This window comes from Akebia trifoliata, chromosome 13 (genome assembly GCF_017979445.1).
Source record: "Akebia trifoliata isolate Shusen 1 chromosome 13, ASM1797944v1, whole genome shotgun sequence".
In the NCBI taxonomy this organism is placed as follows: Eukaryota; Viridiplantae; Streptophyta; class Magnoliopsida; order Ranunculales; family Lardizabalaceae; genus Akebia; species Akebia trifoliata.
Window position 1 is genome coordinate 4,362,064 of NC_141387.1, and position 72,089 is coordinate 4,434,152.

Sequence of the window (72,089 nt, forward strand, 5' to 3'; positions counted from 1 at the left end):
TTTTTTTTCTTTACAAATCAAATATTTTTGTGATTATAGGTGGGATAAGAGAAAAAAGACAAGTTTAATAGAAGTTCTCCATTTGAATATGGTAAAATTTTATATTTTACCCTCAAAATTTTATTATCTTCAACATTTAAATCTCAAGAACAAAATTGGGTTTTTAAGGAAGTTGAAGATTATGGTTTTGATAAGAAGACTAAAAACATAATTGGTATATTTTTCTAAAAATTTCCGATTTCTTCACGAAACAATCTCGAATTTATCTAAATTAATCAATTTGAGTCCCTCGCCGAATAAATACCAAATCTGAATTTTGTTACTACGATGCCTGTGGTCACATGAACCCACATGCAATGGAGTAATTCAGGAGGTCACATTTGAACTTCGAACTCACAACCAGACGGAGAAAATCCCAATCGCTAGTTTTACCACTAAAATCATGTTTGTGTTCACAAATTTTGGAATTTGTGATGCTTAAAACTATTACTCAAAAATTACCACACAGATGCATATGTATGTAGTTCAAAGGATGGGCTCAACATTCATGGATCAATGGGCCCAATGACTTAGGCACAGAAAACAACAGATCTTAATTTTTTTCCTTTCGTTTCCTTTCCTTCTAACCCCTAATCCTGTCTTTCATTAAAACTGAACTTCGTCGATTTGAAACAGAGCTTCGTCGAACTCCCATGATGGCCGAGATACTCCATTGAAGGTTGTAATAGAGAGGATTGTGTGAGAATCAAAGAAAGCTTGAAGCACACATCTGTTATGAATTGAGATCTGTATTTTCTGATGGGGGATTTGCTAATGGAGGAGTTGTAATCTTCGTTAGTTTCTCTTCGATTGTTTCTTCCTTAAAATCTTCACGAAAGCTATCTTTGATTGCTCTTTTTCAACCTACTTAGGGCTCTTCGTCAACAGGTAGGGTTCTACTTACTTCACTTTCTATTTCATTTCATTTTTTGGTTCACTGAAATATTTTTCTGCGTCAGGAACTTCTCCTTGAATGCTTTCTCTAGTTGTTTGGTTGGTTGAAGGAAAATTTTCAAAAGTAAAATAGAAACTAGGGTTTTATAAATGGAGAGATGATCCCAAGGGATTGTTTGATTTGTTGTTATTTTCTAGAAAAACAAATTCCATTTTCTGATTCTCTGTTTATAATGTTGAGTATTAAAAACAATATGATGAGTTGAATTTTTCAAATGCAACCGATCATGGATTGAACATTGAACCATAGTTTAAAAATAGAAAATAAAATGTTTGGTTTAATGAGATTTTTAACAGCTAAGTATAAAAAAAATAAAAAAATTGTTTAACAACTCTGACCTCTTTGTTTTTCTGGCGAATTAAATTAAATTGGGTGAGATTGTTTAATTTTTCAATATTAAGAGATGAGCTTTTTTGATGTTAGGGCAGATTATGTTATTAAACAATTAGATTTCTGAAGTTAAAATTTAGGAATACCGAACACCGTTGGTTCAACAAATTAGCTATTGTACTTGTGTTGATTTACCATAGCATTTACAATAGGTTTTATTATCACTATTAATCCTTTGATGCTCTAGGAATTGAGAGGTTGTACACTTCCTTTAGGTCAAGTTGGATCTAACACTGTTAATCAATTTTAGGGTCTGAAACTACTTGCCATAATCCCATCCCCATAGATGTTCTTACCTTGATTGGAACTATTTTTGCTTAGACCTAATTGGGACTTGGTCCGCTGTCTCATTGCCTATTTGAACTCAAACTCTAGTATAATCCAGCCTTCTACATTATTTATGGTAAGATGCCCATGAAAGATGGGCATTGTGGGAATCTGTTTTAGGTTGGCTCTTGTGTTGTTTTTGTGGTGACATTACTTTGGGCCTAACATATTATGCTTCTAATTTGCTTGTTTTGACCTTGGCTTGGTTGAATTCTAAATTTTGCTAAACATTTACTATGTACTGACCAATTCCCAATCAGGTCATGTTTGTGGTTTTATAGAAAAGTCTAGTTTGGCAAATGAATGCAATTTGAGAAAGCCCTCAATCCATTAATTGGGATAAGTATAGACGATGGTGGAGAATAAAAAAACATCAAATGAATGCAATTTCATTGAGTACACTTCTCCATTTCTTTATTAAGCACTTATTGGACCAAAATATTGAACAAACAAACCAACTGAGCCCAGACACTCCTACTCTTCTAACATAGAACCCAATAATCTAAGCTTTTGTTTTCATATTCTTAGATATACAAATCAGTACATCTCAATATAGAATTTGTTATATAGTAGCACCATAAAAACTTAAATAACAAATAAATTTAAAGTTCTCACAATGTATATAAAGTTAGTAAATTAAATCTCTATTTTGCTGATGAAAAATGCTAGGTCCTTGTGTGGAAAGGCCTATTTTGACGAGGAGGAGAAATTGCATTAATACGAAAAGGGTTACGGGGGCACAAGCAAATTTTTGCAGAAAGGTATTTACTTTTGGTCCTGCTGATTCACCCTCTTTCAGATATATCTGTAAACATGCAAGGAAGACTAGTATACAAATCTTTCTTTTTTATTATGATGATTTACTTTGGTTGAGGCAAATATTTGACGTCTCTTTTCTTTCCTTCAATTATCTTTGGCAATTCATTTTTGTTACCGCTACAAAGTTTTGTGTTGATATTGCAACTCATCGGTATTGCTGTTGTGTTTTGTAGTTCATTTCTTTGGTCTGTAGGAAAGGAGAACATAGAGAAGTGAACTAAGGTTTGGAAAGATTATGAATTATTCCCAAAACTAGATATTTGGGAAGGGAAGGGATTGGTGAAGGCTATAAAGTTTGGAAATTTTTAAGAATTTTTTTTTTTGTTGCAATTTGACATTTTTTTTAGGGAGCTGCTATTGCAACCCCAACTTTTACTTATTACACCCCAATTGAAACTAAAGAAAACAAGTGAATGGTTGAGAAGTAAAAGTTGGGGGGTGCCAATAGAAGTTCTTTCATTTTTTTTGGTAGATTTTTTTTTTGGGGGGGGGGGGGGTTTAGGATTTTATACGGGCCTAATCATAATTATAAACTACTGAAATTGTTTGAATAAGTGTTATAATGTTTTGTAATATCGTTTGAATTTATGATTTTAGAATTTTGGTTGTGTCAATTTTGTGGGTAACGTAGTGATTTTGATTGTGAAATTTTGGTTTGAACAAAAATACTTTCTCTCTATGTCTTATTCTGAAAATATTTTGTGTCAATGGCATGTTTGTAAATGATTTTGGGAAGCTCCTTGGGGATTGAGTACTGAAAATTTTACACTTTTTTAATGTTATTAATATATTGAACTTTGTGGTTTCCGTTTTAAATGTTTCTATTAACATTTTACAGAATTATTTTCCTTAGGTACAAGATCTTGAGAAACACATGGAGAAGGTTAGTCAGCTACTTATAATCATTCATGATTATATTTGTCATCTTAGTTTTCATACATGAAATTAGAAATAAGGTTCCAAACTCTCACTTATATGGTTCAAAGTTTAACTTGATGACAGAGGTCTTTTAGCTAACAAGTTAAACGTAATTTATATGTCCAGCCATAGGTACTACGGTACGATCAACAAATTAATTTTATTTTATTTTGTCATTTTCTTAGTGCACATTTAATTCTAGAACTCAAGATGTTAAATCATTTACACGGTGTCAGTGAGAAATCCATGTCTGTTACAATAGCCTTTCATCAGTTGCAGCCTTAAATAATGGTATGGGATCTTACATCAATACCTAGGATAATCTATTGAAGTACTTCAGTCTCTCTTATTGCCTAATTTTCTCCTCTTAGTTAGAACAACTAGTTGTCTTGTTGCTCCCTTCTATTCTCATTGTAATTTAGTTTTTTCTGGCAGATACTTTGCATTTTTTCCATGTTTAATTTCGTATTATTTGTTTTTGGATTTTTTGAGAATTTGGATATATGGTTAAGACATTCTCAGTTTTTGGTCATTGTCTAATCAGTTTTAGACCATGAAGAAATCTGTAGGACTCCTCCAACCCCACAAGATGAGACAAGGACAGGGATGAACTAAACTCCATGAGAAAATTTTGATAGGTGTCGCAAAGGTTTACACCGTGTTGACACTGCTTTGAAGAACATTGGTATAATTAGCATCCTTTTTAGCTGAACATATATTTATGCCTGGATGCATTCATTTTTAAGGTGTAATAGTATCTCCAGTATTGAAACATGGAGTTGTTGCAGTTGAGACATACTTCCCAACAGGAACTTGGTTTGATCTCTTCAATTATTCACAATCGGTGAGTGTGACATGTGGGAGGTATGTCAAACTCAATGTCCCATTTAGCCATATAAATGTAAATGTTCGGGAAGAGAATATTCTAGCCATGCAAGGAGAAGCCATGATGACACAAGTGGTCCGAATAACAGGATTCCATCTTTTGGTAGTAGTTGACAGTGGCGGTAAAGCCATGGGATCTTTTCTCTTGAAATAGACCCAAATGGATGTAGTCAGTATTATCTAATCTGGAACAGAACCCAAAGGTATTGGACTAGTGGGCTCTGGACTGTAAAGATTCTTACTTTGGTACCCGAAATGACGTCTAGTTATTTCTATGATTTTAACTATGTTTCAAATGAAAAAGAGAACTATTTCACTTACACAGTTGAAGATAGTTCTGTTCTTTCAAGGTTTCTTATTGATTTATCTGGACAAATTCAGCAATTTACTTGGTTGAACACTAGCCAAGAGTGGTTATTGCTTTGGACTTGGCCGAACGATCATTGTGAACCTTAGTCTCTTTGTGGACCTTTTGGTATTTGTAATAAAAAAAAGCTTGCCAAACTGTGAATGCTTGCAAGGTTTTGAACCAAAGTCTCTCAAAAACTGCAAATTGAGCGATTGGTCGAGTGGGTGTGTGAGAAAGATGCCTTTACAATGCAAGGACGGCAATAAAAAAGATAGGTTCCTTTTGATGCCTGAGATGCAATTACTGAAAAATCCACAGAATTTAACAGTGGGGAGTGTTCAAGAATGTGAATTGGCTTGCTTGAACAATTGTTCTTGTTCTGCTTATTCATACAATGGCGGGTGTTCGATATGGAGTGGAGGGTTTTGAGACTTGAAACAGCTTTCCGATGGAGATGTAAATGAAAGACGCATGTATCTTCGACTAGTGGCTTCAGAGCTACCAAGTTCTAAGCATAGAAAGAAGAAAACATCTACTATAGTCATTGTAGTAGTAGTCGTTATTGGGGTTTTAGTTCTCCTTGGCATCACTTTTGTGCTGATATGGAGAAGCCGAAGGAATCAATTGATGGGATCATTGAAGGGTGTTGAAGGCTCTCTTGTGCCCTTTAGGCACAAAGATTTACATTCTGCGACAAAGAACTTTGCCGAAAGGTTGGGGGGTGGAGGCTTCAGTTCTGTTTTTAAAGGAACATTATCTGATTCGACTGCCATAGCCGTCAAGATACTTGAAGGGCTCAGACAAGGAGAGAAACATTTCCGAGCAGAAGTTAGCACAATTGGAACAATTCAGCATGTAAATTTGGTTCGTCTTCGTGGGTTTTGCTCCGAAGGTACTAAAAGGTTGGTAGTCTATAAATACATGCCAAATGGTTCCTTTGACAATCATTAATTCCGAAGACATTCCAAGACTCTCGAATTGAAAACTAGATACCAAATTGCGCTTGGGATCGCAAGTGGATTGGTTTATCTCCATGAGAAATGCAGAGATTGCATCATACATTGTGATGTGAAACCAGAAAACATACTCTTGGATGCCGAGTTCTGTCCCAAGATTGCTGATTTTGGTCTAGCCAAGCTTTTCGTTCGGAACTTTAGTCGGGTTCTTACCACTATGAGAGGGACTAGAGGCTATCTTGCACCGGAATGGATCTCTGGCCTACCTATCGCACCAAAAGCCGATGTTTACAGCTATGGAATGATGCTTCTTGAGATTGTATTGGGAAAGAGAAACCTAGAGCAAACAAGGGATGATAAATTTGATTTTGTTCCTATTACTGTTGCGAGAAAACTTAACAATGGCGAAGAAGATTAGTCTATTAGATTATAGATTGGAAGGTGTTTGCAATGCAGAAGAGATTGTTAGAGCTTGTAAAGTTGCTTGTTGGTGCATTCAAGATGACGAAAAGGATAGGTCATCATGGAAAGGTCGTTCAAACGTTGGAGGGTGTGTTAGAGGTGAGCACTCCTCCTATCCCACTATGTCTCCAAACTCTTGTGGAGAATCTTGAGTGTAATGGAGTCTTCTTCTGATGAACTGTTGAAGGTATGGAGTAACATTTGAACTACTTCTCAGGCCAAAAGGCACTCCACCATGTCGACAAGTACCAATTCACAATCAAGGTTAGTATATTGTGAATTTCTACGTCATACTTATAAGTTACATATTTTCTTTGTTGTTGTTGTTGTTGTTACTTGGTGCTTAGGTTGTGGCTGTTCTTATAACTTTATATAAGTGATATGTTATTCTTGTTTTAAATCATTCCGTTCGAAGGAAAAAACAAGATGGTTTTCTCTCGTGTTCACTATTTTTTGTGATGATATTTAGTCCTTACATTGCCGAAGAAAAAGAAGGTTTTAATATTTTTTAAAGGGGAAGGAGCAGTCCTTAAGAAGACCTAATGCTTCAGCTTTTAGGAATAACAAGCTTATATAAGGAGAAGGTTTCTGATCATAAGTTGAAGGCTAATTTAAAAGAATCCGAAACACAGATAACGTTTACTAGTAACCAAAGTTTCTTAAAGTGGAAATAATCATCATTAATGTAAAGATAGAAGAACACTATTTCAATAGGACCATGAATATTTGATGACAAACGATAATATTTAATACTCGGGCAAGGGAGATGATGATATTTATTTAATTCCCTAACGAAACTTCAAAAAAATTATTGCATCTAAAATAGATTTTAAATTGAGGATATGCCAATAAAAAAAAATGGCGAAGAATAAGCCCATGGAGGCTAACTAGAACACTCTCAAGTATCTCAATAAAGCATTTTGTGTAGAAAAGCACTCATTTACCTTAATTGAAGGATTTTTGGATCCAACATTAATATCATATTACAAGTCACAGATCTTAAGTTATGAGGGTTAATTGTTTATTTTCTACCTACAACTCATTTGTCCGTGGGAAGGTCACTTGCATCACATGCAAGAAAGATATATGGTTGGACCCATATCATCACCACAAATGACTAAGTTGGCTATAAACAAGACATTTATGATAATTAGGTATCCTTCTTTCTTTATTGAGATTATGTGAGGGTGTACTTATGCCCATCCCTCTGTTCAACAAGGGATCTCTAAGAAGAAAGGACTCTATTATGAGATCTTCTTTAATCCTACTATAATTGCATTTATATGGTATATGTATGATCCAAGTGATTATTCTCTTTATGATGTTAACTTGTCAATTGAAGGGCTGTCTTTTTATTTATAATCAGTTCATATTTCATGAGAAATGGAGAGTTTGAAAGGTCATAGAAAATTTCAGAAATTTTTTATAAAATCATAGAATTTTTAAAATACTCTTATATAGCAATATACCATAAGAATAATCTAAAATATATTTTAGGATAATTCAAAATGTGTGTTAAATTAGTATTTTTTTTAAATAAAATAAAATAATTAATAGTGTATTTTTCTAGAGACTCCAAATCTATATTCAGGGACAAGTCTACTCTCCATTTTGGTGTTACCCTAAGCGCAATGAATGTAAAGCTTTTTGGAGTTCAAAACAACTGTCTTATGTGTGCAATCTCTCAAGTAGAGCGCCTAATTTGGGATAATTCCTAGAATTTAATTTAAAGTTGATTTGAACTAAATTGTGGGAATAAGCTTAAGTGCAGCACTAGGACTACTCGACAAGGGATTAGTTTTGTGATAAACTATTCTATTTTTATTTTTTTCACACTTAAGGTAATTTTTTTTTTTATAGTGGACCAACTTCATATAGGGACTCCAACGCGACCATCCAATTCTTGAAAATAAATTGAACTTCAATCTCCATCCAAATGACAATTATATGATCAAAAGAGGTCTGTGTGATAAAATCTCTTTACATCTATGACCATCAAACTCTTGAATTGAAATTAAGCTTACAATCGACATTCAAAAAGATGATCATACAAGGTCTGTGATGGTATCTATTCACCCTATGTAAATCCAGCGTATCTAAATGATCCAAGAAGTGTACACTAAATTAAATTTTGGGATTGATATATGGAGTACCATGACCCACAATATTGTATTTTGTAGATCCAAGATTTCTATAATTCTGTAAAAATTATTTATGATAAATAAAATACCCACACAGATTAAAGTTTTTCGACTTTGTCAAATTCCTCTTTGATTTTGGTAATCGGATCAAGCACGCACAATGAGCGGGTGGAAATTGTTTTCAAACCCCGAGAGTCATAAGTCTTGCAAGGCCGTGTGGGGGTTGCTTTTGAGCCTTTCTTTGACTTTGATGGGAGGAGAAATTACAGATCACATTTAAAAGTATTTAAAATTTTTAAATGGCTATTGGTGACATTAATCACTTCAAATGACTAAAGTGCTCTTGCATTCTATGGGAATTTCATTGCAGGGAAAACAAAGGTAAAAATAAAATATTATTTATCAAACTTTTTTTTTTTTTATTTTCTTATGTAAAATTTACATAACTAAGTTCAAATTTATAAATTACATGATATGATTTTTCGAAGTATGTAATGGCTAATTGATGCAATGGTGATTCAACCTTCCAATTAAGTATGAGAAAAGTTGGATTTGTAATTCAAAAATTTATAAAAAATAGTTAATAGAATAAGAAATAGTTATTTATATTTAAGATAATTAATTGTGAGGTCTAAATAAAAATTAAGGTTACTCCCTTGATTTTCAAAGAATGACACCCTTATAAAGCGAGTGACGTTTGAAGGAGACTAAATCTTAAGAATTGAAAATGAGGATACAAATGTTCACTAAAGCCAATGTTAAAGAGTATGTTTGAAAACTAGGGATATCTCTAATTTTTTACCAAAACCAAAGAGTACCTCAAAATTGCTCCAATGTATATGGGTAATTTGAAGTATTTTAAATATATTAAATTAATTCAATGAAATCAAGAGGCACACCTCTAACAAATATATACTAAAAATATTATATCTAGCTAAGTCGGCTGTCATGAGTTGTTATTCAAATATGTATCGAAGTTCAATAGGCTACCCTTGATCTCTAGAAAGCTTGATGTAGGCTATAGACTTGTTATGCCCAATTTTCGTCTTGTAAATTAAGGGTGTAACTCTTCCTAAATTTCCTTAGTTCAATACAATTTGCATGTTTAGCAATATATATATATATAGGTCCCGTTCGGGCGCCAACTATTTGGCCACCACATTTTGTCCTACGTGGGTTTGAAGTTTCAGAATGGACTGATTTTTGGTGAGAATGATCTTTATGATGAGGAGATCATCCTCACCAAAAATCAGTCAATTTCAAAACTTCTAACCTTATGTTTATGGGTGGAAGAATCCTGGATCATCCATTTTTTGTAAATCACTTTTGATGGTTTAGAGATTTGAAATTCACTGATTTTTGTGAGGATGATCTCCTCATCATAAATATCATCCTCACAAAAAAATCAGTCTATTCTAAAACTTTTAACCCATGTAGGACAAAACGTTGGCACCTAAACAACTCCCATATATATATATAATAGTTGATATTGTCACACCAATTTTTACTAATGCCTCACCATTTGTGTTCAATTTTTTGGTGATTTATATAAGAATTGGTGTGGCATTAGTAAAAGTTGGTGAGGCAATAATAGCTCTCTACAAAATATTATAAACTAATTGGAATAATTCTTGAGAGATTTACCCGACAGACCTATCTATTCCAATTTTATTACAAAAACTCTCTTACTTCATCAAGTTTGTTACTTGGACAAACCTTACTTTATCAATCATGCCATCATGACTAACTTAATAAGATTTCAAGTCTTACTAAGGTTCATTGGGCCCACATGGATTATCAAACTAGAAATCCAACAATACAGTCTTCTAGGTTGCATGAAAAAACTTAGATTCAACGAAAATATTCAAAAAAAATATAAATTTTTTGAGTTTGATCGTAGGTGTTGAAAATAGATGGTTACTGAAGTTTCAAATTTAAAACTTACCTTCAATGGTGAAAATTAACACTCTCTTTTTCAAAACATTTAAAAGTTTTTAGAATTTTGTCCTTTATAACATGTGACTTCAGATTAGGTTTTTGGATTCCACAAATTGATGTGGGTAGAATCCACTCCAATGTATGTTCTGTTAAGTAATAAAATAACCAAATAAATTTAAATTTTATGACATGGATCCCCTTTCCAAGGTTTGTTGGGTTACACACGTGATAAAGTGAGGTTTGGTGAGTAGCTAACTTCATAAAGTAAAGTTCCGTTGGAGTTGTCAAAACTCCTAGAGAGTTTTGTTAATGAAAATGCAACAGTTGGGTCTGTTGGATAAATCTCTCATAATTTTTTCGTAGAGGGATTTATCAGGCAAATCCAACTATTGCATTCTTATTATAAAATCTCCATTGGCATTCTGACAACGCCAAGGGAACTTTACTTTATGAAGTTTGTCATTCATGAAACTTCGCTTTATCAAGTTTGTTATCAAGCAAACCCTGAAGTGAGGATCCACGTCATAAAATTCAAATTTAGACATATAATTTGTTGCTTGACATAGTAAATATACGTTGGAGGGAATTCTAACCGCATCAATTTGTGGCATCCAAACACATGATCTGATGCCATTGGTTTATAGAGGACAAAATTTTAAGAATTAAAAATAAAAGTTAATTTTCACTGACGAATTGTATGTTTAAATTTTAGTTTGATAGCCATCAATTTTTAAAACCTACAATCAAGCTCAAAAAGATTGTTATTTTGAAATTTTGATTTGAATCTGAATTTTTCCATGACATCTATTAGTCTATGTTCGTTGGATTTCTAATTTGATAATCCATGGGACACCAACATGCCTTAGTAATATTCAAATCTTATTAAGTTAGTTAGAATAGCATTATTCATAAAATAAGGTTCGTTCAAGTAATGAATTTGATAAAGTAAGGGAGTTTTTGTAATAAAATTACAACAATAGGTCTGCCATCTCTCTATTTTGTTTTCCTAATTCTTATCCTATGTTTGCATTGCTCTCCTCTTCTCTCCACCTTTGGAGAGAGAAAATTCACTTTTTTTTTCTCTTCCCAACAAACAAGAGAAATGGAGAGAAACTCATTTATTTTCTAATTCTCCCCATTTCACTCAATCCAAACATAGCCTTAGAATCAGAAAAGGAGTAACACACACACACACACACACACACACACACAGTTAGTTCGACTTTGACAATTCAAGGAAAAACAGCCGTTGAGAAGTGGTAATTGTAGCTCAGGTTGTCTCTATCTCTCACGACCTGTGAAGCACCTGACATTCAAGACCCTTTCTTTTCTCCCAAACTTCTTTAAAGCTGAAATCTTTTTGGCAGATTTGGCTCTCTGTTAATTTTTGCAGAGATGTTGGATACATGGAGCAATCCATGGTTCTTTCCTTTGTTCTCTTCTTCTTCTTCTTCATCTTCTCTTCAAAAAGCCATCTTTTTGTTACAGCTGACACCATCATTACAGGTCAATCTCTCACTGGAGACCAAACAATAGTCTCTAAAGGTGAAAACTTTGTCCTTGGTTTCTTCACACCAGGTAAGTCTCTCAACTACTACAGAGGCATCTGGTACAATACGAATATGGTCACAGTTCAAACAGTTGTTTGGGTTGCAAACACAGAGAACCCTCTCAAAGACCCATCTTCTTCAGAGTTGAAACTCTTAGAAAATGGTAATCTAGTCCTTCTAGATGAGTCCAAAATCACTATTTGGTCTACAAATTCGACCTCAAACACCTCTAATTCCTCTGAAGTACTTCTTGGGGATGATGGAAATCTTGTTTTGAGAAATGGGCTGAATAAATCTGATATAATTTGGCAGAGTTTCGATTACCCAACCGATACATTTCTTCCAGGTGGTAAGCTTATTTTAATGAACTCACCAATAAATCAATGCAACTTACTTCATGGAAAAATTCAGAAAATCCTGCTACGGGGTTCTTTTCTATAGAATTGGACCATGGTGGAACTAGTCAGTTGTTTATGCAATGGAACAAGTCTCGGCGGTATTGGAATAGTGGACTGTGGAATGGGCATATTTTCAGCAATGTTCCTTTGATGAGAGAAAACAATATCTATAATTTCAGCTATATTACGAATGAGAACGAGAACCATTTCACATATAATCTTTATAATAATTCTATGATCTCTAGATCTGTGCTTGGTTTGTCGGGTCAAATCCAGCAATGGTCATGGTTGGAGGAGACGAAGGAGTGGAACTTGTATTCATCTCAACCGACACTTACATGTGATGTTTATGGTATCTGTGGGCCTTTCGGTAGCTGCGATGAAGCAAATTCAAACTACTGTCAATGTTTGGAAGGCTTTGAACCACGCTCCAAAGATTGGAATCTGAGTGATAGATCTCTTGGTTGTAAGAGGAGAACCCCTTTGTAGTGTGGAGTGCAAGACAGGTTTTTATCCAAGTCCAACATGAAATTGCCCGAAAATTGGGGGTCTTTGGGAGGTAGGAGTGCCGAAGCGTGTGAATTGGGTTGCTTGAACAGTTGTTCTTGCAGTGCTTATTCTTACAGATACGGTGTGTGTTTAACGTGGGAAGGTGATCTTTTGAATGTGCAACTATTCTCAAATGGTGATATTGGTGGCGAAGTTTTGTATCTCAAACTTGCGGCTTCTGAGCTTAGGAATTTAGGAGGGAAGAAAAAAAAGGGTTCAAAAACTGGGGTTATTGTTGGTGCTGTTGCAGGGACTTTAGCCCTCTTGGGTCTTGTTTTGACGCTTATCTGTCGATGGCGTATGAGGAGATCGATTGGAACATCAAAGAAGGTTCAGGATTCCTTGGTCTTAAGCAGGTGGAGGAAGAAAAGAAAAGGTAAATTCATCTATTAGCTAATGAAAGCGTCTATGATGTTATACGGGGTATTTTGATATAAAAGTATTTTTCATATAAAATCTAGGGAAAATTATGAAAAAATTAAATAAAAAAATATATATATTATATAAAAAATAATCTAATTTTTGAAAAATTAGAAAAAAGATATAATTCCGGTCATTGAAAGACCGATTTTTCTCTCTCTTCACTTTTTTATCATCTTTCTCTCTCCTCCACATTTAAAGAAAAAAAAAATCAAATTTTTTTAAGATACCGATTATTGAAAGACCGATTTTTCTCTCTCTTCACTTCTCTCCCTTCTTTCTCTCTCCTCTACATTTAAAAAAAATCATTTTTTTTTTAAAATACTAATCATTGAAAGATCGATTTTTCTCTCTCTTCACTTCTTTCTCCTCTACATTTAAAAAAAAATCGATTTTTTTTTTTAAATACCAGTCATTGAAAGACTAGTTTTTAGAGGTATCCGAAATTATTCGGTTAAGGTAATTTTTATTTTTTTTTATTTTTTTATTATTATTTATTTTAGTTCGATTCTCGATTTGGTATTTGTGTATGCACTTAAATTGATTCATCGATTTTTGGAGGTATACGCGGTATTAATGGCAATCTTTAATTTTTAAAAAAATTAATGGATCGATTCGACCATTTTGAGGAGTATGAAATCAATTTTCAATGTCATGTACACACATGACCAATTTTTGAATTGCCACGTGTATTAGATCGGTGAGTTAACTCACATGCCCAATTTATAAAAAATCAATTCAAACTTCCAATGTCCCTAAAATCAGTGAGTCTACTCGCAATTTGTTAATCAAAATGATTGAATCGGTCCATTAATTTTTCGAAAAATTAAAGGTTACCATTAATACCGTGTATACCCCCAAAAATCGATGAATCAATTTAAGTGCATACACAAATTCTAAATCGAGAATCAACTAAAATAAATAATAATAAAAATAAATAAAAATTACCTTACCCAAATAATTTCGGATACCCCTAAAAATCGGTCTTTCAATGATCAGTATTTAAAAAAAAATTCGATTTTTTTAAATATAGAGGGGAGAGAAAGAGGAGAGAGAAGTGAAGAGAGAGAAAAATCGATCTTTCAATGATCGGTATTTTAAAAAAATTCAATTTTTTTTAAATGTAGAAGAGAAAGAAAGAGGATAGAAAAGTGAAGAGAGAGAAAAACCTGTCTTTCAATGACTAGTATTTTAAAAAAAAATCGATTTTTTTTAAATGTAAAGGAGAGAGAAGTGAAGAGAGAAAAACCGGTATTTAAAAAAAATCGATTTTTTTTTTTAAAATGTAGAAGAGAGAGAAAGATGATAGAAAAGTGAAGAGAGAAAAATCGATCTTTCAATGATCGGATTAGTATCTTTTTTCTAATTTTTTTAAAATTAAATTATTTTTAATAAATTATTTTTTTCTTAATTTTTCTTAAAATCTAATTTACAAAGTACATTTATTGCACTTTAAGGTGTGGCTGTTTATTTATTTCCATTTAGTATGTGCCGTTATTTATTGGGAATAAACATTTAAGGCTATTTTTATAAAATAAAATAAAATAAAAAGATTTTTTTAAGGGCATTTTCGATGTAAAATCTAATTTTCAAAGTGTATTTATTGCACCTTAAGGTCTGCCCTTAGGGCACATGTTAACAAGGACACATAAATAAATCGCGTTAAATAGTGAGACCCCCTTAAAATTTTGAATTTATGGTTAGCATTGTTGGTAATTGTGCAATTCAAACTTTTACGTGCATATGAATGTTGAAATCCTCTTTGACACGGATCCATATAGCTCTTCTAATAATTGACCAAGACCTATAATATTTTACTTAATTTCGAAATACATGCAAATTGTGTGCCTACATGAGGTGCTTTTTTTCTTTTTTCTAAGGAAATTTCACAAATCTTTAAAGGCGTGTTTAACTGAACGGCAAGCTCTAAGAAAAATCATTTGCCATCAAAATTTATTTTTAACGTTATTTGATTGCAAAACAATTAAAAAGACAGGGAAAATGCCCTCATTTTTTTTTCTTTCATTCAAACTTGATATATTTGTTAGGAAAACATTTTCCTTACAATGAAACACACTCTAAATGGTTGGTGAGATGGCCCAGGCCATACCTAAGGAAGCAGAGGTCTTGAGTTCGAAATCCCCCCTTGGGGCCACCTTCATGTATTTCTCCCAGAAATTACCTGGTATGTGTGGAGGAGGGATAGCACATCTTAAGGATTAGTCGAGTATTTTAAGAGTTATGGATACCTTGCTTCCAAAAAACAAAATAAAAAACAAAACCTTACTACCCCAAGGATTTTTGGTTGGAAAAATGAATCTTATTCATACATTCCTCTATATCTAGAGCCGTGTCTTATGTTATTGAAAGTGACTTCATATTCATTTCAACTATCATTTTACTTTTGATTTATCATTTATTGGAGCCACCTCTATATTTTTTCAAATACGTTCATTCTAATTTTATTTTTCCTAATCTTTCTACTAATCACATCCATTATCATTGTCTTTACTATGCTCAATTTATTAATATGATAATATTTGACTGCTCAACATTACGCTCCATAAAGCATAGTCCATCTTAGTATCATTTTATAAAGCCTCTTTTTAATTAATTAGATTGTCATACGTCAGTCACACACACTTTAGCACCTCCTCTTCAACTATCCAAATCCAGTCATATGGACAATCAAATTGAAAGCGGTCTCTTTGGGTATTATAGTCAATCAACTTTCTACTGGACATTCCCCATCTTGAGTGTTTGTGATAAATTTACATGCCATGTACTTGATCTAGATTCTACTTATTCCATTCTGCAAATTGTTTTTCGTGCAATCATACCAATAGACACTATGTGAAAACTGAAAATTTTGAAAAGAAAATTCGATGGACCAAAGCCCACAAATTTTAGAAATCAAATTTTGACGGCCCATGGTTGTTGAATATTTTTATGTTCTCCAATTCGACGGTTTGAAGCCATTAAATTTCTCCCATCCTCCATCACTTTGACGGTTTCGATCTGACGAAAAAAAAAATTTACAATGAAAAATTCAACAGCCTTGTGCAGTCAAATATATACTTTTTCATGTTATGAGAGTGCAAGGTGGATTCTGAAGTGATAGAGTGAAATCGATACTAGGTGATTAACAACCAATTGGTGTCATTTGTATTTTTTGCTTTATCATTTGTTCAATTACTCTTTTCCATAGTTTCATCAACATAAATAGATAGTTGGAACAATTTTGTATGACTCCTTTATTAATTGTTATATACAAATATTTTGATGATTTTTCTCCTGTCATTTCATATCTTTTCAGTAAATCAATCTTATGAACAAAAAAATAACTTTGTTTGCATGAAATGAGAAATATTTTGACTTCCAAAACTCAGGAGCAAAAAGAAAAATAGAGGATCTATTTGATCTGAGTGGAACTACTAAATATTGCAAAGACACCACAGAGACAAAAATACTCATAGAGGGTTCGAAGCAAGAAACACCCCACATCTAACATTATTGGATTTTGAAGTAATTGCAAATGCTACAAATAATTTTTCGGATGCAAATAAGCTTGGAATGGGGGGATTCGGCCCCTGTTTATAAGGTGATGTAGTCTTATATTTAATAAAATTTGAGGTAGTAGACAATTCAAAATTACTTATATAAATTTATTGTCATTTCAGGGTATGCTACCAGGAGGACAAATAATAGCAGTGAAAAGACTTTCCAAAAGCTCTAGACAAGGCTTGAAGGAGTTCAAGAATGAGGTTATATTGATATCAAAACTTCAACATAGGAATCTAGTTAGGCTTTTAGGGTGTTGCATTGAAGGGGAAGAGAAGATGTTACTTTATGAATACATGCCCAACAAAAGCTTGGATTCCTTTCTTTTTGGTATGGTTGCCATTTATGAATAATTTACAAAATAATTTCAACTTTTGCTAATATAGTCTAATGGACCAAAAAAATGGACCAGATCCAACAAAACAATGGCAATTGAACTGGCCTAAACGCTTCCACATTGTTGAAAGGATCGCTCGAGGTCTTCTCTATTTACACCGAGATTCAAGATTAAAAATTATTCATCAAGATTTGAAAGCCGGAAACATTCTATTGGATGATGAGATGAATCCCAAAATTTCAGACTTTGGCATGGCAAGGATTTTAAGAGGAAATCAAACTCTAGCAAATACTAATAGGGTTGTTGGAACATAGTAAGTACTAGTTCTTGATAGCCTAAAATTCCTCCTTAATTAGTTTGCATTTTGATCCTTCTAATTACTTAATGTAGAAACAAATAAAAAATGGTGAAACTAATCGGTTTGAATAATTTTCATTTCCTTAATCAATTCATTGAGTCCTTAATGGTAAAACACAATGGTTATATGTCCCCAGAATATGCCATGAAAGGGAGATTTTCCGAGAAATCTGATGTCTTCAGCTTTGGGATATTACTTTTAGAGATCATGAGCGGGCAGAGAATTAACCAATTTTATCTCGATGAACAATCATTAAGCCTAGTGGGATTTGTAAGTTTCTACTTCAACTTATGGGATCCTTTTATTTGTTTATTACTAATTTTAATAATCTTAGGAGATGGGATCGATATTATTTCAGGCATGGCGCCTATGGAACAAAGGAAAGGAAATAGAATTGATGGATCCAACACTGAGAGAATCGCACTCTGCCTCAGAAGTATTGAGATGCATCCATGTAGGTCTCCTATGTGTACAAGAACATGCAGCAGAACGGCCAACAATGTCTAATATAGTTCAAATGCTAGGCATGGATACCACACAACTTCCTACACCAAGACAACCTGGGTTCACAATAGAATCTGGTTTATCTTTAGCTAGCCAAGAAATGTGCTCGAAAAACAATGTCACTATTACAGAAGAAAGTGGCAGGTAGCAAGTAATTGCAACATTCTTCCTTATTTTCTTTTCTAGGAATATATATATATTTCAAGACTTTTAAATTTCACTTTGTATATATGAATCATTTACTTTAATAGACGAAGTATTTTCATGTAACTGAAAGATAGAAAAAGTCTGCTACACAAAGTGGTGTATTGAAGAGCAAACTCCCCTTATGCAACTTTTTATTATTATGTAGTTTTGATGGTAGGTCAAGAAGACCTACCCAAGCAACAAAAAAGAGAAAAAAAATACTATTTGAACAATTAGAGTATTTTTGCTTTTTCGTCTTCTCCTTCTAATCCTCTTAGGATTTATGTTTCCTAACATGGTATCAGAGCATCGATTCTAGGGCTCTTGTCTGCACTTTTGCATTTGCATGTCATTGAAGAACTCCTTTCAATCCAACTCAACAGATCGAGTCACGCTTACAGATTGTAGTATTGATTGTAGTTTCCAGATCGACCCCAAATTGATTTCAAATATAACTCACTCCTATAGATTGAAGTAGCGTGATTGTAGTTTTTAGATCGACTCATAATCGATTTATCGACAAATTTCATATCGATTTCATTGAATTTGTGATCAAATAGTGAGCAAATCCAGCCCTCTTTGACTCTTTGATATATCAAATTGATTTTAGATTTTTTTTGATCGATAACTTTTGTTTGGATTGATTTCAGCTGGACTTTATCGTACAGTGAACTTGTGAGCAAATTTATAGTACATCTCTGCTCTTTTGAGAATTATTCTATCATCCATGTCTTATTTTTTACTTAGTGGTTTTCAAATATCTTTGGATCACCATGTCAGGTGAACGAGATGATTCGGTTTGGTCTATTAGTGGGTATCTTGATGGAAACAAATTATTCTTTATTAAAGTTAAAGAGAGAAAGAATCCGTTGAAACATCCAAATTATAAATCTTTAATTGCTTCGGTTTTTAGTGGCTTGTTATCAAATTCTAAATCTTATGCTTAACATCAGTTCATATATAAAACATCCAAAAACCCCTAAAAGCACTTTCGTGACTATGCTAGACATGAAAATTCCATGACCATGCCTGTTCTTGTGGATCAAAAAACATGATGGAATGTTATATGGATGTAAAGCGCAATATTTTAAGAATTGTGAAAGTCCTTTTTTTTTTCAATAATAATATAACTTTTCACTGTTAGATTTTTATTTTAAAATTGGGAGCTCATTCGCTTTCAATTTACAAAACTTTGGAAAAAAGTAATTTCTTTTTACCATTTAATCTAGGCCATGAACACTAAACAGGGCTAAGTTATTATTTGGCTTAAATGTCAATCTATGTGGGCCTGACAAGTCTTTGTAAGATTGGGAGTGTGACTTATGAGTCAGTCACGTTAGCCTTATTCAATACGAATTAGGGAGGAATCAGAGTAACTTTGGTGACTATTAAACCCCAGATCATTCTTGGGTTGCTTGTCAATCTTAAGCAAATTCCATGTAAAAAGCAAGTCACTTTAAAAAAATAGAAGAGAAGATATAGAAGGAAGAACCCACAGATAGATATCGTTGGCTTTGATCAAATACATTTACAATATTAAACTATATATTATAAAGATACCATTTAAAATTTAAAAGATCTCTAAAATCACTGAAGTATATTAAATGATATTTCATAATAATAGGACATCACGCGAAAGAAAAAGAAAAAAAAAAGAGAAGGGGAAATTTAAAAAAGAACCTCGAGCAGCCATTTTTTTGGTAAATTACTAAAAAACTCATGAAAAACGACAATACAAGTGCGATTGTTCAAACTAGTATGAAAACCTATACTTCAAGAGTCATTTATGATAAATTACTAAAAAATCGCAATGAAAACGACAGTACAAGTGCAATTATTTAAGTTTTATATTAATGCATATTGAATTTAATGCATTGTATCATACTCAAGAAGTATCCGCCTTTTTGTTTTATTAAATAATTGAACAATAATAGAAAGTGAAATACTAAGTCAATCTTTTATGTTTTGTTAGTAAAATATAATAGTTTTGTTTTAAAATTTGAGTCTTGTTCTTTTAAATAATTGAAAAATAATAGGAAGGGTTACATAACTCATTATTTTAAGTTTTTTTAGTCAATAAATGATAGTTTTGTTTTAAAAAATTCAAGAGAGATTTTACAGGACAAACCAATATGTTGTAATTTTATTATAAAAACCCCTTTCCTTTATCAAGTTTGTTACTCGATTAAACTTTACTTTATGAATCATGCTACTGTGACTAGCTTAGTAAGTCTTATAGTCGCACTATGGTGTTTTTGGCGCACATGGATTCTCAACTTAGCAATCTGACAACACAACCTACTAGGTTTCATGGAAACAATCAGATTCACTACAATACATTTTTTAAAAACAAAACTTTTTGAGCTTGATTGTAGATGTTGAAAATTGATAGTTACAGAACTCTTAAATTTAAAATTAAAATTCAACGATGAAAATTAACTTTTTATTTTGTCCTTTATGACCCTATGTCATCCAATCACGTTTTTGGCTATCACAAATTGATGACTCTAATTTATGTAAGTAACAAATTAATGTTATAAATTTAAATTTTATGATAGGGATCTTCACTCCAAGGTTTTTTGGGAAATAAAATGAGGTTTGGCGGGTAATAAACTTCATAAAATAAGGTTTCTTTGGATTCGTTAGAACTCCAAGGGAGTTTTTGTATTTAAAATGCAATAAGAGGGTTTATTGGGGAAATCTCTCAAAATTTAATTAGGGAAGAGAAAAACGGCTCTTGAAGTAACATATTTCAAAAACAACAGTTCAATGGCCGTTTAATGGTGTGGGTAAACGACATTTAAGTTAAAAACCAGCCATTTAATGGGCATTTAAGGTTTTTTCTATTTATTTATGTAAATTTGTTATTTTTATTAAAAATTATATTTAATTTAGGTTCTTTTTAAATTTTGCCAAAAAAGAACAATGATTTCTTTCTCTTTTGGCGTGGTAGTGCATGAAACCAAAATACTTTCTCGGGATATACAATTGCACATAATTATAGGGATGTGCAATTTTATATCCCGAGGAAAAAGTCTATGGTTCTATGTACTACCACACCAAGGAGTATGGAGGGGAGTTAGATTATCACGCCTTTTAAAAAAAGAGTCGTTAACCACGTACATCAATTACATTTTTTTCTAGTTAGATTCTCACAGACTCTTTAAATTAGAATCATGATAAACTGACGCGATAAAACATATGCGGTTTGTCTGCAATTGACGTGACAAGGGCACATAACCGTTGATCTTTTTCCGCGTGTGTCCCGAAGAAAAGATCTATGGTTTTGTGCCCTTGTCACGTCAGTCACATATGTTTTCGATGTCCATTTATCATTAGTCTTTAAATTATTTTCAAGACTAATGATATACTAACTTGCAAAACTGACGATCTTGCTCATGTGGCATATGTATGAATCATAGATCTATTTTCCTTGTGTATCCCAAAGAAAAAGATCTATGATCTTGTGCATCATCACATCAAGAGCTTTACTTAAGAGTGTCAATTTTCTAAGATCAAAAAAAGTTTCAAGCTGTTCGACAAATATACGGTTGTGATGGGGCGAAAACGACATCTTTCCCGCCGATTGGTACAAGTTCACATTTAATAGGTATTTTTATTATAATTTCTTTAGTAAATCTTCTTTATTTTAAAATTGAGTGCGGTTAGCTTGATTGACTAATGCGGTAAGATTTCAAATCTTATTAAGGGTTGTTGGGTCCATATCAATTGAGTGCGGTTAGGTGATTTTTTCTAAATGAGCTTTTGAGTTTCAATTGTCCAAAGCCTAAAATCGAGAAGTGGATCACACCAAACTAATGGTTGTCATAAAATTGTATCAAATCATCCTTTCAATGTATTGCCCATCAGATCCTATCAACACTTTGCAGTTAAAAATGCTTAGGCAGGAGTAATACAAGGTTGGGTGATCTCCTAGGAAGCCCTAGTGTGGCACCACCCCTCATTTAAAGGCAGGTGCGAGATGACTTAGTTGGTGATGTCCATTTCTCATCAGCACATTCATGTTACTGATCTCATTAATTAAAACCGGCTTACGGTTCTTATTGGAAAAAAAAAAAAAAGTAAAATATTGCATCACCTAAAATTTTGCCAATCTCTCCGCATGATTTAATTTCAAAGTTGTTAATTGAGCCTTGAAATAGATTCCATAGTAGGGCTGGCAACAGATCCATTCAGTACCAGATCAGTACCACTCCATAATTGATCCGAATTTTTTTGAACATGTACTTGATTGTATTTGATCCGATCGGATTAATGGATATGCAAATCGAATTCGATCCATTTTATTCATCCTTAATCCAAAATTGATTCGTTCGATCTGAATACATGCCTTATTTTTAAATTATCAATGTTTAAAAAAAATTAAAAGATAAATTCAAAATAAAATTTTAAAATTCCACTTTTCAAACTACAAATGCAGATGGACACAAAAAAGACTAAAACGTTTTATCTATATGTATTTATATATGAAATTAAGAATAATAAACTAAAATAAAACTAAAATATGTTTGGATCGGAATTTTTCGATTTAAAATTTTTTTTGGATTTAAGATTTCAATCAGTATATGATTTTTCATGTTTTTTGGATCGAATCGATTCGGACGTTAGGTATATTTTAGATTACTCCCAGCCCTGTTCCATGGAGTCCCATTGTGATACATGTTAATAAATAGATGCAATCGAACCAACAAACAAATCAAAAAATAAACATAAGACAAGATGCAAGCACACATAGAAACATAAAGAATTTATGGGTTCCTCAAAAATGAGGTATGTCTACAGATCACACAGATTCCACCATGAAGAACAAACTTGCAATTACAAACTACAACCTTTCACCAAAAATACGAGAAATATAATTATCCAAGGAAACATAAGTAGGGTTTTACATAATATTAGTAAATTTATGAAAATGCCCTTGGAAAAAAAGAAAAAAGAGAGTAGAGTATTGCAACACCTAAAATTTTGTCAATCTCTCCACATGATTTAATTTCGAAGTTGTTGATTAAATCTTGAAATAGGTTCATGAAGACCCCAAAATGCCAATAATTCTAAAAGAAATGGAGAGAAACTCATTTATTTTCTCTTCTCTCCATTTCTCTCAATCCAAACATAACGTTAAAGATTCATGTTTTTATTATCTTATCTTTAGACAGTATATCAACCATTTCTTTGATAATTAAATTTTCTAATAAGATGAGAAAATCTTAACTTATTTCATAAGAAATGTTTCCATCCAAAATAAGGGCAAACTTTGGCCTACGCAAGTTATTGACTTTATAGATCTTTTAGGTTGAGATCATATCATACAATAGTAAAAGTGAAAAAAGTTTAGATTAGATAATTATTGGTTGAGGTAAAACAGTTTCTGAAATTTTCCTTTTTTTTTTTTTTTTTTAGTTTTGGAAAATATATCAAAGATGTTTTTGAGTTACTATTCAAAACCACCATATTCAAACTCCCAAAAACCCTATTTTGGTCTTAAGATTTAAATGTTCCAAAAAAAAAAAAAAATTGTGGGTGAAAGATAGAGATGTTGTCATTTTCTATGATTAGCCTATTTATAAATCATCAATAAATTCATTAACCCACCAATTTAATTGACTAATTCCTTATTTCGAGAAGTTTACTATTTTTTTTTTCTTAAAAATCAAATATTTTTGGGATTATAGGTGGGATGAGAGAAAAGAGAAAAACTTCATAGAAGTTCTCTATTTTAATATGGTAAAATATTATATTTTACCCTCAAAATTTTATTATCTTAAACATTTAAATCTAAAGAACAAGATGGGGTTTTTAAGGAAGTCGAAGATATTGGATTTTAATAAGAAAACTAAAAGCATAATTGATATATTTTTTTCAAAAAATATCCAATTTCTTCATGAAAAAATCTTGAATTTATCTAAATTAACCAATTTGAGCCCTCGCCGAATAAATTCCAAATCCGAATTTTGTTACTATGAGTAATTATGGAGGTCACATTTGAAGTTCGAATCCACAATCAGACCGAGCAAACCCTTATTGCTAGTTTTACAACTAAAATCATGTTTGTGTTCACAAATTTTGTAATTTGTGATCTTGAAATTATTACTCAAAAATTACCAAACAGATGCATATGTTTGTAGTCCAAAGGATGGGCTCAACAGTCATGGATCAATGGGCCCAATGACTTAGGCACAGAAAACAACAGATCTTCATGTCTTGCAAACCACAGGAGAAAGGAAAAGAAAAAAAAAAGCACTAGTCTCAAAGAGACTCTCCATCAAACGGACGGCTGAGATGAGACACTACGTCACATTGAGGCTGAAACAACTTGATTATTGAGCTAAAAACGACTGATCATATTAGTCGTTAATTGTGACGGTTCGTAACAGTCGTTTTAGGACGAACTGGCAGCTATTAGCCGTAGAAATAAACCCACTGCCACGATGTTTAATGAGCCTTAATTTTTTCCTTTCGTTTCCCCTTCTAACTCTAATCTATCTTCCTTTCTCTCTCTCTTCTCAAACCTGTAAAAACTCCATACAAACCCCTAATCCCATCTTTCATTAAAATTGAGCTTCGTCGAGCTCCTATGATGATCGAGGTACTCCATTGAAGGCTGTAACAGATAGGATTGTGTGAGAATCAAAGCAAGCTTGAAGCACACATCAGTTATGAATTGAGATCTGTATTTTCTGAATGGGGATTTGCTAATGGAAGAGTTGTAATCTTCGTTAGTTTCTCTTCGATTGTTTCTTCCTTAAAGTCTTCACTATAGCTATCTTTGATTGCTCTTTTTCAACCTACTTAGGTTTCGTCTTCAACAGGTAAGGTTCTACTTACTTCTCTTTCTATTTCGTTTCATCTTTTGGTTTATGGAAATGTTTTCTGCGTCAGGAACTTCTCCTTGAATGCTTTCTCCAGTTGTTTGGTTGGTTGAAGGAAAAATTTCAAAAGTAAAATAGAAACTAGGGTTTTATAAATGATGAGATGATCCTGAGGGATTGTTTGCTTTCTTGTTTAGAAAAAAAAAATGTCATTTTCTGATTCTCTGTTTATAATATGTGATATAATTACTATTAAATCTGGATTATCTTTTGTTGAGTATTAAAAACAATATGATGAGTTGAATTTTTCAAATGCAACTGATCATGGATTGAACATTGAAGCATAGTTTAAAAAGAGAAAAATAAAATGTTTGGTTTAATGAGATTTTTAACAGCTAAGTATAAAAAAAAAATTGTTTAACAACTCTGAACTCTTTGTTTTTCTGGCTAATTAAATTAAATTAGGTGAGATTGTTTAATTTTTCAATATTAAGAGATGAGCTTTTTTGATGTTAGGGCAGATTATGTTATTAAACAATTAGATTTTTGATGTTAAAATGTAGGAATACTGAGCACCGTTGGTTCAACAAATTTCACTACAGTAAAATAGGGCTATAGCGACGGTCGTGACCGTCGCTATAGAGACAAATACCGTCGGAAAAGCATATGGCACATTTCTCACCAAAACTATTCAAAGTAAACATCCTATAATGTCAGCTACATGGCTGGCTGGGTAACTGCTCATATAATTTATCCCTCAACCAACGATTCTTTGATCGCCTCTGTAGGAGCCCCCAATCAATAACAATATCCCAATATGTACTCACGATCGCTGCAATGGCTGAGGTGATCCATGCAAACACCAACCAAACATTTGACTTGCTATTGGTCTGAGCGTAAGCAGTCCTCATAACCACAGCCACAATAGTTGACACGTATTTCAATCCATTATATCCCTGCATTGGATCTTTCTCCTCATACAAGCGCCGGAGACACTACAACAGAATGAACTAATATCATGAGTGTGAACACATCAATAGGGAGGTTAATGGTAAGCAAATATGGAAAAAAAAGGACCAACCTGAAGAAAGCGAAACCAGTACGGAATTGTAGCTATGATGAAATTGAAAGTGACATACACAGCGTTATCCTTGCAAGTGGTCTGCCTATGTCGAAAGTCACCCCAAACACAGTAGCAGATGTAGAACTCAAGACTCCTAAGGGCTTGCACCTGAAACATAAGAATAAACAAGATTTCTTAGAATGTTGAGGATCTAGTTCCACATTACTTAACACAATCTAATTACCAGCCATTCAAGGTTGATGTGCTAATAGAGATTTTCTTTAAAGTATATGAAAAATTATTAAAAGAAGGTTAAATATTTTAATATTTATAAAAAAAGTATCTGTTTGTTTCTTAAATTACCAAAAGAGTCGTGTTAATTTGACAACCCCATGTGACATATTCAATTGACTACTTGACCTGACAAGGTCGGGAATCGTAGATTTGCACTCCTTAGGAAACATGGTTCTCTCAAGATACACTTTTTTTTTATAGGAAAGTATAGCCTTGTATCTTGAGGAGTGCAAATCTACTCTTTTCAAACTTGTCACATTGGGATAGTCAATTGAGTTTGCCACGTGGGAAAGTCAAATTATCAAGATTCTTACTAAAAACGAATTAAGTCTACTAGTGTTTGAGCTTTGAATGTGTTAAAATACCTAGTTACTTTTATACTTAATTGTTCCTCTATATAAAGCCTGAGCCATGGAGTCAAACCTGACTAGTGAGCTGGTCTCCCAAGAAAAAATCTGGTAGGGTGACCTGTGATGAAATAACAAACAATCAAAAATCAATAAACTTGTCTTAAGTGCCGATTTCTCTTCCATTTTTTGTAGAAATTCAATTAATTCATCATTTACCGTGTAGAGCAGGGCAAGAATACAATGGTATAAACATCGGAGTAAGAAGAAACGGCTTGAGTGATAAATAATATTGAATGGGCAGATTGTTATGAGAATTACCAGCTGCATAAAGAGATAAATTAGTAACTGAGTCTATATATAATTTGGAGAGGGAAAGAATAATTTGGCTAAGTATTGGTATCTTACACAAACTAATGCTAGAGGGAGTACTTTAGTGAATGCTTTGCAATCTTTGGTTTTTGGGTCCATCTCCATATCCAGATTTGAAAGAATACAAGCCAATCCAAGTGTTGCTAGGCCGGTACTGAGGAGAAAGACTTCTCGGTAACCCAACTCTGTCCCTTGCTTGAAACCAAATATAAATGCGTAATTTATTCTGTAATGCCTCCAGGCATATATATTAGCTCCGTACATGAGCATATGTAGGACGACAAATCCAAATAAACTGCAGTAAAGTTCGAGATATCATGTTAATTAAGACAAAAAAAACAAGTTAAGGACTAAAGACTCAATTCTTGTTTGCAAATTAGCAAACTGTCGAACAAAATCGCTTTTCTTTTTCTAAGATTAAGTGAAGAAACTGAAACAGAAACTGAACAGATTTCAAATGTCGACCATTTGTAGGCGAATTATCATCATCAGATGCAACAATGAGTTGGGTGGCGACATCGGGATTCCACTGCAAAACTGAGCACCGTCTTCGATTTGAATCCGAAAAACTGACAGCAAACAAAAATCAAATCATGTAATTATAGGCAGCACGATGCATAAGTGACCACAGCATTTCACAGTTGTGAGGAAGTAACTTGCCTAATCACTGGTTTTTGTCGCCTTAAGTCCCAAAGCATCCATCAACCGAAGATAACAAACCAGTAATGGTACCCAAAGTGCAAACATGAAAACTAGGTAGGTACTTCCTCCATTTTCAGTATGGATCATATTCAGACACTCAACGACACAATGGTCATTGGAGATAGTTAACGTCATTACTATTATAAACTTGCATGTGGCAATGTCCACCAAATCGGAGCTTGTATTGCTGAAAACATCGATCAAGGGGGTGTATCCATCATTGTACAACCATCCAAGCATGCCCCACTTAGCGGCCTTAGCTGCATTATATCAAACCACAGTAGGCATTGTATCAATAGAACAAACAAGAACTCAGCTTACCTCTTGTGTGTCTCTGCTATTAGTTACTGGCTTATTCTCATTGTTCTCTAATATGATATGCCGAATATTAGTGTTTGGTACATCTTTTACTATATGCCACTTAACAGGGAAGCTACCACTCCATTTATCTTGCTGTTAGAAATCCATATCCTTGTTAAAGTCAACTGTGCCAATCATCTCTGCAACACCACAAAACTGCCCACTTGCATTAACCTGCATTGGAAAGAATCCCTGTCCGCAAAGCTTAAAAGAAAACCAAAGATGGAAAAAAGCAATACCCAAATTGATTATAAGAAAACTCACTGAAAAGAACAGAACATACAGGACAGCCTCTTGGATTTCCAGCAGCTATTGTTTGTGCATCTTGATACGCTAGTTCCAGTCTCTTGTTCCCATTAGGAGTAGTTGACCATACATTATATTTAATGCTCTTATGCCCATCATTCTCACTATACGATTTGATTACGAAGAACTTGGCATTAGCATAGTTACCAGGAAAATCTTCCTATCCACCACTGCCCATCCACGTGCATTTGATCCAAAGTCGGGTAAAACATTAGTAATGGGAGAAGCAACTTTTAATGGGCTACGAATAGTGGAAACCTTCCTAACAGGCAATTGATCCGCAGCTTGACTTGAGCCAGTAGCATTTCTACCCTGGAAACACATCATTTCAAACAATGATCTAATGATCAATTCCTGGAGCATTTTGTACGAGAATAGGCAGACATTAGTACACACAAGTTTAGTGGTTGAGTTTGGGGCTAATTTCCAAATTTTCACAATTTATGAAGCAATACCTGCATTCCTGATCCTTCCTGTCGCTACCATGTAAATGGAAGACAAAGGGCTATACCATGTACAATGTTAAATAGACCTCAATGAGTTAATGGCATCACAATCATTATAAAGATATCTCACTCGTATCATAAATTCAGGGAAGTATCCATCATTTTTTCTTTTTTGCTCATTACAAAACAGAAAACTAAGGTAATGTTAATCAAATAGAAGAAATACCTGAGTAACTTGTGATGAAGCTGACTAAGAAACACTACCAGAAGTAAGATTAGTGTGTGCCACAGGCTGCTTACTAGATGCCACATTAGCTACAGAAGAATGGGTTCATGGGTGGGTTCAATTTCATTCAATTTTAAACATATCTATGAGTTTACATTGATATAAGAATCAAAAGCTCATATTTACACAGCAGGACACACATTAAAACAAAAAGAAGCATAAAGAGAAAAAAATCATCACCACAAGCCTGATCTCATCTTTGCTCCACTGCCTTTGTTGTCGACTGGAGACCTTCAAAGCTACATATACTACGAAGATTTGCTGCATATAAAAAAAAAAAAATTCAGATATCTACAAAACCTGATTATTTATGTCTTGAAATATGAAACAATACCTTATCTTTTCCCTCCTCCTTTCTCCAAGCTTGGGACCGGCAATGTAAAATATTTAATTTTACATTGGCGGAGTTAAAAAGGGGTTAGTTACAAAAAAAAAAAAAAAAAAAAAAAAAAAAAAAACAGTTATTAATTAAACAACACGTATGACTCTGTATCCATGCCAAGTCAGTTGAGTATTGACTGAGTGAAGACTTCCTAGTTAGTGTATCAGCACTTTATATTTATTTATCGTTACACGTGGCAATTTCTTTCATTCACTGTTTGACAAACCACTTAGTCAAAATAAAATTTTGACTATGACCCTCAAAATTATCTTCAATGTTAAAATGTCAAATCATTGGGATAATTAATGTTTTTCGGTTCATATTTTATAATTTAAATATTAATTATCCAAATAAAATATGATCATATGATTAAGAATCTTTTTAACCAAAGCTCAAACAACTCAACATCAACCAATTTAATAATTCATCAAAAAGAAATAAACCACAATTCAGTTAGGAATAAAAAAATTCAAAAGACTAAGGAAGCCAAGGAGTACATACATGATCATAGCAAACTATTACATTACTTATTTAAATTTATTTTTCCTACAAAATTAGCACAAAAATCTTTTACAAAATGAAACTTACTTCAAATTTATTCCCTCCACCCATTACATACAAGCTTAGTTAATCTGAACTTAAAGCAAATAAAAAAATTAATACAGATCTGAGAGTAAACTTGATAATCTGAGTGAGTTCTCAGATTTGATAAGCAGAATTGGGGAGTGATGGTCTCCTGAAATCTGATTTTGTCCAATTGAATATTAGTTAGCTATAAAAATGAGAAATTAGGGTCTTGGTTTGAAATTGAACCAAAAATTGAATTAAAATCATAGAAATTGGGATTTTGGTTTGAAATCAAACCAAAATTTGAATCAACGCTATATAAATTAAGATTAAACAGAAAAATCAACAAAATATATAAGAAAATAAAATATGCAGAAAAATCTAGGGTTTAAGGATCGATTGAAGAGAAAAATTAACAAAATATGTATGAAAAAATACCTAAATTTTCGAGGTCGAAATCAGATCGGATCTGCTTAGTTGAACCCTCACGCGTTTGAGAGATCAAGAGAGAGAGAGAGATCGATAGAGAGGCAGAGAGGTAGAGAGAGATCCACAGAGATAGAGGCTTCGTTTTCGATTTGCAGACGAGAGAGAGTGATTGAGGCTTCGTTTTCGAGTGTCGATTTCTTCTCTACTAAAGCAATCAACAGAGATGTGAGTGAGAGAGTGAGGCTTCGTATTCTAATTTCAGATGAGAGAGAGTGAGTGACATTTGAGTTTCACACGAGAGAGAGAGAGAGAGTGACATTCAAGTTTCAGACGAGAGAGAGTGACTGGTTTCGTTTGAGACGAGAGACAACGAGCATGAAGGAATCGAAAATGAGAGTTTCAGACAAACTCGGACAAATTTTTAGCGAGAGTGAGTGAGTGAGTTAAGAGCTAGAGTGACTTGGGCGGAGTAAACATTATATAGCGACGGTCAAACTTTGACCGTCACTAAAAGTCGTTGTGATAGCTAATTTTTCTTGTAGTGTGTGTTGATTTACCATAGCATTTAAAAGCAAGACTAGATCAGTTGTGGGATTGGGCTCGAAGGTGATTCTCAGAAATCTCGATTTGATTCATTAGGAATCAATTAATTTTCATGAGCATTGGTTTTTTCCAGACATGTATTTTTTTTCCAATTTAGGGATACAATTGCTAGGCATTCAGAAATTTCTGTTTTATTTGTCAATTGGTGTATGATTTTTACAAAACATCAACAATAATCCCTATTGCTTGGAAGACATTTTAAATGTTTCTAACCCAAAACCTTATATTTTCTTGGAAATTTGCATGTTCAACCCAAAAGAGTGAAGGCAAACGGCTTGGATTTGTCATATGGACCCCTTGTAAGGTTTTATATCACTATTAATCTTTTGTTGCTCGAGGAATTGAGAGGTTGTACACTTCCTTTAGGTCAAGTTGGATCTAACACTGTTAATCAATTTTAGGGTCTGAAACTACTTCCCATAATCCCATCCTCATAGTTGTTCTTACCTTGATTGGAACTTTTTTGCTTAGACCAAATCGGGACTTGGTTCACTGTCTCATTACCTATTTGAACTCAAACTCTAGTATAATCCAGCCTTCTATATTATTTATGGTAAGATGCCCGTGAAAGATGGGCATTGTGGGAGTCTGTTTTAGGTTGGCTCTTGTGTTGTTTTTTGTGGTGACATTACTTTGGGCCTAACAGATTATGCTTCTAATTTGCTTATTTTAACCTTGGCTTGGTGGCCTATATGTGAATTCTAAATTTTGCTAAACATTTATTATGTACTGACCAATTCCCAATCAGGTCATGTTTGTGTTTTTATAAAAAAAAGTCTAGTTTGGCAAATGAATGCAATTTGAGAAAGCCCTCGATGCATTAATTGGGATAAGGTATAGACGATGATGGAGAATAATAAAAAACATGCAGATGAATGCAATTTCATTGGGTGTACTTCTCAATTGCTTTATTAACCACTTATTGGACCAAAATATTGAACAAACAAACCAACTGAGCTTGCTCGGACACTCCTACTCTTCTAACATAGAACTTAATAATCTAAGCTTTTGTTTTCATATTCTTTGATACACAAATCAGTACATCTCAATATAGAATTTGGTATATAGTAGCCCCATAAAAACTTAAATAACAAATAAATTTGAAGTTGTCACAATGTATATAAAGTTAGTAAATTAAATCTCTATTTTGCTGATGAACAATGCTAGGTCCATATGTGGAAAGGCCTATTTCGACAAGGAGGGGAAATTGCAGTAATACGAAAAGGGTTACAGGGACACAGACAAATTTTTGCAGAAAGGTATTTACTTTTGGTCCTGCTGATTCACCTTCTTTCAGATATATCTGTTTAGACATGCAAGGAAGACTAGTATACAAATCTTTCTTTTATATTATGATGATCTACTTTGGTTGAGGCAAATATCTGACATCTCTTCTCTTTCCTTCAATTATCTTTGGCAATTCATTTTCGTTGCCGCTACAAAGTTTTGTGTTGATATTGCAACTCATCGGTATTGCTGTTGTGTTTTGTAGTTCATTCCTTTGATCTGTACGAAACAAGAACATAGAGAAGTGAACTAAGGTTTGGAAAGATTATGAATTATTCCCAAAACTAGATATTTGGGAAGGGAAGGGGTTGGTGAAGGTTATAAAGTTTGGAAATTTTTAAGAATTATTATTATTATTTTTTTGCAATTTGACATTTTTTTAGGGAGCTGCTATTGCAACCCCAACTTTTACTTATTACACCCCAATTGAAAATAAAGAAAACAAGTGAAATGGTTGAGAAGTAAAAGTTGGGGGGTGCCAATAGAAGTTCTTTCATTTTTTTTACTAGATTTTTTTTGGGGTTTAGTATTTTATATGAACCTAATCATAAATATAAACTACTGAAATTCTTTGAATAAGTGTTATAATGTTTTGTAATATTGTTTGAATTTATGATTTTAGAATTTTGGTTGTGTCAATATCGTGGGTAATGTAGTGATTTTGATTGTGAAATTCTGGGTTGATCATAAATACTCTCTCTATGTCTTATTCTGAAAATATTTTGTGTCAATGGCATGTTTGTAAATGGTTTGGGAAGCTCCTTTGGTATTGAGAACTGAACATTTTACTCTTTTTTAATGTTATAAATATACTGAACTTTGTGATTTCTGTTTTTAAATGTTTCTATTAACATTTTACAGAATTATTTTCCTTAGGTACAAGATCTTGAGAAACATATGGAGAAGGTCTGTCAGCTACTTGTATTCATTCATGATTATGTTTGTCATCTTAGTTTTCATACATGAAATTAGAAATAAGGTTCCAAACTCTCAGTTATATGGTGGAAAGTTTAACTTGATGAAAGAAGTATTTGAACTAATAAGCTAAATGTAATTTATGTGTCCAACCATAGGTACTACGGTACGATCAACAAATTATTATTATTATTATTTTTTTTTTCATTTTCTTACTGCACATTTAATTCTAGAACTCAAGATGTTAAATCATTTACACGGTGCCAATGAGAAATCCTAGTCTGTTACAATAGCCTTTTCGTCAGTTGCGACCTTAAATAATGGTATGGGATCTTACATCAATACCAAGGATAATTTATTGAAGTACTACAGTCTCTCTTATTGCCTAATTTTCTCCTCTCAATCAGAACAACTAGTTGTCTTCTTGCTCCCTTCTATTCTCATTGTAATTTAGTTTTTTCTGGCAGATACTTTGCATTTTTTCCATGTTTAATTGCTTATTATTTGTTTTTGGATATTTTAAGAATTTGGATGTATGGTTAGACATTCTCAGTTTTTGGTCATTGTCTAATCAGTTTTAAACCATGAAAAAATCTGTAGGACTCCTCCAACCCCACAAGATGAGACGGGGGCAGGGATGAACTGAACTCCATGAGACAATTTGGAAAGGTGTCGCAAAAGTTTAACACCGTGTTGACACTGCTTTGAAGAACATTGGTATAATTAGCATCCTTTTTACCTGGACATATAATTATGCCGGGATGTGTTCATTTTTAAGGTGTAACGGTATCTCCAGTATTGACATGGTGTTGTTGCAGTTGAGACATACTTCCCAACAGGAACTTGGTTTGATCTCTTCAACTATTCACAATCGGTGAGTGTGACATGTGTGAGGTATGTCAAACTCAATGTCCCATTTAACAATATAAATGTAAATGTTCGGGAAGAGAATATTCTAGCCGTGCAAGGAGAAGCCATGATGACAAGCGGCCTGAATTTTGTGAAGAAACAGAGTTGGGAAAAAAACATGATCAGTCTTTTGTTGTAAATCACATCATCCATGAATTTAAAAATAAATTTGTTTGGTGACATTGAAGTTTTGTAATTTGTCAAACCAAATGAGCGATGGATCTCCCCCCCGGCCCCCTCTTTTTCTTTTTTTTAATGATTTTGGAATTTGTGATTAATAAGCAATTGTGATTAAAAATATTTTTTTTAATTACAAATCCAATTTTATTTATTTATTTATTTATTATAGCTCCAGAAAAAATGTTAACCATAAACCGGTGTTTTTCCTACTGTCAAAAACAGTCTTTGTTTGGCGACATTTTTTGACCATCGTAGATTTAAATCGACTCTTTTTAAAAAGACAGCTAACGATGGCCAGAGGGGTCATTATTTTCAAAATTGACGGTCTTGGGCCATTTCTTTTTGTGCAATATGACATAGAGAGAGGTTAGTCCTAAAGATTCTTAAAGTAAAATAGATCTCTGAAAAAAAAAAATGTAGTAATCCTTTGAAAACCTTGCTTTTCCCACCCCACAGTAAGAGTAATTATAACAGCACCCCACGAATTAATAAGGGCAGCCCACATCATAGTCAAATCCTCACTAAAAATTAACTCAATTCAAAACTTTTAACTCATATAAGGTAATAATTCGGCCATGACGTGGGTTGCCCTTATCAATTGGTGAGGTGCCTTTATAATTATCCCTTGAGAAATCAAACGTGGTTTGAAATCATTGAAAATCTACGTTTAAAGTATAGTGTGTGACAACCGTTTCTTTTATTTAACCTACTGGTTTCTCCTCTACTGCTTTAAATACCAATCTCTCTTAGTTGAATGGTTACTACACCAATGGGTTCCAGAACCAATCCTTTCTACAGTTCTCTTCTCATTCTCTTCTTCTGTTTCAAAACCAATCTCTCAATCTCATCTGATACCATATCTCCAGGCCAATCTCTACTGGAAACCAAACCATAATCTCTCAAAGTGGCATATTTGAATTGGGTTTCTTCACACCAGGTAAATCTCTGAACTACTATATAGGAATTTGGTACAAAAATATCCAAGTTCAAACTATAGTTTGGGTAGCAAACAGAGATAAACCACTCCCCAGAACTTCCTCACAACTAAAACTATCTGAAAATGGCAATCTAACCCTTCTAAGTCTTTCAAAAATCCCTATTTGGTCCACAAATTCGACTTCTTCCACCTCAAATTCTATACTTGCAGTGCTTCTTGACACTGGAAATCTTGTTTTGAGAGATGGGTCGAATTCGTCTATTGTAATTTCGCAGAGTTTTGAACACCCCACCGATACATGGTTGCCCAGTGGGCGACTTGGTATGAACAAAAATACTGGAGAAATCCAATTCCTTGCTTCATGGAAAAACTCAGAAAATCCTTCTCATGGGATCTTTTCTCTTGAAATAGACCCAAATGGAAGTAGTCAGTATTATCTAATCTGGAACAGAACCCAAAGGTATTGGACTAGTGGGCTCTGGACTGGAAAGATTTTTACATCAGTACCCGAAATGACGGCGAGTTATTTCTTTGATTTTAACTATGTTTCAAATGAAAAAGAGAACTATTTCACTTATACAGTTAAAGATAGTTCTGTTCTCTCAAAAACTGGAATTTGAGCGATTGGTCAAGTGGGTGTATGAGAAAGATGCCTTTACAATGCAGGAATGACGATAAAAAAGATGGGTTCCTTTTGATGCCCAAGATGCAATTGCCGATAAATCCACAAAATTTTACAGTGGGGAGTGTTCAAGAATGTGAATTGGCTTGCTTGAACAATTGTTCTTGTTCTGCTTATTCCTATGATAACAGGTGTTTGATATGGAGTGGAGGGTTGTGGGACTTGAAACAGCTCTCCGATGGAGACGTAAATGAAAGAAGCATGTATCTTCGACTAGCGGCTTTGGAACTACCAAGTCCTAAGCATAAAAAGAAGAAAACATCTACTATAGTTATTGTCGTAGTAGTCAGTGGGGTTTTAGCTCTCCTTGGCATCACTTTTGTGCTGATATGGAGACGAAGGAGTCAATTGATGGAATCATTGAAGGGTGTTGAAGGCTCTCTCATTCCCTTTAGATACAAAGATTTACATTCTGCGACAAAGAGCTTTGCCGGAAGGTTGGGGGGAGGAGGCTTCGGTTCTGTTTTTAAAGGAACATTATCTGATTCGACTGCCATAGCTGTCAAGATACTTGAAGGGCTCAGACAAGGAGAGAAACAATTCCGAGCAGAAGTTAGCACAATCGGAACAATTCAGCATGTAAATTTGGTTCGTCTTCGTGGGTTTTGCTCCGAAGGTACTAAAAGGTTGCTAGTCTATGAATGCATGCCAAATGGTTAGACAATTATTTATTCCGAAGAGATTCCAAGACTCTCGATTGGAAAACTAGATACCAAATTGCGCTTGGGATCGCAAGTGGATTGGTTTCTCTCCATGAGAAATGCAGAGATTGCATCATACATTGCGATGTGAAACCAGAAAACATACTGTTGGATGCCGAGTTCTGTCCCAAGATTGCTGATTTTGGTCTAGCCAAGCTTTTTGGTCGCGACTTTAGTCGGGTTCTTACCACAATGAGAAGGACTAGAGGCTATCTTGCACCGGAATGGATCTCTGGCCTACCTATCACACCAAAAGCCGATGTTTACAGCTATGGAATGATGCTTCTTGAGATTGTATCAGGAAATAGAAACCTAGAGCAAACAAGGGATGATAAATTTGATTTTGTTCCTATTACTGTTGCGAGAAAACTTAACAATGGCGAAGAAGTTCTTAGTCTATTAGATTATAGATTGGAAGGTGTTTGCAATGCAGAAGAGATTGTTAGAGCTTGTAAAGTTGCTTGTTGGTGCATTCAAGATGATGAAAAGGATAGGCCATCAATGGGACAGATCGTTCTACTGTTGGAGGGTGCATAAGAGGTGAGCACGCCTCCGATCCCACTATATCTCCAAACTCTTGTGGAGAATCCTTAGTGTAATGGAGTCTTTTTCTGATGAACGATTGAAGGTACGGAGTAACATTTGAACTGCTTCTCAGGCCAAAAGGCACTCCACCATGTCGACAAGTACCAATTCACAATCAAGGTGAGTATATTGTGAATTTCTACATCATACTTATAAGTTATATATTTTCTTTGTTGTTGTTGTTGTTGTAGGTACTTGGTACTTAGGTGGCTGTTCTTATAACTTTACTTAAGTGATATGTTATTCTTGCTTTAAATCATTCTGATTGAAGTAAAAACAAGATGGTTTTCTCTCGTGTACTCGCTTGTGAAGATTTAGTCCTACATCGCCGAAGAAAAATTAGGCTTTGATGGTTTTAGAAGTGGAAGGATTGTGCCCTTAGAAGACCTAACGCTCCATCTTTTTGGAGTAACGAGCTTATATAAGGAGAAGGTTTCTGATCATAAGTTGAAGGCTAATTTAAAAGAATCCAAAATACAAATCAAACATGAGTTTGTTATTGGTTCTGAAAATTCTCTCAAAATTTGAGCATACATATGGCGCATGTCCTAATCGTCCATCCATAAACTACCAATCACCAATAAATACCACCTCTTGATTAGATAACATTTACTCGTAAGTCGTTACCAAAGCTCCTTAGAGTGAAAATAATCATCATTAATGTAAAGATGGAACAACACTATTTCAATAGGACCATGCATATTTGATGACAAACGATAACATTTAATACCTTGACAAGGGAGACGATGATATATATTTAATTCCCCATAATGAAACTTCGCTATCAAAATTATTGCATCTAAAGTAGACTCTAAATTGAGGATATGTCGAATAAACAAAAACAAATTTGACGAAGAATAAGCACATGGAACCTAACTAGAAAATGTGCAGGTATCTCAAGCAAGCACTTTGTGTATATACACTCATTTATTTTAATTGAAGGTTTTTATTTTTTATTTTTTGACTCTTAACATTAATATTATAGTACAAGTCAGAGATGTTAAGTTACGAGGGTTGTTTATGTTCTACCTACAACTTTGCATCACATGCAAGGCAGATAGTAGGACCCATATCATCCCCACAAATGACAGGTTGGGTATAAATAAGTCATTTATGATAATTAGGTATCATTTTTCCTTTTTGAGGTACCATTGCTTAGCCACTTAAGCATAGAAGTATTTACAAGGTGAATACAATAATTCTTTAATTGTGTTACTTGGGATTATATATGTGAGGGTGTTGAATTAAAATTCTAAAATCTGAGAGAGTGGAAGACTTGTTACTAATGCCCACCCATCCGTAAATCAATAGATCTCTGAGAGGAAAGGATCCTATTATGAGATCCATTGTAAATTTGTAATCTAACTACATTTGCATTTGAATGGTATTGTGCGGAAGCATAACAAGAGTAAAGATAAAATAACAAAACGAACACACAAGATTTACGTGATTTGACAAATTGCCTACGTCCACAGCAAAAGTCCCCCTTGATATTGCCTTGCCTCTTGAAATTCTAGTCCAATAAGAATACTAGACATCTCACAACAAATTATTTATGATCAGAGGGATCATCATCTTTGTGATGTTATATTTTAAATACTAGAATTTTAAAAATGTATAGAACACCTATTAAATTGTACGATATTATGTATATAGTCTTATATATCATAAGAATAATCTAAGATAAATTTGGGATAATTAAAAATGTTTGTTATAATTTGTTTTAAACTATATATAGTTTTCTACTGACTTCCCCCAATCTATATTCATGGTCAAGTCTTCTCTTCTAATTAAGCACGATGAAAGTAGAGCTTTCTAGAGTTCTAAACAATTGTCAATGTGTGTAATCTCTTAAGTAGACCCTCTTTGTTGGGATAACTCTTAGATATCTTTAATTTAAAGTGAACTTGAGCAAAATTGTGTGAATTAGTTTTAGTGCAGCACTAAGACTACGGGATTAGTGATTTTGATTTTGTGATAAACTATTCTTATGTTTTCAAGCTTAAAGTATGTATTTTTTCTAGTGGATTGACTTCATATAGGCGATGTTGCATTATATTTTTCCCTCCCATGTGTGATCAATCGTGATTTGTAGAGCTTGATAGTATTGGTCAACAAAGGGGTCAACAAAGGGGTACTGTACATGAAATCACATGTTTACATCGGTCAATATTTTTTATTTTTAGTGAAAAGATGTAATTTATAACTGCGAGTTTTCTCTGCATAGTGGAATCGGTGTGATCCGTAAACGTATCTCAATTTTGAGGGAACCATGTAAAATCTCCGTGTTTCTTTATGTGATTGCATCTTGTCTTGTGTTGGTTTTTCGATTTATTTTTTTGGTTTGATTGCACTTATATTTCTTAACATGACCACCCAATTTTGAAAATAAAATCGAACTTCAATTCGCATCCAGAAAACGATCATATGATCAAAAGAGGTCCATGATAAAATATTTTTCCATCTATGACCTTCCAACTCTTGAAATGAAATCAAATTTACAATAGACATTAAGAAGCCAATCATACGAGGTTAGTGATAATATCTCGATACGATCAAAGCAGTGTCTATTGAATCAACTGCTAGGATTGATATAGGGAGTTACCATGACCCATAAGATTTTATTTTGTAGGACCAAGATTACTATAATTCTTTAAAAAAAATCATTTATATAGTATAAAAAAAAAACCCACACAGATTATTTATTTTTTTTTACTTTGTCAAATTCCTCTTTGTTTTCAAATATTTCTTCCCGAAGGTGGAAGGGTCATCAAGTCTTGTAAGGCCGTGTGGGCTTGCTTTTGAGTCTTTCTTTGACTTGACACGAGGAGTGATTATCAAATTACAGATAACATTTTAAAAAATTTAAAGGGCGATTGGTGGTATAATCACTTTAAATGATTAAAATACCCTTACATCTAATGGGCATTTCATTGCAAGAAAGAAAGGGTAAAATTAAAATGTTATTTATCCAACTTTTAATTTTGTTTTTTTTTTTTTATGATGAATTATGTAAATTTTACACAACTAATTAATCTCAAATTTATAAATTATGATTTTTTAAAGTATGTGAGGCACTTAAATTCTATAATTGCTGCCTGATGCCATGGTGATTCAAAAATATATGAAAAATAGTTAATATAATAAGAAATAGTGAATTATGTTTAGAATAATTTTTATGTACCCTCTAGGTCTTAATAAAAATTAGGGATACTCCCTTGATTTTCAAAGAATGACACCTTTATAAAATGAGTGACATCTCCTAATATCCAATCTTCGATTGATATTCAAAACACCATTGATTTTAACCTTTAGGATGGTATTGTTTTTAGACTAATGATAATCTAATGCCCTTTTTTTCAGACGCCCCCTTACGCTTTCTCACGTGGTAGTTATAAAATCATAAATATTTTTTTATTAGAGTCTAGAAAGTCGTTTCTAAGTTCCTATTTATAAAGACTTTTCGGTTTAATTATACATTAAATTTCTTAAATTGACATAATTCATTGATAATCCATATTTCTTATTATTTTTTAACAAATAATGATTTTTTGACCTAATTTCGAGTATTTATTTATCTAAGTCAAAGTTATGAGATTCAAAAGGATGAATCAAGACGATTGAAGAAGTACATTGTAATCCTGGACTGAAGACAAGACTACGAACCAAAATCCAGGCCCATTGGAGGTGTATGAAAAAAAGAGCGTCAAATTATCATGATTTTTATTTTTAACCCTTTCAACATCTTGTCAAAAACCCTTATCTTTATACTTTTGTGTTCAAAACAATATTTTACAAATCGGTGATCCAATTTAATTCAATTGGATTTTGTAAATAAATTGATTGATTAAAGAACCATTGATTTTCATGATAATTTAGGAAAAAGAAAGTATAAATAATTTTAAACATTTTAATAAAGATGCATTAGTCTAATTGAATTATTGTGGTCTGATCAACATGACAAATATTCAATTCGATCATCAATCCAATGTTTAAACCATCAATACACAAATCTATCATCTTCAACATCCCCCTAACTCTTTTTCTGATCTTGAGGTTGGAAGGAGGTAAAATCTTAAGAATTGAAGATGAGGATACAAAATTGGGAAATGTTAGCAACAAACATTTTGGCAAAATATTTTTCAAAACATGGGTTAGAGGTTTGGAATGGGCTGATTTTTGGTGAGGATGATCTCTACGGTGAGGAGATCATCATCACCAAAAATCAGCCCATTCCAAAATTTCTAATCCCAAAAAAAATAGTTTACAAAAAATGAATGGTTCACAATTTTTCAACTTATAAACTGGGGCTAGAAGTTTTGGAATGGGCTGATTTTTTGTGAGGATGATCTCCTCGCTGTAGAGATCCTCCTCACCAAAAATCAGCCCATTCCAAAACCTCTAACCCATGTTTTGAAAATGTTTTGCCAAAATATTTGTTGGACCCTACAAAATTTTGTCCTAAAAGTAAAGGACAAACAAATTTTTACTCAAAACCGAAGTTAAAGTGTATGTTTGAAAGCTTGGGATACCTCTAATTTTTTATAGCAAAATCAAAGAGTATCTCAAAATTTGTGGGTATTGTTTTGAGAGTTGCTACTGCCCCACCAATTTTTACTAATACCACACTAATTGTATGCAATTCTGGTGATTTATATAGGAATTGTTGGGCATTAGTAAAAATTGTCGTGGAAATAGTAACGCTCTTTTTTCAAAAATATAAGCTTAAATAATTCAAAGAAATCAAGGGGCACATATCTAACAAAGATATACTAACTTAGTTAAGACCTTGAAATAGAAGACAAAAACAGCTGTTGAGACGAGGTAATTGTAGCTCAGGCTGTCTCTGTCTCTCATGACCTGCGACGCATCTAACATTCAAGACCCTTTCTCTTCTTCTCATCTTCTTTGAAGCTGAAATCTTTTTGGCAGACTTGTCTCTCTGCTAACTTTTGCAGAGATGTTGGATACATGGAACAATCCATGGTTCTTTCCTTTTCTTCTCTTATTCATCTTCTCTTCAAAAACCCATGTTTTTGTTACAGCTGACACCATCTCTACTGGTCAATCTCTCACTGGAAACCAAACAATAGTCTCTAAAGGTGAAAACTTTGTCCTTGGTTTCTTCACACCAGGTAAGTCTCTCAACTACTACATAGGCATCTGGTACAATACGAATATGGTCACAGTTCAAACAGTTGTTTGGGTTGCAAACAGAGAGAACCCTCTCAAAGACCCATCTTCTTCAGAGTTGAAACTCTTAGAAAATGGTAATCTAGTCCTTCTAAATGAGTCCAAAATCACTATTTGGTCCACTAATTCGACCTCGAACACCTTGAATTCCTCTGAAGTAGTTCTAGGGGATGATGGAAATCTTGTTTTGAGAAATGGATTGAAGAAATCTGATATAATTTGGCAAAGTTTCGATTACCCCACGGATACATGGCTTCCGGGTGGTAAGCTTAATTTTAATAAACACACCAACAAATCAATGCAACTTATTTCATGGAAAAGTTCAGAAAATCCTGCTAAGGGATTCTTTTCTATAGAATTGGACCCTGATGGAACTAGTCAGTATGTTATACAATGGAACGAGTCTCGGAATCATCGGTATTGGACTAGTGGAACATGGAATGGGCAAATTTTCAGCGGTGTTCCCGAGATGAGAGAAAATTTCAGCTATATTACGAATGAGAACGAAAACTATTTCACATATAATCTTTATAAGAATTTTATGATCTCTAGATTTGTGCTTGGTTTGTCGGGTCAAGTCCAGCAATTGTCATGGTTGCCGGAGACGAAGGAGTGGAACTTGTTTTGGTCTCAACCGAAACTTAAATGTGATGTTTATGCTATCTGTGGGCCTTTCGGTAGCTGCGACGAAGCAAATTCAAACTACTGTCAATGTTTGGAAGGCTTTGAACCACGCTCCAAAGATTGGAATCTGAGTGATAGATCTCTTGGTTGTGTGAGGAGAACCCCTTTGCAGTGTGGAGTGCAAGACGGGTTTTTATCCCAGTCCAACAGGAAATTGCCTGAAAATCGGCAGTCTTTGGAAGTTGGGAGTGCCAAAGCGTGTGAATTGGCTTGCTTGGACATAAACAATTGTTCTTGCAGTGCTTATTCTTATGGAAGCGGTGCGTGTTCAGTGTGGAGTGGTGATCTTTTGAATGTGCAAGAACTCTCAAATGGTGATAATGGTGGAGAAGATCTCTATCTCAGATTTGCGGCTTCTGAGCTTCGGAGTTTCGGAGAGAAGAAAAAAAAGGCTTCAAATACTGGGGTTATTATAGGTGCTGTTGCAGGGACTTTAGCCCTCTTGGTTCTTGTTTTGACGCTTATCTGGCGATGGCGTACGAGGAATAAAAGAAAAGGTACATTCATCTATTACGATGTTATACTTCCTTATACATTTAGGTTTCAGCATTAAAGAAGATTAAAAATAAATTTTTCTTTAGAATTTTGGTAGAAAAAGATTTTTTCAAGGGCATTTCCATTATAAAATCTAATTTCCAAAACACATTTATTGCACTGTAAGGTGTGGCTGTTTATTTATTTCCATTTAGTGTGTGCCCTTATTTATTGGGAATAAACATCTAAGGTATTTGGATTAAAAAGGATTTTTAAAAGAGCATCATCGATATGTATTTATTGCACTTTTAAGGTCAGCCCTCAGGGCACATGTTAACAAGACCCATAAATAAATAGGGTTATATGGTGAGACCCCCTTAAAATTTTGAATTTATAGCTAGCATTGTTGATAATTGTGAAATTCAAACTTCTACGTGCATATGAATGTCGAAATCCTCTTGGACATGGATCCATATAGTTCTTCCAATAGTTGACCTAGAGACCTATAATCTTTCCTTAAATTCGAAATACATGCAAATTGTGTGCCTACATGAGGTGCTTTTTTTTTTTCTATGGAAATTTCACAAATTCACATACATATCACTTTAAGGGAGTGTTTAAGTGAACGGCAAACTCTAAGAAAAAATCATTTGCAGTTAAAATTTATTTTTAAAGGTGTTTGATTGCAAAACAATTATAAAAATGGGGAAAAATGGCCTCATTTTTTTTTTTTTTGTTTAAACTTGATATAAACAAGATTTTTGTGGTAAAAAATCAGAAATTGTGACCAATAAACTATAATCAAGTTGGTTAGTTTTTTTATATTTTAAAAATACCTTTTTAGACATATAATCATTCAAAGTCTATTAATCAGTATTTTAAATTACAAATAACTTAGTAAAATTTCAAATCTTATTAAGAGTATTTTAAATTACAAATAACTTAGTAAAATTTCAAATCTTATTAAGGGTCATTGAGCTCAAAAAGATTACCAAGCTGGCAATCCAACACCATAGCTCTATAAATTTCATGGAAAACTCAAATCTTAGAAAACAAGTTCAAAAAAATAATTTTTTTTTACTTGATCCAGAGTTTTTAAAATGGATGGGTATCAAACTCCAAAATTAAAATTAAAAATTCAGTGGTGAAAAAAAAAAAAAATTTAATGATTTTTATTCTTTTTAAAGTTCGTAGAATTTTGCACTCTACATCCCTATGGCATCATATCATTCATTTGGATACCACAAGGTGAGTTTAATGACCCTTGTAAGATTTGAAATCTTACCAAGTTAGTAAGACTAGACTTACTCAAAAAATAAAAAAACTTATACAACTCAATTTAAATGAAAGAGCAGAAAGACATTTTCTACGTGATTTTCCATGATGTGTTAAAATAGTAGAAAAGGATTTGCCAATACATCACTTAACCAACAAACAATTTGTTAAGAAATGAAATCGTCTCGACCCTTCTGCACTAAATAGTGGATATGGGTCCGATTTGTAAAATGGGGGACTTTTGAGAAATGATAGTCGCTACCTACTTTAGGTCTAGGAACCATAAATAACTCCAAATGGATATGAGTCGGTCCACGGATCAAAGTTATAGGTAAGGGGTCAGATTACGGGTTTCTGAAGGTATTAAGCACCGAACCCACCAGATCAAGATGATCGGTCTCTACTACGATCCAAAATCATCCTATGATCAACATACAAAGACTACGGTCAAGATTGCAGTCCAATCATCATCATCAATTTATGTTGGATTTGTCAAACAAATCCTAAGGTCAAATTATCCCAACTGTTACATGATTATACTTTGAATTCCACAAAAACATAAGGATTTGAAAAAGCCATAATTAGTCCCATGATCTTGAATCAATCAAGAAATTCCACCTGCAATTATTTTCCAAGTTGTCCAAGATAGAAACTGCTAAATTGAAACTCCTGAAGTTTCTAAATCAGGAATTTGAAATTTTCCAAATTAGCAATTTCAAAAGATACATTTTCCAAAAGTATAAAGTTCCAAAAATGCAAGTTTCTAAATTTGAACATTCTAAATATAAGAATGCGAAATATTTTAAATTGGGAAATTTTTGAAATATGAAATTTCTAAATTAGAAATCTATGAATATACATTCTCCTAAAATAGAAAAAATTATGCAATCTCATGTTAGAAAGTTTCTGAATATGAGTCTTCCAACGATTCACCAATAATTTTCTAAAAGAAGAATTATATAAAAATGAAGTCCCAAATTAGAAGATTATGGATTTGTCAGGAATCAACAAATTGGAAATTGACAAATATTATTACAAAAAATTTCCAAGCTAAAAAGAAATATCCACAGGAAAATTTTCATGTTCATGAATCCTTAAATTAACCAAAACAAGCATGCATATATGATTTTTGATTTTGTCCAAATAACTATCATTCGACAACACGCATATTTGTCAAGTCAAGGGGTATACTAATCACATGGGAACATTTTAAACTCATCATCAATTCGTCACAAATCTATAGCAAAAATCATATGGAACCATCATGTTTAAACACAAAGACCATACCACCACAAACTCATAAAAAAGATGCACAAATAATACTCCTCTAATCCTATCAATTTGCAATAAAAAATAAAAAATAAAAAAAGTATAAATGAAACATTTTATTAATCCTATCAGCATGCAAAAATAACTAATAAAAAATAAAAAATAAAATAAAAAAATACATAAAATATAGTCTCCTAATACTATTGACATGCAATGAAAAGAAAAAAATAAAAAAATAAAAAAAAATGAAGAAAATATACAAAATAAATATTCGACAAACCCTATTGATATGCATATATAAATAAATAATGAAAAATAATACAAAAAGAAGCAGATTTTCCTAATTCCACTAAAACGTAAAAAGAAGGAATAAAATATAGAAAAGAATACATAAAAAGAACTATCATAATCTTATCAATATGAAAAAAAAATTATAAAAACTACGTAAAATTAAAAAAAAAAAAAAATACTCTCTTAGTCCTACCTCTATGAAAAAATATAAAAAGCCTAAAAAAATATATAAAATAAATATCTCCATAATCCTATAAACATGCAAAAGTAAGTAATAAAAAAATAAATACAAAAATTAAAGAACGACTTACTTATAGAGAGATGTCAAAAATTGATTCCTTCAGGTACGATCATCAAAGGCTCGTGAGCATCCGTATGTATGAAGAGGATAACGGTTGAATGAGATGACTATTGGAACGTCAGTTGAAGATGATAGCTATAAGAGACGACTGGGCCAATATTGGGCGTTGGTACAGCAACCAATAGAGAGAGGAGGAGACATTTTTACAAGGAGAGAGAGGTGGCTAGGCGTTGGGCAGCAAGGAAAGTAGCTGCAGCAATGGCTGTAATGGACTATGTTGCGGGGATGGGAGAGAGAGGTGAGAGGGACGTGAGAGAGGTGAAGGAGAGGAATGAGAAAGAAGAAGAAGAAGAGAGTCAACTGGTGTGCTGTAGGGGGCGTTTTTGGGAGAAGAAATGGACTGTTTCAGTGGCTGTGTTGATACAGGGAAGAACAAGTGGAAGAAAAAGATGATGAAGTTGAGATAGAGCTGAGGAGAAGAATAGAGGGAATGAAGGTGGGTGCTGGTTCAGCTGAAGGGGCAGGTCTGAACATCCAAGAATAGCCCCGAGAAGAGAGAGTTGAGCGAGAGGCGTTGGAGATGACGTGAAGGAAGAAGAAGTCTTAAGTCCAGCCTCCTTTCTAGAGAGAGACGTCTCTCTTTAAATAGAAACGTATTTCTATTTCAGTTTTTTTTCTTTCTAATTTTTTTGATTTTCTTTCTCCTTTTTTTTCAATTAATACGTATATTTCTTCTCTTTTTTTTTATTCCTTTTTAGGAGAATGACGGTGGGGCGATCCCACACTACTCGTAGTTCGTTAATTCTTCGATGCTTACGTCTTGATTGGTTAATTTTGGTTGTTTTGATTTAGAAAATTTGTTTTGAATTTTATTGGTTTAATTTTGATTTTAATTTATTGGTTTAAATTTGATTTCAATTTTTAGTTTGAGTTTTAATCGGCCATTTGATTTATTAGTTTTGTCGATCAATTTGAATTTGTGGTTGAGTTTTACTTTCAATTTAATTGGTCGGTGAGAGTCTGATTTCAATTTTAATTCGTTCGTCGATTTTATTTTGATTTCTAATTTTAATTGTTTGATTTTGAATTAGATTAGATTTTTAATTGTTTAATTTTGAATTAGATTTTAATTGTTTAATTTTGAATTAGATTTTAATTATTTAATTTTAAGTTTTAATTGTTTAATTTTGAATTAGATTTTAATTATTCAATTTTAAATTTTAATTGTTTAATTTTGAATTAGATTTTAATTGTTTAATTTTGAATTAAATTTTAAGTTTCAATTATTTAATTTTTAATTTGATTTTAATTTTTATTATATTTTCCTAAGGATCGAGATCTCTAAGTTGAGTTTAAAGGTTGAGGGGCATTTCGGTCATTTTTATAATTTTTCATAAATTTCTCCATTTTCATCGATTTGGTCCTGTTAGATTCAAAATCATGCTCTAAGTGCAATAGAGGTATTTTTGAAGTCTTTCGGAAGTCCAAAATTTATGGGGGGTATTTTCGTCATTTTGTCAATTTTTGTAAATTTTTTCGAATTTTAGCGTGAAGTTTCTTTCAGTCCCGACATGATTATTTTTAAGTTTGAAAGTCATGTTTTCCTAGCGGAGTGAGGTTTTTAGGTTATCGAACTGTGTAGCGAACCTAAACGTACATGCTTGCTAAATTGGGTGTAAGGTGTAGTGATCCTAATCGTACGTAAATTTCTATTTTGAGTCGTAACGAGTAAGGGAGATGAAAAGATTGAGAATGGGAAATGTCAAAAACAGTACTCTGAAGCCTTCGAATTCTTTGCGATCATCATTAGGAATTCACGATAACCAGGTGGCAAATTGTCGAATTAGGTAGATGCAAAAATAGGGTGTCTACAAGAGAATATTTTTCTTGCAATGAAACACACTCTAAATGGTTGGTGAGATGGCCATGCCTAAGGAAGCAGAGGTCTTTAGTTCGAAATCCCCCCTTAAGGCCACCCTCATGTATTTTTCTCAGAAATTTCCTAGTACGTGTGGAGGAGGGATGGCACCTATCTAGAGGATTAGTCTAGAACTCTAAGAGGCCCGGATACCTTGCTTAAAAAAAAAAAAAAAGCAAAGCCTTACTACCCCAAGGATTTTTGGTTGGAAAAATGAATCTTATTCATCCATTCCATTATATCTAAAGCCATGTCTTATGTTATTAAAAGTGATTTCATATTCATTTCCACTATAATTTTACTTTTGATTTATCATTTATTGGAGCCACTCCTATATTTTCTCAAATATGTTCAGTCTAATTTTATTTTTCCTAGTCTTTCTACTAATCACATCCAATATCATCGTCTTTACTATACTCAATCTATTAATATGATCATATTTGACTGCTCAACATTACGCTTCATAAAGCATAGTCCTTAGTATCATCTTATACAGGCTCTTTTTAATTAATTAGATTATCATACATCAATCACACGCACTTTAGCACCTCCTTTTTAACTATCCAAATCCGATCTTATGGGCAATCAAATTGAAAGCGGTCTCTTTGGGCATTTATAATCAATCAACTTTCTACTGGATATTCCCCATCTTTAGTGTTTGTGATAAATTTATCGCCATGTACTTGACCTTGATTCTACTTATTCCATTCTGCAATTTTTTTTAGTGCAATCATACCAATAGACACTACGTGAAAACTAAAAATTTTGAAAAGAAAATTCGATGGGCCAAAGCCCACAAATTTTCGGAACTAAATTTTGACGGCCCATGGTCGTTGAAATTTTTTATGTTCTCCAATTCGACGGCTTAAAGCCATCAAATTTCTCCCATCCTCCATTACTTTGACGGTTTTGGTCCGTCAAAAAACAATTGACAATGAAAAATTCAACAGCCTTAGGCTGTCAAATATAACTTTTTTCACGTTATGAGAGTGCTAGGTGGATTGTTAAGTGATAAGAGTGAAATCGGTACTAGGTGATTAACAACCAGTTGGTGTCATTTGTATCCTTTGCTCAATTAATCTTTTCCATAGTTTTATCAACATAAATAGATAGTTGGAACAATGTTGTATGTCGCCTTTAGTAATTGTTATATGTAGGTATTTTGATGCTTTTTCTCTTCTCATTTCACATCTTTTCAGTAAATCAATCTTATGAACAAAAAATAATTTTGTTCACATGAAATGAGAAATATTTTGACTTCCAAAACTCAGGAACAAAAAGACAAATAGAGGATCTGTTTGATCTGAGTGGAACTACTAAAAATTGCAAAGACACCACAGAAGCAGAAATACCTATAGAGAGTTCGAAGCAAGGAAACACCCCACATCTAGCATTATTGGACTTCGAAGCAATTGCAAATGCTACAAATAATTTTTCAGATGCAAATAAGCTTGGAATGGGGGGATTTGGCCATGTTTACAAGGTGATGTAGTCTTATATTTAATAAAATTTGAGGTAGTAGACAATTCAAAATAACTTATATAAATTTATTGTTATTTCAGGGTATGCTACAAGGAGGACAAGTAATAGCAGTGAAAAGACTATCCAAAAGCTCTGGACAAGGCTTGAAGGAGTTCAAGAATGAGGTTATATTAATATCCAAACTTCAACACAGGAATCTAGTTAGGCTTTTAGGGTGTTGTATCGAAGGGGAAGAGAAGATGTTACTGTATGAATACATGCCCAACAAAAGCTTGGATTCCTTTCTTTTTGGTATGGTTACTATATATGAATAATTTCCAAAATCAATTCAACTTTTGCTAATATAGTCTAACGGACAAAAAAAAAATGGACCAGATCCAACTAAACAAGGGCAACTGAACTGGCCTAAACGCTTCCACATTGTTGAAGGGATCGCTCGAGGTCTTCTCTATCTACACCGAGATTCAAGATTAAAAATTATTCATCGAGATTTGAAAGCAGGAAACATTCTATTGGATGATGAGATGAATCCCAAAATTTCAGACTTTGGCATGGCAAGGATTTTCGGAGGAAATCAAACTCTAGCAAACACTAACAGGGTTGTTGGAACATAGTAAGTCTTAGTTTCTTGATAGCCTAAAATTCCTGCTTAATTAGTTTGCATTTTGATCCTTCTAATTACTTAATATTGAAACAAATAAAAAAGGCTGAAACTAATCTGTTTGAACCATTTTCATTTCCTTAATCAATTCACTGAGTCCTTAATGGTAAAATGCAGTGGTTATATGTCCCCAGAATATGCCATGGAAGGGAGATTTTCCGAGAAATCTGATGTCTTCAGCTTTGGGGTATTACTTTTAGAGATCGTGAGCGGGAAGAGAATTAACCAATTTTATCTCGAAGAACAATCATTAAGCCTAGTTGGATTTGTAAGTTTATACTCCAACTTATGGGATCCTTTTATTTATTTATGACTAATTTTAATAATCTTAGGAGATGGGATCGATATTATTTCAGGCATGGCGCCTATGGAACGAAGGAAAGGAAATAGAATTGATGGATCCAACACTAAGAGAATCGCACTCTGCCTCAGAAGTATTGAGATGCATCCATGTAGGTCTCCTATGTGTACAAGAACATGCAGCAGAACGGCCAACAATGTCTAATATAGTTCAAATGCTAGGCATGGATACCACACAACTTCCTACACCAATACAACCTGGGTTCACAATAGAATCTGGTTTATCCTTAGCTAGCCAAGAAATGTGCACGATAAACAATGTCACCATTACAGAAGAAAGTGGCAGGTAGCAAGTAATTGCAACATTCTTCCTTATTTTCTTTTCTTGGAATATATATATATATTTTTCAAGACTTCTAAATTTCACTTAGTATAGATGAATCATTTCCTTGAATAAATGAAGTATTTTAATGTAAGTGGAAGATATAAAAAGTCTGATACACAAAGTGGTGTATTGAAGAGCAAACTCCCCTTATGCAACTTTTTATTATTATTTAGTTTTGATGGATAGGTCAAGAAGACCTACCCAAGCAACAAAAAAGAGAAAAAAAATACTATTTGAACAGTAGTATTATTTTTGCTTTTTCGTCTTCTCCTTCTAATTCTCTTAGGATTTATGTTTACTAACATGGTATCAAAGCATCGATTATAGGGCTCTTGTCTGCACTTTTGCATTTGCATGTCACTGAAGAACTCCTTTCAATCCAACTCAATAGATCTATTCACTCTTACAGATTGTAGTTTCCAGATCGACCCCAAATTGATTTCAAATATAACTCACTCCTATAGATTGAAGTAGCGTGATTGTAGTTTTTAGATCAACTCATAATCGATTTATCGACAAATTTCATATTGATTTCATTGAAATTGTGATCAAATAGTGAGCAAATCCAGCCCTCTTTGACTCTTTGATATCAAATTGATTTCGATTTTTTTGATCGATAACTTTTGTCTGGATTGATTTCGGCTGGACTTTATCGTATAGTGAACTTGTGAGCAAATTTATGGTACATCTCTGCTCTTTTGAGGATTATTCTACCATCCATGTCTTATTTTTTACTTAGTTGTTTTCAAATATCTTTGGATCACCATGTCAGGTGAATGAGATGATTCGGTTTGGTCTAGTAGTGGGTACCTTGATGGAAACAAATTATTCTTTATTAAAGTTAAGAGAGAGAGAATCTGTTGAAACATCCAAATTATAAATCTTTAATTGCTTCGGTTTTTAGTGGCTTGTTATCAAATTATAAATCTTATGTTTAACATCAGTCCATATATAAAACATCCAAAAACCCATAAAAACACTTTCGTGACTATGTTAGACATCGAAATTCCAGGACCGTGCCCGTTCTTGTGGATCAAAAATCATGATTGAATGTCATATGGATGTAAAGGGCAATATTTTAAGAATTGCAAAAGTCTTTTTTTTTTTTAATTAAAACATAATTTTCACTTTTTGATTTTGATTTTAAATTCGGGACCTCATTCGCTTTCAATTTACAACACTTTGGAAAAAAGTAATTTATTTTTACCATTTAATCTAGGCCATGAACGCTAAACAGGGCTAAGTTATTATTTGGCTTAAATGTCAGTCTATGTGGGCCTAACAAGTCTTTGTAAGATTGGGAGAATGACTTATAACTCAGTCACGTTAGCCTTCTTCAATACGAATTAGGGAGGAATCAGAGTATCTTTGGCCATTATTAACCCCCAAATCATTCTTGGATTGCTTGTCAATGTTAAGCAAACTCCATGTGAAAAACAAGTCACTTTAAAAAAAATTGGAAGAGAAGATATAGAAGGAAGAACCCACAGATAGATATAGTTGGCTTTGATCAAATACATTAACAATATTAAACTAGATATCATAAAGATACCATTTAAAATTTAAAAGATCTCTAAAATCACTAAAGTATATTAAATAATATTTCATAATAATAGGACATCACGTGAAAGAAAAAGAAAAAAAAAAAGAGAAGGGGAAATTAAAAAAAAAAACCTCGAGCAGACTAAAAAACTCATGAAAAACGACAATACAAGTGCGATTATACAAATTAGTATGAAAACCTATACTTCAAGAGTCGTTTATGATAAATTACTGAAAAATCGCAATGAAAATGACTGTACAACTTGAATTATTTAAGTTTTATACTAATGCACATCGAATTTAATGCATTGTATCATACTCAAGAAGTATCAGCCTTTTTGTTTTATTAAATAATTGAACGATAATAGAAAGTGAAATACTAAGTCAATCTTTTATGTTTTGATAGTAAAATTTAATAGTTTTGTTTTAAAATTTGAGTCTTGTTCTTTTAAACAATTGGAAAATAATAGGAAGGGTTACATAACTCATTATTTTAAGTTTTTTTAGTCAATAAATAATAGTTTTGTTTTAAAAATTCAAGAGAGATTTTACAGGGCAGACCAATATGTTGCAATTTTATTACAAAAACTCCTTTCCTTTATCAAGTTTGTTACTAGATTAAACTTTACTTTATGAATCATACTACTGTGACTAGCTTAGTAAGTCTTACAATCACACTATGGTGTTTTCGGCGCACATGGATTCTCAACTTAGCAATCTGACAACACAACCTACTAGGTTTCATGGAAACAATCAGATTCACTATAATACATTCTTTAAAAACAAAATTTTTTGAGCTTGATTATAGATGTTGAAAATTGATGGTTACAGAACTCCTAAATTTAAAATTAAAATTCAACGATGAAAATTAACTCTTTATTTTATCCTTTATGACCCTATGTCATCTGATCACGTTGTTGGCTGTCACAAATTGATGACTCCAATTTATGTTAAGTAACAAATTAATCTTATAAATTTAAATTTTATGATAGGATGTTCACTCCAAGGTTTTTTGAGAAATAAAATGAGGTTTGGTGGGTAATTAACTTCATAAAGTAACGTTCCCTTGGAGTCCTTAGAACTCTAAGGGAGTTTTTGTATTAAAAATGCAATAATAGGGTCTACTGGGGAAATCTCTCAAAATTTAATTAGAGAAGAGAAAAACGGCTTTTGAAGTGACATATTTCAAAAACAGCACTTCAATGGCCGTTTAATGGTGGGTAAACGACATTTAAGTAAAACTTTAATTCGAGGGAGAGAAAAACAGTCATTGAAGTGGCATGTTTCAAAACCAGCCATTCCATGGGCATTTAAGGTTTTTTTTTTTTTTTTTTTCTTTTTTTTTTTTTTAATTTTATTTATTTATGTAAATTTTTTATTTTTATTAAAAATTATATTTAATTTAGGTTCTTTTTAAATTTCCCCAAAAACGAACAATGATTTCCTTACTCTTCTGGCGTGGTAGTGCATAAAACCAAAAGATTTCCTCGGGATATACAATTGCACATAATTATAAGGATGTGCAATTTTATATCCCGAGGAAAAAGTCTATGGTTATATGTACTACCACACCAGGTAGTATGGAGTGGAGTCAGACTATCACGACTCTTAAAAAGAGAGTCATCAACCACGTACATCAAGTACATTTTTTTCGATTAGATTCTCACAAACTGTTTAAATTAGAATCATGATAAACTAACACGATAAAACATATGTGGTTTGTCCACATATGTTTTCGACGTATGTAGAAAAGAACCATTTCTCGTCAGCATGTTCATGTTACTGATCTCATTAATTAAAATCAGCTTGCGGTTCTTATTGGAAAAAAAAAAGTATAATATTGCATCACCTAAAATTTTGCCAATCTCTCCGCATGATTTAATTTCAAAGTTGTTAATTGAGCCTTGAAATAGATTCCATAGTAGGGCTGGCAATAGATCTGTTTAGTAGCAGATCAGTACCACTCCAATATTGATCCAGATTTTTTTGAACTTGTACTTGATTGTATCTGATCCGATCGGATTAATGGATATGCAAATCGAATCCGATCCAATTTATTCATCCTTAATCAAAAATTGATTTGTCCAATCCGAACACATGCCTCATTTTCAAATTACCAATGTTTGAAAAAAATTAAAATATGAAATCAAAATAAAATTTTAAAATTCCACTTTTTAAACTACAAATGCAGATGGAAACCAAAAAGACTAAAACGTTTTATCTATATGTATTTATATATGAAATTAAGATTAATAAAATAAAATAAAACTAAAATATGTTTGGATCGAAATTTTTCGATTCGAAAATTTTATTGGATTTAAGATTTCAATAAGTATCTGATTTTTCATGTTTTTTGGATCGAATCGATTCGGACATTAGGTATATTTTAGATCATTCCCAGCCCTATTCCATGGAGTCCCATTGTGATACATGTTAATAAATAGATGCAATCGAACCAACAAACAAATCAAAAAATAAACACAAGACAAGATGTAAGCACAAACAGAAACACAAAGAATTTATGGGTTCCCTCAAGAATGAAGTATGTCTACAGATCATACAGATTCCACTATGAAGAACAAACTTGCAATTACAGACTACAACCTTTCACCAAAAATACAAGAAATATAATTATCTAAGAAAATATAACTAGGATTTTACATAATATTAGTGAATTTATGAAAATGCCCTTGGAAAAAAAGAAAAAAAAAGTAGAGTATTGCAATACTTAAAATTTTGTCAATCTCTCCACATGATTTTATTTCAAAGTTGTTGATTAAATCTTGAAATAGATTCCATGGAGACCCATTGTGGGGAAATAACAAATTCTCAAAATGCCAACAATTCCAAAAGAAATGGAGAGAAACTCATTTATTTTCTCTTCTCTTCATTTCTCTCAATCCAAACACAACGTTAAAGATTCATTTTTTTATTGTCTCATCTTTAGACAGTATATCAACCATTTCTTTGATAATTAAATTTTCCAATAAGATGATAAAATCTTAACTTATTTCATAAGAAATGTTTCCATCCAAAATAAGGTCAAACTTTTGCCTACGCAAGTTATTGACCTTATAGATCTTTTAGGTTGAGATCATATCATATAATAGTAAAAGTGAAAAAAGTTTAGATTAGATAATTATTGGTTGAGGTAAAACAGTTTATGAATTTGTCCTTTTATTTTTTTATTTTTTTTTGAAAAATATATCTATTGACAATAAAATTTAACAGATCTACCTCGAGATTCGTGAAATAAGATCGTAAATGATTTTATTGATTTTTAATGAAAAGTAGATACAGATCTCAGTATTTCCTCTGATTAACAGTCAAGTACAAAAATAGTGATGATGACGTATGTAGTTTTTCTTCTCTTCGAGCTTCGCGCTTTATCGACTGAGAAGGATACTTTGACGTTGTCTTTGCTTTGTTCTTGATCTGCTGTAGAGACTTCTGTAGATCTTCTTCTCTCATGTTTTATCGGTTGAGAATGTTTTCTTAACTTCTGGAGAAGGACTTTATTCTTGATCTTCTCTTTAGTCGGAGTCCGGATCTCTAAAGAACCTTGCTTTGTCTCTGGAGGAGGGCTTGAAAATTTCTTCTTTAGAGGGAGAGCTTCTGTCTTCTAAGAGAAAGTGATACAGATCCCCTCTCAATGAGAGAGGCTCTTGTATTTATAGACTTAAAGGTAATTTAACTTTTCAATTATACCCCCAAATTTAAAAAGATTTAATTGATTTATTTAAAAGGCTAAATTTGTCCAAATCCCTTTTAAGGATTCTATGGATTATTATTAGGCCAAACTCATTTATTTGGGTATAAGGCCCAATATTTAATGTGTGGATCACTTGATTTTTATTTAAATCATGGACTTTATCTGCGAAAACCCAAATCCAAAACATATGTGGCCTGTAAGAGGCATTTTTCATTTAATGGACTCAATTTAGATTTGAGGCCCATTAATAAAATTAGGAGTTTTTTATTTGTAAATTTATAAAGGCCTCTTCAAAATTTTGGTGCCTACAATATCAAAGATGTTTTTGAGTTTCTATTCAAAACCACCATATTCAAACTCCCAAAAACCCTATCTTGGTCTTAAGATTTAAATGTTAAAAAAAAAAAAAAAAATTTGTGGGTGAAAGATAGAGATGTTATCATTTTCTATGATTAGCCTATTTATAAATCATCAATAAATTCATCAACCCATCAATTTAATTGACTAATTCCTTATTTCAAGAAGTTTACTATTTTTTTTTCTTAAAAATCAAATATTTTTGGGATTATAGGTGGGATGAGAGAAAAGAGAAAAGCTTCATAGAAGTTCTCTATTTGAATATGGTAAAATTTTATCTTTTACCCTCAAAATTTTATTATCTTAAACATTTAAATCTAAATAACAAGATGGGGTTTTTAAGGAAGTCGGAAGTCGAAGATATTGGATTTTGATAAGAAAACTAAAAGCATAATTGGTATATTTTTTCAAAAAATATCCAATTTCTTCACGAAACAATCTCGAATTTAAACCAATTTGAGCCCTTGTCGAATAAATTCCGAATCAAAATTTTGTTACTATGATGCCTGTGGTCACATGAACCCCACAGGCAATGGAGTAATTCAAGAGGTCACATTTGAACTTCAACCCACAATCAGATGGAGCAAATCCCTATTGTTAGATTTACAACTAAAATCATGTTTGTGTTCACAAATTTTGTAATATGTGATGCTTAAAACTATTACTAAAAAATTACCAAACAGATGCATATGTTTGTAGTCCAAAGGATGGGCTCAACATTCATGGATCAATGGGCCCAATGACTTAGGCACAGAAAACAACAGATCTTCATGTCTTGCAAACCACAGGAAAAACAAAAAAACACTAGTCTCAAAGAGACTCTCCATCAAACGGACGGCTGAGATGAGACACTACGTCACATTGAGGCTGAAACAACTTGATTATTGAGCTAAAAACGACTGATCATTTTAGTCGTTAATTGTGACGGTTCGTAACAGTCGTTTTAGGACGAACTGGCGGCTATTAGCCGTTGAAATAAACCCACTGCCACGATGTTTAATGAGCCCTAATTTTTCCTTTCGTTTCCCCTTCTAACTCTAACCTATCTTCCTTTCTCTCTCTCTTCTCAAACCTGTAAAAACTCCATCCAAACCCCTAATCCCATCTTTCATTAAAATTGAGCTTCGTCGAGCTCCTATGATGATCGAGATACTCCATTGAAGGCTGTAACAGATAGGATTGTGTGAGAATCAAAGAAAGCTTGAATCACACATCAGTTATGAATTGAGATCTGTATTTTCTGAATGGGGATTTGCTAATGGAAGAGTTGTAATCTTCGTTAGTTTCTCTTCGATTGTTTCTTCCTTTTAAAATCTTCACTAAAGCTATCTTTGATTGCTCTTTTTCAACCTACTTAGGTTTCGTCTTCAACATGTAAGGTTGTACTTACTTCTCTTTCTATTTCTATTTCGTTTCATCTTTTGGTTTATTGAAATGTTTTCTGGGTCAGGAACTTCTCCTTGAATGCTTTCTCCAGTTGTTTGGTTGGTTGAGGGAAAAATTTCAAAAGTAAAATAGAAACTAGGGTTTTATAAATGATGAGATGATCCTGAGGGATTGTTTGCTTTCTTGTTTAGAAAAAAAAAATGTCATTTTCTGATTCTCTGTTTATAATATGAGATGTAATTACCATTAAATCTGGATTATCTTTTGTTGAGTATTAAAAACAATATGATGAGTTGAAAACTGATCATGGATTGAACATTGAAGCATAGTTTAAAAAGAGAAAAATAAAATGTTTGGTTTAATGAGATTTTTTACAGCTAAGTATAAAAAAAAATTGTTTAACAACTCTGAACATTTTGTTTTTCTGGCTAATTAAATTAAATTGGGTGAGATTGTTTAATTTTTCAATATTAAGAGATGAGCTTTTTTGATGTTAGGGCAGATTATGTTATTAAACAATTAGATTTCTGATGTTAAAATGTAGGAATACTGAATACGGTTGGTTCAACAAATTAGCTATTGTACTTGTGTTGATTTACCATAGCATTTAAAAGCTAGACTAGATCAGTTGTGGGATTGGGCTCGAAGGTGATTCTCAGAAATTTCGATTTGATTCATTAGGAATCAATTAATTTTCATGAGCATAGGTTTCTTCCAGACATGTATTTTTTTTCCAATTTAGGGAGATAATTGCTAGGCATTCAGAAATTTCTGTTTTATTTGTCTATTGGTGTATGATTTTTACGAAACATCAACAATAATCCCTATTGCTTGGAAGACATTTTAAATGTTTCTAACCCAAAACCTTATATTTTCTTGGAAATTTGCATGTTCAACCCAAAAGAGTGAAGGCAAACGGCTTGGATTTGTCATATGGACCCCTCGTAAGGTTTTATTATCATTATTGATCTTTTGTTGCTCAAGGAATTGAGAGGTTGTACACTTCCTTTAGGTCAAGTTGGATCTAACACTGTTAATCAATTTTAGGGTCTGAAACTACTTCCCATAATCCCATCCCCATAGATGTTCTTACCTTGATTGGAACTTTTTTGCTTAGACCAAATCGGGACTTGGTTCACTGTCTCATTACCTATTTGATCTCAAACTCTGTATAATCCAGCCTTCTATATTATTTATGGTAAGATGCCCATGAAAGATGGGCATTGTGGGAGTCTGTTTTAGGTTGGTTCTTGTGTTGTTTTTTGTGGTGACATTACTTTGGGTCTAATAGATTATGCTTCTAATTTGCTTATTTTAACCTTGGCTTGGTGGCCTATATGTGAATTCTAAATTTTGCTAAACATTTATTATGTACTGACCAATTCCCAATCAGGTCATGTTTGTGTTTTTATAAAAAAAAGTCTAGTTTGGCAAATGAGTGCAATTTGAGAAAGCCCTCAATGCATTAATTGGGATAAGGTATAGACGATGATGGAGAATAAAAAAAACATGCAGATGAATGCAATTTCATTGGGTGTGCTTCTCTATTGCTTTATTAACCACTTATTGGACCAAAATATTGAACAAACAAACCAACTGAGCTTACTCAGACACTCCTACTCTTCTAACATAGAACTTAATAATCTAAGCTTTTGTTTTCATATTCTTTGATACACAAATCAGTACATCTCAATATAGAATTTGGTATATAGTAGCCCCATAAAAACTTAAATAACAAATAAATTTAAAGTTGTCACAATGTATATAAAGTTAGTAAATTAAATCTCTATTTTGCTGATGAAAAATGCTAGGTCCATATGTGGAAAGGCCTATTTCGACGAGGAGGGGAAATTGCAGTAATACGAAAAGGGTTACAGGGACACAGACAAATTTTTGCAGAAAGGTATTTACTTTTGGTTCTGCTGATTCACCTTCTTTCAGATATATCTGTTTAGACTTGCAAGGAAGACTAGTATACAAATCTTTCTTTTTTATTATGATGATCTACTTTGGTTGAGGCAAATATCTGACATCTCTTCTCTTTCCTTCAATTATCTTTGGCAATTCATTTTTGTTGCCGCTACAAAGTTTTGTGTTGATGTTGCAACTCATCGGTATTGCTGTTGTGTTTTGTAGTTCATTTCTTTGATCTGTACGAAACAAGAACATAGAGAAGTGAACTAAGGTTTGGAAAGATTATGAATTATTCCCAAACCTAGATATTTGGGAAGGGAAGGGGTTGGTGAAGGTTATAAAGTTTGGAAATTTTTAAGAATTTTTTTTTTTTTTTTGCAATTTGACATTTGTTTAGGGAGCTGCTATTGCAACCCCAACTTTTACTTATTACACCCCAATTGAAAATAAAGAAAACAAGTGAATGGTTGAGAAGTAAATGTTGGGGGGTGCCAATAGAAGTTCTTTCATTTTTTTTTGCTAGATTTTTTTTTGGGGGTTTAGGATTTTATATGAACCTAATCATAAATGTAAACTACTGAATTGTTTGAATAAGTGTTATAATGTTTTGTAATATTGTTTGAATTTATGATTTTAGAATTTTGGTTGTGTCAATTTCGTGGGTAATGTAGTGATTTTGATTGTGAAATTCTGGTTTGAACAAAAATACTCTCCATGTCTTATTCTGAAAATATTTTGTGTCAATGGCATGTTTGTAAATGGTTTTGGGAAGTTCCTTTGGGATTGAGAACTGAACATTTTACTCTTTTTTAATGTTATAAATATACTGAACTTTGTGATTTCCATTTTTAAATGTTTCTATTAACATTTTACAGAATTATTTTCTTAGGTACAAGATCTTGAGAAACATATGGAGAAGGTCAGTCAGCTACTTATATTCATTCATGAATATGTTTGTCATCTTAGTTTTCATACATGAAATTAGAAATAAGGTTCCAAACTCTCAGTTATATGGTGGAAAGTTTAACTTGATGAAAGAGGTCTTTGAACTAATAAGCTAAACGTAATTTATGTGTCCAACCATAGGTACTATGGTACGATCAACAAATTATTATTATTATTATTATTTTTTTCATTTTCTTAGTGCACATTTAATTCTAGAACTCAAGATGTTATATCATTTACATGGTGCCAATGAGAAATCCAAGTCTGTTACAATAGCCTTTCGTCAGTTGTGACCTTAAATAATGGTATGGGATCTTACATCAATACCTAGGATAATTTATTGAAGTACTACAGTCTCTCTTATTGCCTAATTTTCTCCTCAGTCAGAACAACTAGTTTTCTTGTTGCTCCCTTCTATTCTCATTGTAATTTAGTTTTTTCTGGCAGATACTCTGCATTTTTTCCATGTTTAATTTCTTATTATTTGTTTTTGGATTTTTTAAGAATTTAGATGTATGGCTAGACATTCTCAGTTTTTGGTCATTGTCTAATCAGTTTTAGACCATGAAGAAATCCGTAGGACTCCTCCAACCCAACAAGAATAGACGAGGGCAGGGATGAACTAAACTCCATGAGACAAATTGGAAAGATGTCGCAAAAGTTTTACACCATGTTGACACCACTTTGAAGAACATTGGTATAATTAGCATCCTTTTTACCTGGACATATAATTATGCCGGGATGTGTTCATTTTTAAGGTGTAATGGTATCTCCAGTATTGACATGGTGTTGTTGCAGTTGAGACATACTTCCCAACAGAACTTGGTTTGATCTCTTCAACTATTCACAATCGGTGATTGTGACATGTGGGAGGTACGTCAAACTCAATGTCCCATTTAACCTTATAAATGTAAATGTTCGGGAAGAGAATATTCTAGCCATGCAAGGAGGAGCCCTGATGACAAGCTGGCTGAATAACAGGATTCCATCTTTTGGTAGTTGTTGACTGTAGCGGTAAAGCCATGGGAGAAGTTTTCATGGAAGATGGAGTTTTGTGAAGAAACAGAGTTGGGAGAAAAACGTCATCGGTCTTTTGTTGTAAATCACGTCATCCATGTTGTGAGTGCAATTATAAGCCACGGGCGAAGTTTAATACCCAAATTTAAAAATAAATTTGTTTGGTGACACTGTAGTTTTGTAATTTGTCAAACCAAATGAGCGATGGTCTAAGTACCCACCCCTTTATCTTTTCTTTTTTCTTTTTTTTTTAATGATTTTGGAATTTGTGATTAATAAACGATTGCGATTAAAAATAATTTTTTTAAATTACAAATCCAAATTTTTTTTTATATTATAAATCCAGAAAAAACGTTAGCCATAAACCGGCGTTTTTCCAACTGTCAAAAATAGTCATTTTTTGCCAACAGTTTTTGACCGTCATAGATTAAAATCGACTCTTTTTAAAAAGACAGCTAACGATAGTTAGAGCTGTCATTATTTTCAAAATTGACGGTCTTGGGCCATTTCTTTTTGTGCAATATGGCATAGAGTAAAATAGATCTCTGAAACAAACAATGTAGTAATCCTTTGAAAACCTTGTTTTTCCCACCCTACGGTAAGGGTAATTATAACAGCACCCCACGAATTAATAAGGGCAGCCCACATCATGGCTGAATCCTCACTAAAAATAAACTAAGTCCAAAACTTTTAACTCATATAAGACAACAATTCGGCCTTGATGTGGGTTGCCCTTATCAATTCGTGAGGTGCTTTAATAATTATCCCTTAAGAAATCAAACGTGGATTGAAATCATTGAAAATCTATGTTTACAGTGTAGAGTGTGACAGTTAACCGTTTATTTTATTTAACCTACTGTTTCTCCTCTACTGCTTTAAATACCAATCTCTCTTAGTTGAATGGTTACTACACCAATGGGTTCCAGAACCAATCCTTTCTACAGTTCTCTTCTCATTCTCTTCTTCTGTTTCAAAACCAATCTCTCAATCTCATCTGATACCATATCTCCAGGCCAATCTCTTACTGGAAACCAAACCATGATCTCTCAAAGTGGCATATTTGAATTGGGTTTCTTCACACCAGGTAAATCTCTGAACTACTATATAGGAATTTGGTACAAAAATATCCAAGTTCAAACTATAGTTTGGGTAGCAAACAGAGATAAACCACTCCCCAAAACTTCCTCACAACTAAAACTATCTGAAAATGGCAATCTAACCCTTTTAAGTCTTTCAAAAATCCCTATTTGGTCCACAAATTCGACTTCTTCCACCTCAAATTCTATAATTGCAGTGCTTCTTGACACTGGAAATCTTGTTTTGAGAGATGGGTCGAATTCGTCTATTGTAATTTGGCAGAGTTTTGAACACCCCACCGATACATGGTTGCCCGGTGGGCGACTTGGTATGAACAAAAATACTGGAGAAATCCAATTCCTTGCTTCATGGAAAAACTCAGAAAATCCTTCTCATGGGATCTTTTCTCTTGAAATAGACCCAAATGGAAGTAGTCAGTATTATCTAATCTGGAACAGAACCCAAAGGTATTGGACTAGTGGGCTCTGGACTGGAAAGATTTTTACATCAGTACCGGAAATGACGGCGAGTTATTTCTTTGATTTTAACTATGTTTCAAATGAAAAAGAGAACTATTTCACTTATACAGTTGAAGATAGTTCTGTTCTTTCGAGGTTTGTTATTGATTTATCTGGACAAATTCAGCAATTTACTTGGTTGAACACTAGCCAAGAGTGGTTATTGCTTTGGACTCGGCCGAACGATCATTGTGAACCTTACTCTCTTTGTGGACCTTTCAGTATTTGTAATCCAGCAAGCTTGCCAAACTGTGAATGCTTGCATGGTTTTGAACCAAAGTCTCTCAAAAACTGGAATTTGAGCGATTGGTCGAGTGGGTGTATGAGAAAGATGCCTTTACAATGTAGGAATGATGATAAAAAAGATGGGTTCCTTTTGATGCCCAAGATGCAATTGCCGATAAATCCACAGAATTTTACAGTGGGGAGTGTTCAAGAATGTGAATTGGCTTGCTTGAACAATTGTTCTTGTTCTGCTTATTCTTATGATAACGGATGTTTGATATGGAGTGGAGGGTTGTGGGACTTGAAACAGCTCTCCGATGGAGACGTAAATGAAAGAAGCATGTATCTTCGACTAGCGGCTTTGGAACTACCAAGTTCTAAGCATAAAAAGAAGAAAACATCTACTATAGTTATTGTCTTAGTAGTCATTGGGGTTTTAGCTCTCCTTGGCATCACTTTTGTGCTGATATGGAGACGTCGAAGGAGTCAATTGATGGAATCATTGAAGGGTGTTGAAGGCTCTCTCATTCCCTTTAGATACAAAGATTTACATTCTGCGACAAAGAGCTTTGCCGGAAGGTTGGGGGGAGGAGGCTTCGGTTCTGTTTTTAAAGGAACATTATCTGATTCGACTGTCATAGCTGTCAAGATACTTGAAGGGCTCAGACAAGGAGAGAAACAATTCCGAGCAGAAGTTAGCACAATCGGAACAATTCAGCATGTAAATTTGGTTTGTCTTCGTGGGTTTTGCTCCGAAGGTACTAAAAGGTTGCTAGTCTATGAATACATGCCAAATGGTTCCTTAGATAATCATTTATTCCGAAGAGATTCCAAGACTCTCGATTGGAAAACTAGATACCAAATTGCTCTTGGGATTGCAAGTGGATTGGTTTATCTCCATGAGAAATGCAGAGATTGCATCATACATTGCGATGTGAAACCAGAAAACATACTCTTGGATGCCGAGTTCTGTCCCAAGATTGCTGATTTTGGTCTAGCCAAGCTTTTCGGTCGCGACTTTAGTCGGGTTCTTACCACAATGAGAGGGACTAGAGGCTATCTTGCACTGGAATGGATCTCTGGCCTACCTATCACACCAAAAGCCGATGTTTACAGCTATGGAATGATGCTTCTTGAGATTGTATCGGGAAAGAGAAACCTAGAGCAAACAAGGGATGATAAATTTGATTTTGTTCCTATTACTGTTGCGAGAAAACTTAACAATGGCGAAGAAGTTCTTAGTCTATTAGATCATAGATTGGAAGGTGTTTGCAATGCAGAAGAGATTGTCAGAGCTTGTAAAGTTGCTTGTTGGTGCATTCAAGATGACGAAAAGGATAGGCCATCATCGGGACAGGTCGTTCAACTGTTGGAGGGTGCATTAGAGGTGAGCACGCCTCCGATCCCACTATATCTCCAAACTCTTGTGGAGAATCTTGAGTGTAATGGAGTCTTTTTGGAGTCTTCTTCTGATGAACGGTTGAAGGTACGGAGTAACATGTGAACTACTTCTCAGGCCAAAAGGCACTCCACCATGTCGACAAGTACCAATTCACAATCAAGGTGAGTATATTGTGAATTTCTACATCATACTTATAAGTTAAATATTTTCTTTGTTGTTGTTGTTGTTGTTGTTGTTGTTGGTACTTGGTACTTAGGTTGTGGCTGTTCTTATAACTTTATATAAGTGAGATGTTATTCTTACTTTAAATCATTCCGATCAAAGGAAAAACAAGATGGTTTTCTCTCGTGTACTCGCTTGTCTTTGTGAAGATATTTAGTCCTACATTGCCGAAGAAAAAGAAGGCTTTGATGTTTTTAGAAGTGGAAGGATCATGCCCTTAGAAGACCTAACGCTCCATCCTTTCGGAATAACGAGCTCATATAAGGAGAAGGTTTCTGATCATAAGTTGAAGGTTAATTTAAAAGAATCCAAAATACAAATCAAACATGAGTTTGTTATTGGTTCTGAAAATTCTCTCAAAATTTGAGCACACATATGGCGCATGTCCTAATCGTCCATCCATAAACTACCAATCACCAACAAATACCACCTCTTGATCAGATAACATTTACTCGTAAGTCGTTACCAAAGCTCCTTAGAGTGAAAATAATCATCATTAATGTAAAGATGGAACAACACTATTTCAATAGGACCATATTTGATGACAAACGACAATATTTAATACCTTGACAAGGGAGACGATGATATTTATTTAATTCCCTAAAATGAAACTTCGCTATCAAAATTATTGCATCTAAAGTAGATTCTAAATTGAGGATATGTTGAATAAACAAAAAAAATTTGACAAAGAATAAGCACATGGAAGCTAACTAGAAAATGTGCAAGTATCTCAAGCAAGCATTTTGTGTATAAATACACTCATTTATTTTAATTGAAGGGTTTTTTTTTTTTTTTGACTCTAACATTAATATTATAGTACAAGTCAGAGATGTTAAGTTATGAGGGTTGTTTATTTTCTACCTACAACTTTGCATCACATGCAAGGCAGATGGTAGGACCCATAAATAAGTCATTTATGATAATTAAGTATCATTTTTCTCTTTTGAGGTATTGCTTAGCCACTTAAGCATAGAAGTATTTATTAGGTGAATACAATAATTCTTTAATTGTGTTACTTGGGATTATATATGTGAGGGTGTTGAATTAAAATTCTAAAACCTGACAGAGTGGAAGACTTGTTACTAAATCAATAGATCTTTGAGAGGAAAGGATCCTATTATGAGATCCATTGTAAATTTGTAATTTGATTACAATTGCATTTAAATGGTGTTGTGTGGAAGTATAACAAGAGTAAAGATAAAATAACAAAACAAACACACAAGATTTACGTGATTTGACAAATGGCCTACGTCCATGGTAAAGGTCCCTCTTGATATTGCTTGTCTCTTAAAATCCAAGTCTAATAAGAATACTAGACATCTCATAACAAATGGTTTATGATCAGAGGGATCTCCCCCTTTGTGATGTTAAATTTCAAATACTAGAATTTTAAAAATGTATAGAACACCTATTCTTATATATCATAAGAATAATCTAAAATATATTTGGGATAATTAAAAATTATTAAAAATATTTTTTATAATTTGTCTTAAAATATATATAATTTTCTAGAGACTTCCCCCAATTTATGTTCAAGGTCAAGTATTTTCTTCTAATTAAGCACGATGAAAGTAGAGCTTCTTAGAGTTCTAAACAATTGTCATGATCAATGTGTGTAATCTCTTAAGTAGACCCTCTACGTTGGGATAACTCTTAGATCTCTTTAATTTAAAGTGAACTTGAGCTCAATTGTGTGAATTAGTTTTAGTGCAGCAATAAGATTACGCGGTGAGGGATTTTGATTTTGTGATAAACTATTCTTATTTTTTCATGCTTAAAGTATGTATTTTTTCTAGTGGACTGACTTCATATAGGCGATGTTGCATTATATTTTTCCCTCTCACGCGTGATCTATTGGGATTTGTAGAGCTTGATAGTACTAGTCAACAAGGAGGTACTGTAAATGAAATCACACGTTTACATTGGTCAATATTTCTTATTTTTAGTGAAAGGATGTAATTTGTAACTATGAGTTTTTTCTGTATAGTAGAATCGGTGTGATCCGTAAACGTATCTCAATTTTGAGAGAATTACGTAAAATCTCTGTGTTTCTTTATGTTATTACATCTTGTCTTGTGTTTGTTTTTCGATTTATTTTCTTACTTCGATTGCACTTATTTTTTTTTAACATGACCATCCAATTCTGGAAATAAAATCGAACTTCAATTCGCAGAGGTCCATGATAAAATATTTTTCCATCTATGACCATCCAACTCTTGAAATGAAATCAAATTTACAATTGACATTAAGAAGCCGATCATGCAAGGTCAGTGATAGTATCTCGATACGATCAAAGCAGTGTCTATTGAATCAACTGCTAGGATTGATATAGGGAGTTACCATGACCCATAAGATTTTATTTTGTAGGACCAAGATTACTATAATTCTGTAAAAAAGTTCATTTATATAGTATAAAAAAAAACCCACACAGATTAATTTTTTTTTTGACTTTGTCAAATTCCTCTTTGATTTAGGTAATAGGGTCAACAAGAAAGGCGCAATTATTAGACCTGAAATGGGTGGGGGTGGGTGGAAAGTTGTTTTCATATATTTCTTCTCGAAGGTGGAAGGGTCATCAAGTCTTGTGAGGCCGTGTGGACTTGCTTTTAAGTCTTTCTTTGACTTGACACGAGGAGTGACTATCAAATTACAGATAACATTTTAAAATTTTTAAAGGGCCATTGGTGGTATAATCACTTTAAATGACTAAAATACCCTTACATCCAATGGGCATTTCAGGCAAGAAAAAAGGGTAAAAATAAAATGTTATTTATCCAACTTTTAATTTTGTTTATTTTTTATAATGAATTATGTAAATTTTACACAACTAATTAAGCTCAAATTTATAAATTATGATTTTTCAAAGTATGTGAGGTACTTAAATTCTATAATTGCTAATATGATAAGAAATAATGAATTATGTTTAGAATAATTTTTATGTACCCTCTAGGTTTTAATAAAAATTAGAGATACTCCCTTGATTTTCAAAGAATGACACCTTTATAAAATGAGTGACATGTCCTAATATCCAATCTTCGATTGATATTCAAAACACCATTGTTTTTAACCTTTAGGATGGTATTGCTTTTAGACTAATGATAATCTAATGCCCTTTTTTTTTTCAAATGCCCCCTTACACTTTCTCACGTGGTAATTATAAAATCATAAATATTTTTTTATTAAGGTTTAGAAAGTCGTTTGTAAGATCCTATTTATAGAGACTTTACGGTTTAATTATACATTAAATTTCTTAAATAGACATAATTCATTGATAGTCCATATTTCTTATTATTTTTTAATAAATAATAATTTTTTTGCCTAATTTCGATTATTTATTTGTATAAGTCAAAGTCACGAGATTCAAAAGGATGAACCAAAACAATTGAAGAAGTACATTGTAATCCTAGACCGAAGACAAGACTACGAATCAAAATCCAGACTCATTGGGGGCGTCTGAAAAAAAGAACGTCAAATTATCACGATTCTTATTTTTAACCCTTTCAACATCTTGTCAAAAACCCTTAATCTTTATACTTTTGTATTCAAAACAATATTTTACAAATCGGATCAAATCGGTAATCCAATTTGGTTCTATTGGATTTTGTAAAGAAATTGATTGATTAAAGAACCATTGATTGTCATGATAATTTAGGAAAAAAAAAGTATAAATAATTTTAAACATTTTAATAAAGATGCATTAATCTAATTGAACTATTGTGGTCTGATCAAAATGAAAAATATTCAATTGGATCATCAATCCAATGTTTAAACCACCCCCCCCCCCCCCCTAGCAAAATCAAAGAGTAACTCAAAATTTGTGGGTATTGTTTTGAGAGTAGCTATTTCCACAACAATTTTTACTAATGCCACACTAATTGTATGCAATTCTTAGGTGATTTATATAGGAATTGTTGGGCATTAGTAAAAATTGTTGTGGAAATAGTAACTCTCTTTTTTTTAAATATAAGCTTAAATAATTCAAAGAAATCAAGAGGCACACAACTAACAAAGATTTACTAACAATATTATAAACTAAGAGAAATAATTATTTTGTTTTTCTTATCCTTAGGAACACAGGGAAGGGCAAGACTGTCAAAACTTAGTTAAGACTTAGAAAATAGAAGACAAAAACAGCCGTTGAGATGAGGTAATTGTAGCTCAGGCTGTCTCTGTTTCTCATGACCTGCGAAGCATCTAACATTCAAGACCCTTTCTCTTCTAATCTTCTTTGAAGCTAAAATCTTTTTGGCAGACTTGTCTCTCTGTTAATTTTTGCAGAGATGTTGGATAGATGGAACAATCCTTGGTTCTTTCCTTTTCTTCTCTTCTTCTTCATCTTCTCTTCAAAAACCCATGTTTTTGTTACAGCTGACACCATCTCTACAGGTCAATCTCTCACTAGAGACCAAACAATAGTCTCTAAAGGTGAAAACTTTGTCCTTGGTTTCTTCACACCAGGTAAGTCTCTCAACTACTACATAGGCATCTGGTACAATACGAATAAGGTCACAGTTCAAACAGTTGTTTGGGTTGCAAACAGAGAGAACCCTCTCAAAGACCCATCTTCTTCAGAGTTGAAACTCTTAGAAAATGGTAATCTAGTCCTTCTAGATGAGTCCAAAATCGCTATTTGGTCCACTAATTCGACCTCAAACACCTTGAATTCCTCTGAAGCAGTTCTTGGGGATGATGGAAATCTTGTTTTGAGAAATGGGTTGAATAAATCTGATATAATTTGGCAAAGTTTCGATTACCCGACGGATACATGGCTTCCAGGTGGTAAGCTTAATTTTAATAAACACACCAACAAATCAATGCAACTTATTTCATGGAAAAGTTCAGAAAATCCTGCTAAGGGGATGTTTTCTATAGAATTGGACCCTGATGGAACTAGTCAGTATTTTATACAATGGAACGAGTCTCAGAATCATCGGTATTGGAGTAGTGGAACATGGAATGGGCATATTTTCAGCGGTGTTCCCGAGATGAGAGCAAACTATATCTATAATTTCAGCTATATTACGAATGAGAACGAGAGCTATTTCACATATAATCTTTATAATAATTCCCTTATCTCTAGATTTGTGCTTGGTTTGTCGGGTCAAGTCCAGCAATTGTCATGGTTGACAGAGACGAAGGAGTGGAACTTGTTTTGGTCTCAACCGAAACTTAAATGTGATGTTTATGCTATCTGTGGGCCTTTCGGTAGCTGCGATGAAGCAAATTCTAACTACTGTCAATGTTTGGAAGGCTTTGAACCACGCTCCAAAGATTGGAATCTGAGTGATAGATCTCTTGGTTGTGTGAGGAGAACCCCTTTGCAGTGTGGAGTGCAAGACTGGTTTTTATCCAAGTCCAACAGGAAATTGCCTGAAAATCAGCGGTCTTTGGAAGTTGGGAGTGCCAAAGCATGCGAATTGGCTTGCTTGAACATGAACAATTGTTCTTGCAGTGCTTATTCTTATGGAAGCGGTGGGTGTTCAGTGTGGAGTGGTGATCTTTTGAATGTGCAAGAACTCTCAAATGGTGATAATGGTGGCGAAGATCTCTATCTCAGACTTGCGGCTTCTGAGCTTCAGAGGTTCGGAGAGAAGAAAAAAAAGGCTTCAAATACTGGGGTTATTATTGGTGCTGTTGTAGGGACTTTAGCCGTCTTGGGCCTTGTTTTGATGCTTCTCTGTTTATGGCATAAAAGGAGATCGATTGGAACATTGAAGACAGTTGAGGGTTCTTTGGTGGCATTTACATTCAGAGATTTACAAACAGTGACAAAGAATTTTTCAGAAAAGTTGGGTGGTGGAGGTTTTGGTTCTGTCTTCAAAGGGACGTTGCCTGATTCTACCGTCATAGCTGTAAAGAAGCTTGAAGGCCTTAGTCAAGGAGAAAAACAATTCCGAACTGAAGTGAGCACTATTGGGTCGATCCAACATGTTAATCTCGTTCGTCTACGTGGGTTCTGCTCTGAAGGTACTAAAAGGTTACTAGTCTACGATTACATGCCAAAGGGTTCTTTAGATTCACAATTGTTTCATCAAAAGGATGCTAGTAACTTAGATTGGAAGAAAAGATACCAAATTGCACTTGGGACAGCTAGAGGATTGGCTTATCTCCACGAGAAATGCCGAGACTGCATTATACATTGTGATATCAAGCCCGAGAACATACTTTTGGATGCTGATTTCGTTCCCATAGTGGCTGACTTCGGTTTGGCAAAGCTTATCGGTCGTGAATTCAGTCGGGTCTTGACGACTATGAGGGGAACTAGAGGCTATCTTGCACCAGAATGGATTTCGGGTGTAGCCATCACAGCCAAA

The 72,089-nt window shown here is 33.3% G+C and overlaps 4 protein-coding genes, 1 long non-coding RNA gene and 3 pseudogenes across 14 annotated transcripts in view; 7 read left to right on the plus strand and 1 right to left on the minus strand.

Annotated features, from left to right (window-relative positions):
- The first annotated feature begins 4,221 nt into the window (after nucleotides 1-4,221).
- LOC147387424 (G-type lectin S-receptor-like serine/threonine-protein kinase At2g19130 pseudogene) lies at nucleotides 4,222-6,544 on the plus strand (annotated as a pseudogene).
- A 4,940-nt stretch (nucleotides 6,545-11,484) lies between these two features.
- Nucleotides 11,485-17,472, plus strand: LOC147387425 (G-type lectin S-receptor-like serine/threonine-protein kinase B120; annotated as a pseudogene). The gene is made up of 4 exons (XR_015171090.1): nucleotides 11,485-13,052; nucleotides 16,486-16,697; nucleotides 16,777-16,987; nucleotides 17,070-17,472. The product of XR_015171090.1 is annotated as a G-type lectin S-receptor-like serine/threonine-protein kinase B120 (transcript).
- A 6,975-nt stretch (nucleotides 17,473-24,447) lies between these two features.
- Nucleotides 24,448-33,233, plus strand: LOC147387426 (uncharacterized). Its single transcript, XR_015171092.1, has 3 exons — nucleotides 24,448-24,872; nucleotides 32,197-32,288; nucleotides 33,193-33,233. It is a non-coding gene; the product is annotated as an uncharacterized LOC147387426 (long non-coding RNA).
- Nucleotides 25,518-30,758, minus strand: LOC147387427 (phosphate transporter PHO1 homolog 3-like). 9 transcript variants are annotated; one of them, XM_086420009.1, is made up of 9 exons: nucleotides 30,436-30,758; nucleotides 29,229-29,309; nucleotides 28,275-28,628; nucleotides 27,609-28,184; nucleotides 26,985-27,517; nucleotides 26,796-26,900; nucleotides 26,653-26,697; nucleotides 25,954-26,103; nucleotides 25,518-25,867 (listed from the first exon to the last, which is right to left on the minus strand). In XM_086420009.1, exons 5-9 carry the CDS (start codon nucleotides 27,216-27,218, stop codon nucleotides 25,586-25,588), a joined length of 816 nt encoding a protein of 271 aa, XP_086276135.1. In that variant the 5' UTR covers nucleotides 27,219-27,517; nucleotides 27,609-28,184; nucleotides 28,275-28,628; nucleotides 29,229-29,309; nucleotides 30,436-30,758; the 3' UTR covers nucleotides 25,518-25,585. The 9 variants fall into 9 exon arrangements, with proteins under 9 accessions (XP_086276135.1, XP_086276134.1, XP_086276136.1 ...); XM_086420008.1 differs by adding an exon at nucleotides 28,989-29,077 and having other exon boundaries at nucleotides 26,985-28,184; XM_086420010.1 differs by lacking the exon at nucleotides 29,229-29,309 and adding an exon at nucleotides 28,989-29,077 and having other exon boundaries at nucleotides 26,985-28,184.
- Nucleotides 33,234-34,497: 1,264 nt separating the features above from the next.
- LOC147387428 (G-type lectin S-receptor-like serine/threonine-protein kinase At2g19130 pseudogene) lies at nucleotides 34,498-37,576 on the plus strand (annotated as a pseudogene).
- Nucleotides 37,577-42,023: 4,447 nt separating this feature from the next.
- Nucleotides 42,024-51,653, plus strand: LOC147387429 (receptor-like serine/threonine-protein kinase SD1-8). The gene is made up of 6 exons (XM_086420005.1): nucleotides 42,024-43,599; nucleotides 49,902-50,113; nucleotides 50,193-50,403; nucleotides 50,488-50,725; nucleotides 50,891-51,041; nucleotides 51,130-51,653. The coding sequence occupies exons 1-6, from the start codon at nucleotides 42,186-42,188 to the stop codon at nucleotides 51,421-51,423; spliced, it is 2,520 nt and encodes an 839-aa protein (XP_086276131.1). The 5' UTR covers nucleotides 42,024-42,185; the 3' UTR covers nucleotides 51,424-51,653.
- A 6,594-nt stretch (nucleotides 51,654-58,247) lies between these two features.
- LOC147387430 (G-type lectin S-receptor-like serine/threonine-protein kinase At2g19130) lies at nucleotides 58,248-66,279 on the plus strand. The gene is made up of 3 exons (XM_086420006.1): nucleotides 58,248-58,347; nucleotides 60,267-60,358; nucleotides 64,149-66,279. Exons 2-3 carry the CDS (start codon nucleotides 60,273-60,275, stop codon nucleotides 65,653-65,655), a joined length of 1,593 nt encoding a protein of 530 aa, XP_086276132.1. The 5' UTR covers nucleotides 58,248-58,347; nucleotides 60,267-60,272; the 3' UTR covers nucleotides 65,656-66,279.
- Nucleotides 66,280-69,889: 3,610 nt separating this feature from the next.
- The window catches only part of LOC147387431 (G-type lectin S-receptor-like serine/threonine-protein kinase At2g19130), a 2,878-nt gene continuing 678 nt past the window's right edge, over nucleotides 69,890-72,089 (plus strand). Inside the window, exon 1 of the mRNA XM_086421188.1 lies at nucleotides 69,890-72,089. This exon is cut by the window's right edge and continues 678 nt beyond it. Coding sequence (XP_086277314.1) covers nucleotides 70,056-72,089 — 2,034 coding nt within the window. The 5' untranslated portion in view covers nucleotides 69,890-70,055.

Excerpts from the sequence above, each read along its gene's own strand:
- LOC147387430 (XM_086420006.1), top strand. The coding sequence starts at position 60,273 with ATGTGGAAAGGCCTATTTCGACGAGGAGGGGAAATTGCAGTAATACGA. Across the intron at positions 60,359-64,148 it reads AGACAAATTTTTGCAGAAAG|TATTTGTAATCCAGCAAGCT; the intron begins GTATTTACTTTT and ends TGGACCTTTCAG.
- LOC147387427 (XM_086420011.1), bottom strand. The coding sequence starts at position 27,218 with ATGCTCATGTACGGAGCTAATATATATGCCTGGAGGCATTACAGAATA. Across the intron at positions 26,104-26,652 it reads GAGACCAGCTCACTAGTCAG|GTGCAAGCCCTTAGGAGTCT; the intron begins GTTTGACTCCAT and ends CTTATGTTTCAG. Across the intron at positions 25,868-25,953 it reads ACTGGTTTCGCTTTCTTCAG|TGTCTCCGGCGCTTGTATGA; the intron begins GTTGGTCCTTTT and ends ATTCTGTTGTAG.
- LOC147387429 (XM_086420005.1), top strand. The coding sequence starts at position 42,186 with ATGTTGGATACATGGAACAATCCATGGTTCTTTCCTTTTCTTCTCTTA. Across the intron at positions 50,726-50,890 it reads AACAGGGTTGTTGGAACATA|TGGTTATATGTCCCCAGAAT; the intron begins GTAAGTCTTAGT and ends GGTAAAATGCAG. Across the intron at positions 51,042-51,129 it reads CATTAAGCCTAGTTGGATTT|GCATGGCGCCTATGGAACGA; the intron begins GTAAGTTTATAC and ends ATATTATTTCAG.